General features: G+C 38.1%; 1 protein-coding gene and 1 pseudogene across 1 annotated transcript; both read left to right on the top strand.

Annotated features, from left to right (window-relative positions):
* The first annotated feature begins 32,740 nt into the window (after nucleotides 1-32,740).
* On the top strand, nucleotides 32,741-34,189 carry LOC133798681 (BURP domain-containing protein BNM2A-like). The gene is made up of 2 exons (XM_062237120.1): nucleotides 32,741-32,899; nucleotides 33,099-34,189. Exons 1-2 carry the CDS (start codon nucleotides 32,843-32,845, stop codon nucleotides 33,960-33,962), a joined length of 921 nt encoding a protein of 306 aa, XP_062093104.1. The 5' UTR covers nucleotides 32,741-32,842; the 3' UTR covers nucleotides 33,963-34,189.
* Nucleotides 34,190-55,951: 21,762 nt separating this feature from the next.
* Nucleotides 55,952-57,953, top strand: LOC133823214 (microtubule-associated protein 70-5-like; annotated as a pseudogene).
* Nucleotides 57,954-71,793: the final 13,840 nt, after the last annotated feature.

Genomic DNA, 71,793 nt, shown 5'->3' with positions numbered 1-71,793 from the left:
TTTTTATAGTATATGTTTTTAGTCTCATGGTTTCTGTTATGTTTTAGTAGATTTTCCTTGCTGGGCATTAGGCTCATTCCTTTTATTTTAGATGGTTGAAGAAAATAAGCTTGGAAGTCATAATGGATTCATGGCTGTTGTGGCATGTGTATTGGGAGAGGACTGAATGGATGGACTGCTAGAAAAGATTGAGGAGGAAGTTTATATTTTGAGTCTTTTAATTTATGTATTTATTTTTCCGCATTTAGTATTGGAACAATTAATTAAAGGTTATGTTTTCTTTATGTTTTTATGTAATAACAATGGGATCCCGTATTTTGAATTTTTATAATAAAGTTCTATTATTTTATGCATGTCTTCCAAACCAGTAGTTATGTCTTTGTAGTTTTTAATGGTCCGAGGTCTTAGAATTAGTCGGGGCATTACAACATCGCTATTTGGTTATACCTGGAGTAAGCATCCATGAATGATATTAACTTGTTCCCCGAGGTTGCATCTACAAGCTGGTCATTCTGAGGAAGCAAAAAGCAATCCTTGGGACATGCTTTTATGAGGTCGTTGAAGTTGATGCATACTGGCCTAGTACAGTTTAGTTTTCACACAAGCACCGAGTTTGCAACCTATAGGGGTAGAAGGCTTCATGAATGAAACCATTCTCTTCTAGCTTCATCATTTCTGCTTTCAGCCCTTTGTTTCTCTCGGCATCAAGTGAGCATCCCTTCTGCTGAACTGGGGGCGCCTTCAAGTCTATGTTCAGGACATGGCTAATGACTACCATGTCGGTGTGGGACCATGCAAAAATATATTGGATTTTCTACAAGAAAATGATCAATTTGGACTTCACATTTCCATTTAGTTTCTTACCGACCCTCACCTTCCGAGTAGGGTCTCTTTCATTCAACTCTACTTCTTCAAGTTCCTTCACTAGTCCGACTAGACTTTCTTCATCCCCAAATCGAGGATCCAACTCTTCCTCGCTTTTAGACTCACTTCATAAGACATTAGGATTTGCGTCGTCATTGGCAGCACCACTCTATGGTTTCGCCATGGTGACCTCATCAGGGGTGGACTCGCCTCCCCTGGCATAGCTAATCGTGGCCTCGCCAATCATGGCCTTGCCGTTCAAATTTTCTCTATCGTCAAAATGACTTTTTCATCGAACAACTCCTTGATGCCCTTGGGAACTTTGTTGATTAAAGCATTGTAACATTCTTACGCCTCTCACTGATTTCCTCTTACACAGCCGATACCTTGGCTCGTGGGGAACATGATGGTAAGTTGCCAAATCAACATTATGACTCGCAGATCAATGAGCATGGGTCGCCCCAATATGACATTATATGCCAACGGGAAATCGATGACCACGAATGTTTCCCTACAAGTTTCCATTCAAGGGGGATCACCTAGCGTCACTAGGATCTTGATGGACTTGATGGTGGACAAGCCCTTGCAATTGAACCCATAGACCGTCGTTGAGCATGGCGTGTAACGCCCCACTTTTTGGGTCCCTACTAGTAACCAGGTCGGGGTGGTGAATTTTGTATTGAATATTATTTTGATTAATAATATATGCTTGAGAAGCAAATTTCATGTTGTTAGTGATAGCCAATGTGTGAAATGTGTGGTTTTGGACAAACCAATAATTTCGATCTCGGACCGAAATGAAACCCCTAACGGGGTAATTTCTTGGTTAAATTATGCTTGAATTAAATAATTATGGCAAAATAAAATTGGGCATAAAATTTGTTGGTATGTTTTATTCTAAGGTCAAGAACGTAAAATTCTTGTAAAAAGAATTTTAAAGTGCATTTTTGTGAAAAAAATGCTTGATTTGCCAAAAATGGAAATTTTGGAAATTAATTTCATAGGCTAAAATATATAGGAGTGCAACAACTTAAATAAAATGGGGTGACACGTTTAACTTAATTACCCTATGTAAAGTCTAATGACCCAAAATTGCTAATAAGGCTTAAGGGCCTTGATTAGCGTGTCAGGAGGGCATAATTGGTTTATGTGTGATTAAATGATTAAATGCATGATTTTGTGGCATGCATATATGATTATATGGATACGTGAAATGCATATTTATGAGTATTAAATATGCATGTGGGCCCTGTTTAGTTCATAAGGGCATATTTGTAATCTTGGCCTGTTGAGGGCATAAATGTGACTATATGAGATAAATTGTTGAGACCACATTATTATGTGGATATATTTGCAGTATATGGCTCGAGACAGTCCTAGTGAGCGGATTGGGGAAATAGTCATGAATACTCGGCTCGGGGGAGCCTGGGGGTATTTTTGGGAATTTAGAGAATATATCGAGGATTATTAGACATTGGATAAATAATTGGTAACTAGTTGAATGATAGGATTTAATTGGTAGATATTAGGAACATTTGAGTAATTAGTAGGAATTGGGGGAAATGGCCATTTTACCCCTAAGGGTAAGTTGAGGGCTAGCTAATTAAGAGGGGCAATAGGGTCTTTTGCTTAGAAACTAAAGATAGAAAAAGAAGTATTTAGAACAAAACAGAAAGAGGTAGAACAACTCAAGGAAAAAGCTCTCAGCTCACTCTCTCTCATCTCTCTCACGTACTCCATTTCTCTCACTCTCCCTTATTGAGTTTTGAAGCTAAGGATCCAAAGGGTGCATAAGCTAGGCTTGGTCTGGAGATCCTTGAAGGAAAATAGAAGGAATTGGAGAGGATTCAAGCTAGGAATTAAAGCTAAAACATGTGTGGAATCATCCATAGTTGAGGTAAGCTTTGGTATCTTAATTTGCTGAAGAATATAGCTTAAATTGGGTAGAATTGAACTTAGTAGTTTAAAGCTTTGAACATGGGTTACTTTGGGATTTTAGTAGAATTAGTCTATAGATTTTTTGAGTAATGAATTCTAGTTGAATTGGGGTATTGGTTCTGTTATAATTGTTTAGGAGATTAATGTTTAAAGTATACGATTTAATTCTGAATTCGTAGCTGGTTTGGTGTGGAATTGAGGAAATTTGTTGGGAAAAATTATGGGTTTAATCTTGGTGTTCTTAGCTGGGAAGGAGGAGAAACCCCAGATTTTATGGGTTCGAAGGGAGCGCGCTGCAACCTAGCCTGGGGCACCACGGAGCGTGTGGCCATTTTGGCCTAGGCATGGCCTCTGACTTGGGGGCGCGCCGCGACCCACTAGGCCAAGTTGCGGCCTGCCTCCCCCTTTGGCTTGGGTCTTTGCTCTCTAACTTGGGGCAAGTCGCGACCTTCCTGGGGATTTTAGCCTTGGAATTATTTCTAGAATTGGTAAGGCTCGGGGGTTCAAACCTAGGCACTCGGGACCACTTCTACTACCCGATTTAGTAGAAATTGAGGTCCCAGAGGCTAGTTTCTGTCTCCTAAGTATTTATTTGGATTGGAAGTTAATAATTACTCATTGGACACTATGACTAGGTTTATCAACAAGGCTTGGGGCTGGGGATCGTGCTCGGAACCATTTCAGAATACAAATGTTGTATGATTATAATATGCCATGTGAGCATGAAATAAGCGACCTAAGAGAGTTGGGGCTAATTTTTGCGCATTGGCGCGACTCGGCCACTGATAGCTGGGATCGGCTACATAAACACTAGACTCGGCCTAAGCGAGCCAAAGCCAGTGAGTTAAACAGAGGGTGCGGCCTAAGGGCGTGGACCTTGAGTATTGTATGATGATTATGATAAATTGTTGAATATAAACATGTTTACTGTTGTTAATCTGATGCTTATAGCTTGTTGAATATCTTGATGAATGCTTGGTGATTCATTGATTGTCATCACGGATTATGTGTCTACTATGGCTTACTAAATACCTGGTTAATTTCCTTGTGAATTATTTTATTATCATAATTGATTATGCTATTTCGTAATGGGTTTCTTGCTAGGCCTTAGCTCACGGGTGCTATGTGAAGTAGGTAAAGGCAAGGGTAAGATAGATCAACCATGAGTTGGAGACCTCTTGGGGTGGGGTGCACATTGTTAGCTGCTCATTCGCCATGGCCGAGGGATTTGTACAGGGACAGAAAACCTAAAATGTGCATTTTTCCATTAGAGTGGCTTTTGGATTGTATATGACCTTTTGTAATTTTGTAAATTGTCCTTTAAACTCTGTTTTTGGGATCCCATGTTCTAAACATTTATTTTAATAAAAAAATTATCTGTTTATGACCGAAATCTTTTAACCCTAACTTGTTTATGACTTTAGGATCACATTCATATTCAAATAACTTGATTATCTAGTCTTTCACTATTTTAAACACACAGTGTAACGGTCTTGGTTAACCATGGCGTTACATTAAGAGTTTAATTTGGTGAGTTAAGAAAATTTTGGGGAAAAATTACCACTTGGGTAATTATTTAGGGTAAATAATTAGGCTTTAATTAAGTAAGAATTTTGGAAAAATTTGAGGGTAATTGTACAATAGGGGAAGGTCATTTAGAAAGGAGTTTTGTTTCATGGAAAAATAATGAAAAAGCTAGGAGTTTTGTTTTTCCAAAATTTAGAAAATATAAGGTTTTAAAAATATGCTCTCTCGATAGTTACTTTTGGTAACATTTTTTACTAAGTAAAAATTATATTTTTTATCTATTTTTTTCTTGTGGCATTCTTTGCATATCCTAGTTTGGATATAAGAAAAATTAGAGCAAAATAATAAAACATTTGTATTTTATGCTTTACCAAAGTTTTAGAAAAATCACGTTCCAAAAATGGACAGTTTCAATCAACACATTTTGAAAATAATTTTCACCAAGTAAAAACGTGTACATTTGCCAAAAAATGAACAAGGGACTTCTTGGTATAGTCATGTTTGATTGTACAAAAGATGGGAATTTTTGGAGAAGGTTTTTAAAATATCACAAAACAAAACAATTTTGACACTTTGTAAAATTAGGAATTTTATAGAAAAGGTTAGGTTTTGGTTTATTTTTAATCTTAATAATTATGGGCTTAGATTTTGTACACTAATTAATTATTAGGGTTAATTTAGAAATAAGAAATAATATTTTTAAAAATTAATGAAATTTATCTATAGTAAATAAAAAAGGATCCAAAACCCTAAATTTTAAGAAATTAATGATTTTACCATTTCAAACAAATTAAACTTTCTCTTAGACTTCTAAAAACAAATTGACTTATAAAATCACATTTTAAAATTATTTTCTCACTTAAGAAAATTTAACTTATTTTGAATGGTTACAAATTAATTACTTCAACGAAATTAATAAGTTTATTAGTAAGTTATCAAAAAAGGAAATTTTGTAAAATTAATATGTTTCCAAAATAATTAGTCCGGCTAGGATCGATAGTGGAAACAAATCTAGGTAATACATGTGATGGTAGATTTTCAATAACACGGCCTAGGGTTATAATTTTTCATGGAACTTAGAATACTACCTAATGGTCTAAATCGTGACTTTTATACCCGTATTATGTATTCTACAATGACGTTAATATCCAAAGTAGTATAATAAACTAAATTTTCCATAATTAATCTGAGTGTACGATATATGCTAACTACAATATTGGCTAAATGAGACGGGTTTGTCTGTGGAAAGGATTTTTCTTGCATGCAGCAAAGGACTTCAACATGAAATTAACTAGTGTTTACGTCAATCTTTGATTTACGTGACTACAACATGAAATTAACTAGTGTATTGTTTAATAGAAATAAGAATTCTGCACTAGTGATAGAAGGCTCATTTAGGAACAATGACAAGGGGGTGCTTATGTTCACCATGATATTTAAATGTGGAAGATATCCACTTGCAAAATTATTATTCGGTCCGATTCAAGTTCGTGACAATGATTATTATTCAGTCAGGTTAAATTCCGTGACATTTATTATTATTCGCCCCAGTTCATGACAATTATTATTCAGTCTGGTTTCAGTCAGTGACAATGATTATTATTGATCTGATTAAAGTCCGTGATATTTGGCCAAGAGAAAAGTACGCTGACAAACCTAGGAGTCTTGATTAGCCAATGTGATTTCACTTACACCTGTGATAACATTGATGTCATTGGTAAACCATTAGTTACATTGTTGGGATTTATGACTACGATACTAGTGTTGAGACTCAGGTCTCCACTTTTAATTTATTATGCATGTTTATGGGGACATCTATATGCCCCAATTTTTTTGGCAACTCCCAAGTTGGCTTCTAGGCTATGGAAGAACAAAGAATTTAACGAGAACAGGACAGGAAGAAACAGGCAAATGCTAAACCACACCGAGTAGAAATGTATCAGACATTGTTGCAGCGACTACCTCCAGCCCCCAACAATGCCACGAATAATCAAGTACAACTTGTAGTTGAAGTACAAAACCGTGAACAGCAGGCAAGGCGAAAAATGTTAATCGACAAGTAGTAGTAGTAGTACTAGGAGCAATTCAACCAAAATCAATCTCCAAAATATTCGGTAAGTAGAACCCACCAATCTTCGAGGGACTACTGATCCTATGGTGATTGAAGAGTGTATTAGTATCCCAGAATGAATCTTCGAGTTTATCGAAATCTCTGAACAAGAAAATGTGGTCAACACTGTCTATATGTTTAGAAAGGATGTCAACATCTGGTATGACGCAACAAATAAAGAGCACAATGTAGTTGAGATAAAGTGGTCAGAGTTTCTGGTTCTGTTTAACTCCAAATACTACAATCAAACTATGATGGACCATAAGGTGGTTGAGTTCTCCAACCTGAAGCATAGGATGATGAATATACAAGAATATGTTCAGAATTTTGACAAGTTATCAAGAGTCGCATCAGATTCGATCAGTATTGAAGTAAACAAAGTTCGGAGATTTATGAAAGGTTTAAGGGGCGACAACATCCAATTTTTGGAGACCAAGAGAAAGGGCAGAGAAACTTACGCAGAAGCAGTATAGCGAGCTATCCGCCCAGAGTCATGGATTGTACATGATAGAAAGGAACCCTAGAGAATTGAGGAGAGGAGGTGTACTCCAAACGACCAAGGGCAGTTTCAAGCCAACAGAAATGGACCAAGGGGAAAGTTCACTCCTAGGTTCAACCAAAACTCTGAAAGATCAAACAGTCAGGGTGGCCCACAGTTTAATAATAGTGGAAGTAATAAGAGGAAGGCATGACCTCCTAGTCGGGGGTTAATTTTTAATAAGAAACCCAGGTCTGACTTTAAGAATTGGCCTGTCTATACCAAATGTAACCTGCGCCATCCAAATGAGTGTGAATCCAAAGCCTCCTACACGTGTGGCAACTACAGTCACTTTGCTAGGGATTGATCAAGGTCTAGTCAGAATAGCATAAATGGCCATAAGAAGCAGATAGGAGCCTTGCACAGATTTTTCCACTCAATTAAGGTGATAAGGGAGACAAACCATGAGAGTTAGTGTGAGGTCATATTCTTATCGCCCAAACCTCAGCATATGCATTGATGGACACTGGTGCATCAAATTCTTTCATATCAACTTCCTTTGTTGAGAAAATAGATAATAGGCCTGAGCCTAAGTCTAATGATTTTGGGGTATCCTTACCTTTGGGAGAGGAAATGCTAGTACGATCATAGGTTAGAGCCATACTAGTCTGGGTAGAAGGTCGTGAGCTAAAAGTCGATCTGTTATTTTTAGACTTACATGAGTATGACATCATATTTGGCATGGATTGGTTATGATTTTGTGCTGCCAATGTTTTAGTCTCGACTTCTAAAGGGTCAAGAAGACTCGATATGTGTTTGAATCTGGATTTTCTTGTCACATCCAAAAAGGTGTAATATTGATCAACTTATGTTTTTTTCAAAAAATTTGTGTAATCTGTAAAATTTGTTCTATAAGCAGAATAAGGTATTTTTGGCTGATTCTTAAACTGAACACTCTTTATTTATTGGTAATAAAACTAGTTTTGTTTCATGGAAAAATAATGAAAAAGTTAGGAGTTTTATTTGGAAGGTATGTAAGCATGAAATTAAGAGAAACATTTAATATCACATCATACATTGTGTGTTACTCCATTGTCTGTAATTCATTATTTAGAAGAATAGGGAAAGATTTTACCAATAAAATTGGTTATGACTAGCTGCTCGGAAGTAGAGCGAAGAGCAGGTAACACCCTACTAATCCAGGACCGTTACACCTTGTGTTTAAAACAGTGCTTAACTCATTAAGCGAGTCATTTGGACTCAAAAGTGTAATTAAAGTTAATCTAAGGATTAGGTACTAAAAAATTTGGTTAAACATATAAACTTTTATAGAAACTTTAAATATTTATATGGGATCTCAAAACGAGCTTTAAACAAAAAAAGTAGTTACAATAAAAGTTACAAACATAGCTGACATAAGCGGAAAAATCAAATTTGTAATGTAAGCCTCTCAAATAACTCGACCGTGGTGGCCGAGCTGGTCGAATATGTATGTGTCGCTCCAAAGCTCTCCAACTCATGGCAGGTTACCTTTAGCTTGCCCTTACCTGCACCATAAAGCACCTATGAACTGAGGCCTAGCAAGAAAACCCCCCACAAGTCATAATGATAATCCAATTACTCATAAGCAATAACTACATGCTTCACAGACACTACATGCATTTACATCAATCATATAAATCGTAAACATGTTTCACAGTTTACAAATATCTTCATTCAAACCACATAAATCATTTACCTGACCCAAGAAAACAGCCATGCCGAATGGTACAACCGAGCGAGGTTCGTATTCCACCGCCAAGCTTATGGTCCTTGGACTCTCAAACTGGACTCGCCTTGCGTTACACATGTTTGCCGACCGACCCCACGTTACACACGATGGCCAAATATAGATTGCACCAATCTTTCACAAATAAGACAATGCTAATATAAACAGCAAACAGTCTGCTCTATGTGCATATGCCATTTTACTTAACTCGAGTGTGATCCTATTTCTCGAGCCCCGCAAAACTCCTATGCCAGTTTTCTTAACTCGAGTGTGACCCTCTTTCTCGAGCCCCGCAAAACTCCCAATCATAGCAATAAATTGTAGGTTTATGTTAACAATCAAAAAAATAAAAAACAGAAATCAAAACATTACTAATGGATGGTTCAGTTTCCTAGTCTATAGGACTTCTCTTTTATTGTATTTATGTTGTATTAAAGATGGTTTGATATGAAAAACTGTATATAAGCTCAATTTCTAGGTTGTAAATTTACACAGAAATAAGAAAGTTTTATTTTTCCTCACCATTTTTAATGGTATCATAGCCGTAATGCTTTTTTTTCTTCTCGACAATTTTTTCTGTCCTGCTCTAACAGCTTCTGCAACTCAAGGTGACATCTCTGTCTCCCGGTGGCTTCTGCAACTCCAGGTGACATCTCAAACTCTTGCGGCATCTTCGGTAACCTCTGTCAGACGTGAAGAAGCACGTCGTCGCGTCATGCTCACTGCTTTAGAATTACCACCCGTAGAGAGTTCAGCTCTTGTCTCAAAGTCTGGTCCACCACCATTTGGAAAATTGAACCCTGATCCTCGACCTAATCACATGGGTGACCGACCTAGGTGTGATCACTATCAACGCCATGGTCACACTCGCTCCACTTGTTGGGAAATTCATGGCAAACCACCAAATTGGACTCCCCGTCACCAAAATGACAGAAAGGCCAACCAAACCCAGACTGAGAGTAACACTACTCATAGCAGTACTACTGCCCCTTCATTTAGTAAGGAATAACTCGAACATTTATACTCTGGTCCCAAGTGTCATAGTGCTTCTATTGCACACTCTAGTAATTTCTCTTCCGCTTCCCATACACCATGGATCATCGATTCAGGGGCAACTGATCAAATGATAGGTTTACTTTATTTGTTTTATTCTTATAGTCCCTGCTCTACTGCCTCTAGTGTTAAGATTGTAGATTGTACTCACTCACCTATTGCAGGAATTGACACTATAAAATTGTCTGCTGATTTATTTCTTAAATCACTTCTCTTTATTCCTTCTTTACAATGAAACTTAATCTTTTTTTAAAAATTAACCTCTGATAATCATTGTCTTGCTAAATATATGTCTGATTCTTGTCAATTTCAAGATCTATCATCTGGGAAGATGACTGGCAGTCCTAGGATTCGTGACAGACTTTATTTCTTTCAGCACCCGAACAAAGAGCTGCCTTATCTATACTATTTAACTTCAAGTTCTATTTCTAATTCATCTTTTTACTCAACTTCTCAAAAAATTATGTTGTGGCATTGTCGACTTGGACATCCAAGTTGTTTATATTTAAGACATTTGTTTCCTTCTTTGTTTTTCAATAAAAATGTTGCTGATTTTCAATGTTATATATGCCAACTTGCTAACATACTCATGTTTCATTTACTCACATACTGTATACACCATCTAGCCATTTCTCTCTTATTCATAGTGACATATAGGGACCATCCAAGGTCATTACTTCTTCTGGTAAGCGTTTGTTTATTACATTCATGGATGACCATACACGAATTACTTGGGTGTATCTTCTTAGGCACAAATCCGAAACCTGTCAAGTATTCCAAAACTTTCACAAAACGATCAAAACATCGTACCAGACATCTATTCGAACACTTTGTACCGATAACGGTACAGAATACTTCAATACCACTCTCGGTCCCTATCTTCTACAAAATGAGATTGTTCACCAGAGCTCATGTGTGGATGTGCTATCATGTTCAACATGCATGTTCCAAAATATCTTTGGGGCGATGTTGTACTCACTCCTACTTATCTAATAAATCGCCTTCCCAGTCGGCCTCTTCAATTCAAGACACCATATTCCATTCTTCAGTCTCTCTATCATCACATTTCCACAAACACTGTGCCAGTCAAAGTCTGGGTGCACCACCTTTGTCCGTGTGCACTCCCAACACCGGTGTAAACTTGATCGTAATGCCATAAAAAAAAATTCCTAGGATATTCTCCTACATAGAAATGTAATCGTTGTTACTGTCCCCTCACTAGGAAAATCTACATCTCCAACGATGTAACCTTTTTTTAAAATACTCCATACTTCACTCCCACTTCGCTTCATGGGGAGCATATTCATCACGAGCAAGAAACTCAATGGTCGTGGGGTTTAGAATTACCCCTAGACAAGTCCTTTCCTCCGAAGAATGAAATCATTCCTGAACCAGAAAATCTTCCACCTTTACTTCCATCCTCTCAAGGCTCTTAAGATCAAAACATGCAAAAATAAATTCGGGTGTATACCAAAAGAGAAAGAAATAAACAAGTGACGAATTCTCATCATAGGTTGATCCAGTGATAGAATCACCTAAGTTAAAAGATTCAGATACTCTACCCTCAAACACCCAATCAGATCTAGATATTTATATGGCTTTAAGAAAAGGAAGTAGATCTTGCACCCAACACCTTATTTTAAAATTCATCTCTTATGCAAAATTATCATCTCCATTTAAAGTATTTACCACTAGTCTATCAAATGTTGTGATTCCCAGGAATATCAATGAAGCACTTGGTACTCCTCAATGGGAGACAGCAATTCTCGAAGAGATGAAGGTACTTCAGCATAATGGTACTTGGAGATTAGTGGAGTTACCACAAGACAAGAAAGTAATAGGGTGCAAGTGGTTGTTCACAGTCAAATACAATGCAAATGGATCTATTGAGAGGTACAAAGCACGGTTAGTTGCCAAGGGTTTTACTCAGACCTACGAAATTGACTACACAAAAACATTCTCTCCGGTTGCCAAACTCAATATCATCAGAGTATTGCTTTCGCTTGTAGTCAACTTAAATTGGGAATTGCATCAACTTGATGTAAAAAATTCATTCTTAAATGGTGAGCTGGAAGAAGAAGTGTACATGAGTCAACCTTTGAGTTTTGATGAATCTCCCAATACAACCAAAGCTTGCAAGCTAAACAAATCACTCTACAGTCTAAAACAATCTCCTCGAGCATGGTTCAATCAGTTATTGAAAGTTATCAAGGGATTTGGATACATACAAGGTCAAACTAACCATACTCTCTTCATCAAACACTCAGAAAGAGGGAAAATGTCAGTTCTTATTGTATATGTTAATGATATCATTGTCACTGGCAACCATACTGAATATATTATTCAGATTAAAGAGATGTTGGCAAAGGAGTTCAAAGTCAAGGATCTCGGTGAACTTAGGTATTTTCAGGGAATGGAATTTGCTAAAAGAAAAAGGGGACTTTCTGTTTCCCAAAGAAAATACACTCTTGATATCTTAAATGAGACAGGAATGCTAGGCAGTAAACCTAGCAAAACTCCAATCAAGCTCGGAGACAAGAGGAAAATGTTTGAAGGAAACCTAGTTGACAAAGAAATGAACCAGCAACTAGTAGGGAAGCTTATCTACCTCTCTCATACCAGACCAGCTATTGCCTTTGCAGTAAGTCTAGTCAGTCAATACATGCATGATCCATGTCAAGGACATCTTAATGCAGGATATAGAATTCTGAGGTATCTAAAGCAAACACCAAGAAAAGGTCTTTTCTTCAAAAAAACAATCGATGATAGAAAATATACATCTGGGTATTATATAATTGTATGGGGCACTGTGGTAACATGGCGAAGTAAAAAGCAAATAGTGGTTGCAAGAAGCAGTGCAAAAGCAGAGTATAGTGCCATGGCCCACAGAATATGCGAAGCGATATGGACCAGATCCCTGTTAGGGGAACTAAAGATTGAATATTAAGCTCCCATTCACCTTTATTGTCATAATCAGTATACCATCAGTATTGCACACAACCCTATACATCATGATAGAACTAAACACATGGAAGTGGATCGTCACTTTATTAAAGAGAAGATTGACGGGGGAATTTTCAGCATCAGATATGTTCATCGGATCAACAATTGGTTGATATTCTCACAAAGGGTTATTCGAGTGAGTATTTGATTTCCTAGTAAACAAGCTTGGACTCATCAATATCTATAGTCCAGCTTGAGGGGAAGTGTTAACAGACAAAAATAAAAAATGGAAATCAAAATGTTACCAAAGGATAGTTCAGTTTCCCAGTCTATAGAAATTCTCTTTTATTGTATTTATTTTGTATTAAAGATGGTTTGATATGAAAAACTATATATAAGCTCAATTTCTAGGTTGTAAATTTACACAGAAATAAGAAACATTTCTTTTTCCTCACCATTTTCCAATTTATTTTCCCTTGAACTAAACCCTAACACAATGTTTCTAAGAACTTACTAAGCCTCAAATACCCCTTCAAACATACCCCATAATGTCCTAGGAACCTTAGCTTTCAATCCCCCAGGGTTACCCATCCAAAACACTTGAAAACAACCAAAAAAATAAAGATGCCAGCATAGGCCGGTTGACCGCCTGGCAAAATTAGCCAGGCCTGCCAAACCACAGGCCAGTCGACCGGGTGCCCAGGGTCGATCGACCGACGAAAGCTAGAGAGCTTTTCTCTGCATTTTTCTGTGTTATACCCAACTCTAATTCTCAATCCAAATCAATCCCAATCAGTTCCAGGTACAAAATTAAGCCACAAAACAATTATACAATCAACATACATCCTCTTGAACTCAAACACACCTTCAATTTCAACCTATAGATGCCAATTTGAACATTAGTGTTTTTCCAAATTCCAAAAATTCAATCCAAATCCATGGTTTTTAAATCAATTTCAAGTGCTAAATAAATCCTATTTCATGTTTCTAATAGCCATATACCCATAAACTCAGGTCAGGGTCACAAATTCCAGAAATAAAACTTAAAATTCCCAACTCTACACTAGAACATGAAGAAAAAGGATGAAGAGCAGAAAGAGAAGTATTCTTACCTCTTGAATTCGAAATTCCTAGGGATAATGGTTGGTTGGCAGATGTTGTTACTTCTCTTGAGGCTCAATTGTTCAAGAAATCCTCAAATTCTCAAAACTTAGCCTCCACTTTGCTACTAGAATGTTTGCCTTAGGTGAGTTCAAGAAGAAGGAACATAAGTGGAAGAGTTTAGAAATTACGAGGGTCTTAAGCCTAGCTTTACTCTAATCCCTTGGTCAAATGACCTCTTAACCCATGCCTCCATTTAATCCTCAAAACTAAACTCAAGGGTGTTTTTGTCTTTTGGGTTAAATTCCATCTACATCTCAAATTACACTTCTAATCTCTAAATTAAATCCACTAATCTTCAAATTACCAACCAAACCCATCAAACACGATTATTCCAACAATATATTTCCTTTACCCAAATTCCCAAAATACTCGTTGGCTCAACCCGAGCCGGGCATTTATCCCCGTTGTGACATTTCCACTAAAAAGCTCGAAAGGATCCACTCGTGTCGAATAATGAAAATATATCCACATAAGAATGTGGTCTTAAGCACATAGCACAATAAATCACAAATATATCGTAAACGAGTCAAAATTATGAAAATGCCCCTTTTTAACAAAAGCGAGTCTTTGAACACGTTTAATACACATAAACATGCATAAACAGTCATATCATAATTTTAACTCATATAATTCACATAATCACATATATATTCAATTAAAACCACATAATTCGCAATAATTCCAATTATACCCTCCCGACACACTAATCAAGGAATTAAACCTTATTAGGTGTTCTGGGATCCCAAAGATCCATCAAACCTAAGGCTCACTCACCCTTTCTATCCAGAATCTTAATTGGCTTCTCTTTCCATGATAAGTCTCACTGTAAGTCCAGTGTCTCTTAACCCAAACAGGTGTAGTACTCAACACATCTTTCCTTAGCATCGATACCTGAAGCACCCTATGAACCCCCGTCAATGCTGGGGCAAGGCAAATATGTAGGCTACTTGCCTAATTCCTATCAGGATCCCAAAGGTCCAACAATCCTAGGGCTCACTGAACTTTTCTTCAAAATTATTTTATCTCTTTAATTTGAAATACTCGGAGAAACACAAAATCTCAAATCCCGGAACGTCTACGTTCCTATACTTGGATTTGCGTAGCTTTTTTCTCCTTTCAATAAAGTAGATATTACCTCTCTAACATTTTCCAATAATTTCATTGGTCCTCTAAACTGTCTCAGATCAAAAATACTTCCTTTCTCCCATTTCATCCCATAAATGGGTGATCTTCACTTCCTATCTCATAATAACTCATACGGGGTCATTCCAGTTGTCAGCTGATAGCCACTATCGTAGGAACCCAATCAAGGGACTTTACTTACTCAAAGGTCCCTAAATACCTATTTCACATGCCCAAAAGCATATTCTTTAAAATTCGAATTGTCCTCTCATATAGTCCATCTATCTAAGGATGAAAAGTAATACTGAATCTTAGTCTTGTACCTATCGCCTTCTGCGAGCCTTTCCACAAGTTGAAAATAAATGTGGGATCTCGATCAAGAACTATAGACTTCGGTGCCCCATTGAGATACACCATCTCCTTTCACATATAACTTAACATATTGTTCTACGTTATGATTCGTTTGCGCAGGCAGAATGTGCGCTGACCTGGTATATCGAGTCACAACCTTTCATACCAAAGTCATCTTACCCATAACCCTAGGCAATCCATTCAAAAGGTCTATAATTATATCCACCAATGTTATTATGCAATCCCTAAAGGTCATGATAACCCCGCTAGCCTCTGGTATTTAGCCTTCACTTGCTTAAAGATTAAACGCTTAGCCACCAGTATAGAAATTTCAAATCTCGATCCACATTCATGGTTCCTGGATATAACTAGCATGGAGTGGTATAAGATCCGTCCAGAATCTCCATTTTGATACCAGAATTCATCAAAACACATATCTGATCCTCATATCACAACATATCTATGTCAAAATAGTAGAGTCCTTAGCCACTCATATTAAGATTATCTTTCTATGTTTCACAATTTGCAGGGTTCCTATCAGCCAATTTATCAATCATAAACCCTTTACCAATTCTATTCGTTTCCTCAGCTGACTTTTCTGTGATTTGTTTCGAATCATAAACTTGGCCTGGGCCTTTCAAACTTAAGGCATTAGCCACCACGTTAGTTTTCTCTAAAATAAAGGATTTCACCATCAATCCTTCACCAGTCCTCACGAACGTCTCTATCTCGTATTCGCATCCCTATGGGTAACAAAACACATTAAACTTTTATGACAGTGTATGTCTCATACTTCTCCCCACATAATTACTATCGCCATACCTTAAATGTGAACATCATCGCTGTCAACTCAAAGTCACACGTAGGATATCTATGTTCTTATTCCTTTAACTACCATGAAGAATAAGCAATCAGCTTCCCAGCCTACATATGGACACATCCTAGTCCCGTCATGCTACACCTCGAAACACTATGAACTTCTCGTTTTCAAACAACAAGGACTGTATCCACCATATAGTGTTTGTATATCAGTCCACCACATACTTATACTGATACCATGGGGCAATGATTAGCCTCTGTTTCAACTCTTGGAAGCATGGTTCGCATCTTCCATTCAATGCAAACCTTCGGTTGTCACATGTTAATGTAACGACCCAACATCACTAATAAGGCTTAAGGGCCTTGATTAGTGTGTCGGGAGGGCATGATTGGTTTATGTGAGAATTAAATAGTTTAATGCATGATTCTGCGATAAGTATGCTTGTATGGTTATATGAATATATATGTGAAATGCATGTCTACGAGATTAGTATGCCTTTAGGCCCCATTTAGTTTAAAGGGGTATATTTGTAATTTTAGCCCGTTGAGGGCGTAAATGTGATTATATGTTATAATTGTGAGGACCACATTATTATGTGGGTAAATTTGCTGCATGCGACTTGAGGCGATCCTAGGGAGCTAGTTAGCGGGAAAGTCACAACGGGACTTAATACTTGACTTGGGGCAAGTCAAGGGGTATTTTGGGTATTAGATGGTTATTTGGGTTACTGGGTTATAGAAATAAATAATTGGAGATATATTTGAGGTTAGGAAGCTTAGGTGGGAATACTGGGGAATTTTACCATATTGCCCTCGGGGACGATTTTGGTACCCCGAGCCTCGTGATTGACTTAATTGCTTAAGGATAGATAGACAAAACATAGAAAGTGGTGGAAACATCAAGAACTGAACCTTCCCTCTCCCTTTTCTTCTATCTCAAGGAAAACTACAGAAAAACTAAGGGAATTAGCTTGGAACACAGAGAATTGAATGGAAGATTTGGAGGATTAACTAGTGGAAGCTTAAATATCTAACTAGGAATTGAGGTACGCATTGAATTACATTTTTTATCAATTGATTATGTAGTTTTAGGGCTGGATTGTAAGAGTTCTTAGGTTCTTAACTTCAAGGTTGAATTAAGGCAGAAAGCTTGGGTATTAACTCAGTAATTGCTTGGAGGATTGAGTCTTCACTGAAGGTAAGCTCCAATTTATGATATAGTGTTTCAATTATGAGTTTTTTTGATTGGTTTTAGTGTTCTTGAGTGTGTGGGTTTCAAAAATTAAAATGGTGTTGTGATGAGTTTCTAGACTAGGTTTTTGCTGGCTTATGTTATTGAAATCATGCTAGAATGTTTGTGGTAATTGGAGTATATTATTGGGATGGTTATGGGTGGTTTTGAGTGAGGTTTGGGTGTTAAAAATGGTGGTTTTTCTGGGTTCAAAGGGGTCGGGTTGCGGCATAGTTCTTGGTCTGTCGCGGCCCTCTGAAGCTGGTGAGTGCTGGAGATGGAGGGCGGATCGCGGCATGGGGTATGTAGGGCCGCGGCACGTGTCCGTTTTTGGACGAGGCTGAGCCTCTGGTTGGGGCCATGCCACGGCATGGGGGGCTTGAGCCGCGGCCCTTAAGGTCATTTGTGGCCTTTTGGAGTTTTTAAGCGCGGGAACATAACCTAGGGTGCTCGGGATCGATTCTACTATCGTGTTTGGTGGAATTCGATGTCCCGGAGGCTAGAACTTTATCCAAAAACCTTTTTACGATTATTAATGGTATCCCTTATCTTGGTTGTGACTAGGTATAAACTAGGGGCTCGGGAAATGGATCGTGCTTAAGAGGCATCTCACGTAACCAGTACATTTGGAAACTAAAGGTAAGAAAACTTCACCCGGTTGTGAATTTATAATGGGACTAAAGGTTTCCTGTTTTGTATGCTTTATAAAGGATGGTATTATGCCATGTGAATAACAAGTAAACGTCCTAAGAGTGCCAGAGTTTACATTGGCGCACAGGGCGCAGCTCAACCACTGGTAGCTGAGGACAGCTTATTATTCACTAAGCTCGGTTTAAGCAGACCGGAGTCAGTGGGGTTAAACAGAGGGTGCGACCTAAGGGCGTCGACCCTAATTATCATTTGAGTTGATTATTATTATTGGTCGATGGATTTGTCATACTGAATAGCTGAGTGTTAGCTTGTTAATTTTCTGGTTATGTCTATGAGCTATGTGATTAATGTGGTATGGTAAGTGTAAGTACGTGCCTTAAGAGTTATCTAATTGTTATCAGTGTTTGTGATAAGATGTCATGTTTTCTTGCTGGGCCTTGGCTCTTGGTTGCTACGTGGTGCAGGTAAAGGCAAGGGTAAGCTTGATCACTCTGAATCGGAGAGCTATAAAGGCAGAATGTACATGATCGGCTGCTCGGTCGCCACGACTGAGGAGGAGACAGGAATAGGAGGACCATAAATGTATGTTTTGCCCTTAGAGTGGCTAGTGGTTGTTTGTACTCTGGAAATTTTGTAAACTGATTTTCAAATACCGTTTCTTTTGGGATCCCTTGCACAAAATGTTAAATTATATAAAATGTATCTTTTGTGACCAAAACCTTTTAACCCTAGTTCATTAATGGTTTCATTAACACATTTTTTACTAAAAGACTTGATTAGAAAGTCCTGCACCTTTATAAATACACAGTGTAGCGGTCTTGGCTATTCAGGGCGTTACAGTTAATTTAGTAAAGGGTATTCCAATCCTCGAAGATCCTTCAATCAAACATTGATAGTATCCCGCCAGTCCCAATAAATTCCTAACCTCTGAAGCCTTCCTTGGCCAATGTTTTAGTACTTCTATCATAACTAAATCAAGGCGATCCAATTCTTTCCCATAATGTTCCTCAAAAACATTAATGAAAGAAGTTAGAACTAGTTCAAGCACGATCCCATTCTTTCCCATAATGTGCGTCAAAAACATTAATAAAAAAAGTCGGAACTCACCCTTCTTGTACCTTCCATGCAACTTATGTTTCCTTAGCCTCTGTAATACCGAACGGGGATGCTGCTCGTGTTCTGTCTCTGATTGGGAGTAGGACAATATATTACCAATAAACTCAATCACGAATTGTCCAAATAATCCTAGAACTCACTATTTGTCAGAACCATGCAGGTCGCTGAGCATTGGTCAGTTCAAAAGACATCACCGCAAAATACACAACATTAGTCCTTGAAATATATTCTCTCTTCATCCTCAACTAGTAATAACTAGATTGAAGATCAATCCCTATGAAGACTATCTTGCCTTAAAACATATTAAAAAATTCATCAATCCTTGGCAGCGAAAACTTATTCTTGGTAATTACCTTATTCAACTATCCATTATTCGGTACATATCCTTGTTGATTCGTCCTTCTTCTTAACAAACAACACTGGCGCACCCCATGGAGAGAAGCTAGGTCTGATTAATCCCAAATCAATCAACTCTTGCAACTGAATCTTTAATTTTTTTAATTTTTCTAGTGTCATTCTATAAGTAGCTCTGGATACTGGTTTTGTCCCTAGTGCCAACTCAATAACAAACTTGATCTCTTGATGTGGTGGCAACCCTGGAAAGTCCCCTAGAAACACGTCTAGAAACTCGCAAACCCATCTAGTCTCCTCTGGCCCAATTGGTACAACCTTGGTAGTACCCACCACACTACGAAAGAATCCTATGAAACCTTCTTGCATTAGGTCTCTAGCCTTCAGTGTTGAGATCGTAGGAACACAAGGTCCGTTCACAATACCCACAAACACAAACGGGTCCTCACTCTTGGCTTAAAAAGTCACCATCCTCCTTTTATAATCTATTTTCGCTCCCACTTGGCCAACCACTCACATCCAACACCATGTCAAACTCTTTCATTACTAATTCTATCAAGTACGCAGGCCATTCCCTATTATCTACCTCTACCAGCAATAACCTAATTCAACCTTCTAGAGGCTATCGATTCCTAGTAGGCGACAACGTCCCAAATTCCAAAACATACATATTTATGGACCAACTCAATTCATCCATAACCTTACAAAATAAATAATTACACGCCTAGCACCGAAATAAATCTGTACTATACAAGAAGAGTCAATGCTAGAAATCTAACATGTCGCCATGGAGGAACTAGCCTCAGCCCTTGCTTGAGTCAAAGCAATTACTCAAGCTAGAGCTAAATTGTTGCCTTTCTTCAGTTCCTCCTTTTCCGATTGTTGGCAATCTTTCTTGAGATGACCCACCACACCACAAAAGATACATGCCTTAGCATGACATTAAACCCATGTGGCATCTTCTACACCGAGCGCACTCTGGGTAAATCTTCTAGTTCTCACCCCCGCCCTTACGGCTAGTCTAAGCGCCCCTAAACCCCCTCTTTGGTCCAGGGATGCTAAATGTGTCTATAGCCTATCTTTTCTAATCATTGGGGCCTCCGCCCCTAACTATCCCAGTAAAAATAGGTACCACTCTCCGAACATCGTCCCCTATAATGCACCCCTCCATATCACATCCTTTGCACCCTCAACAGAAAAGACCTTCTCTACTACTTGAGCATAGGTAGAAATTTCAGTTACTGGGTAATTCTAATGCTCTGGGCTACTCTAAAATTCATTCCTCGAACAAATCGCACTTCCGAGCCACATCCGTCAAAACCAAGTCAAAAGCGAACTTGGCCAACCCATCAAAATTAATGACATACTCCGTCACTGTCATGTTGCCCTGAATCAGATTCATAAATTCATTCATCTTCGCATTTCAAACATCCTCATTGTAATACCTCTCGTTGAACAACAATCTAAATTCCTCCCAGTCCATCGTAATGGCATTATGAGTTTGGGTTACCACTTCCCACCAAGTCCGGATGTCATCCTGCAACATATACGTGATACAGAACACTCTGTCATTTTCTACCACCCTCATGAAGTCGAGGATGCAGCTAATCATTCCCATACACTGTTAAACTCTGAGTGGATCTAGACCTCCCACAATTGTTGGAGGGTAGTGTTTCTGGAAACTCTCGGATAGTGATTCCCCTTTGTTCTCAAACCCAATGTGAGCCATAACTGGTGCCACTACCGGTGGAACAAACAGAGCACCGTTCCCTGGAAGAACCTGCTGTCTCAACCACTTGATCTCTTTCTCTTGCTTCTACAATCTCGCTTGCATATCTATAAACATTTGCCACCAACTCCAAGGGGCAGGCAGAGGGTTCTGGCCCTAATTATCATTTTTGGCCTCGATATCAATATATCATGTTCAATTTGATTCCCTTGGATGCATAACTTCAAAGTATGTTTGTAATCAATGACCTATCCTATCAGGCAAGATAATTGTATTTAAAAACCATCCCTCAGTCAAAACCAAACAACACAACATCCACATGCAACAATAATACTAATACACATGTCTATAACATTCATGTATCAATTAATAAGTTGTGCTCTAACATTATGTATCATGTTCTCTACTCTAGCATGCAGATAAGGCGTATAGTTCAATTAAACTGCTAAACAAGAATTCAAACTAATACCCACCAAACCGTGAGTCGAGCTTGTCTTTAGCAGTGAGTGTACATATTCGGTCAATCTTCAGGAACCATAAGCCTTGGAAGCTCTGATACCAAGTTGCAATGCCCTACTAATCCAGGACCATTACATTGCGTGTTGAAAACAATTCTTAACTCGTTAAGCGAGTCATTTGGACTCAAAAGTGTAATTTAAACTAATCAAAGGTTTAGGTATTAAAACTTTTGGTTAAACATATAAACTTTTATTGAAACTTTAAACATATACATGAGATCCCAAAATGAGTTTTAAATGAAAAAGTAATTACAAACGTAGCTGGCCTAAGCGGCAAAATCAGATTTGTAACCTAAGCACCTCAAATAACTCGACCGTGGCGACTGAGCTGGCCGAATATGTATGCATCACTCGAAAGCTCTCAAAATCATGGTTGGTTACCTTTAGCTTGCCCTTACATGCACCATAGAGCAGCTGTGAGCTGAGGCCTAGAAAGAAAACCTCCACAAGGCATAATAATAATCCAATTACTCATAAGAAATAGCCACAACAACTCATGGCTGGGACCGTCTGGCACATTTTGAGGAAGAGCTTGTGTGAGGAAATTTTTTTTGTTCTTAGCTCCAATGGAGATCTTGAAATCACGTCTCCATGCTTGGAAGTTCTTATTAGTCAGGAGAGGGGAAGCTAACTCGAGCCATGGATGATTGCCGAGGAATTATGGACTTGTTACATCTTCATGGGCAAGTCGATCTAAGGTTGGCAGGGCAGCGTAGTGATTTGATGCAGAGGGATTTTCACCATTGCCAACAGAGCTGCGAGGTGGAGGAGCATCAACGATTGGAGCTTCATAGACCGAAGCTGAATTTTCTTGTTCGAGGTCGAGCCATTGTCTTCAATGGTGAGTTAGTGTTTTCTCTCGATACCATATTAATTTGCAAGAACAAGAAAAAATAAATATGTTTCATTGACTGACTGAATTTGATTGTTACAGAGGGGAATGCCCTTTATATGGCATTTTGTCTTATTGGTTACAAAAGGTTACAACGGTAACTAATTAACAATATAAAACAAATAAGAATAAACTAACTAAGGCTAATTAACTAAATTAGGATCTAATAGAATTATTAATGATTTACTATTCACTGCCTCCTTCAATTTTTACTTTTATTTTCCTTTACCAATCTTTTTTCTAACACGTGGAAACTTAAAAGTAATATGTGCATTTTTCCATAATAAAAATTAATAATTGTAAGTAATGATTGTAAGTAATGTATATGATTTTGTGTTGGTTGAGATATGATTTTGTGCATTTAGTATAATGACTATACGATGTACTAAACTACAAAACTATATTCATTTCCTTTTTATATAAATATATATATATATATATATATATATCATGGAAAGTGAGGATGAGGATGGGGAAGTATTCTTCTCTCAATCTCGGCCCTGTTTCCATCCCTACCAATGGTTATTGTTAACATTTTTTATCCTTTCCACACAATATTAAATTACGTAATTAACTTTATTTCCATCGTGTGGTACACATGATATTCATAGAGATGGCAAAAGTTGAATGTAGTAATTATATCACGCCCCACATTCAAATATTATAAATAACGAGGTATAGATATCATATTTAATTCCATAGTGTTACATAAAAACACAAAACTGAAATGGGGTACGAATCTTATTCGAGATATTGTCCATTGATACAATATTTTAATCTTTCATATTTAGCCAAATACCTACCGATGTTAACACATTACCTAATTAGAATGTTTTAAAATTGCAAAAGTGACAAACTGATACAAATTAGCTAACACAAGAAAGATCTTGCCTTTCGTTGTTGATTTGCATTGTCATTATTAATACTTTTATAATTTGGAGTGTTTATTAATTATTGTGCAATCATGATCGTAATCTGAGTTTGTTCAAAATTAAACAAGTGTACCTTGTAACGTAATACCCAATGCTAATATGTTCTTGGATAATATCAAAAAGCAGTACTCATCAAAGAAAGGATGCTTGTTCTATATCTGATCTCCCTCTCTTGAACGATAACATGATTCATATTGCGAACCTTATTAATATTTTCTTGGTGAAAGAAATTTATAAATCCACAACAAAAAAAGAGGACTTTTACTTCGATTTTTAAGTTGGATTTACTTCAATTTTCGCTAAAATTCGCAATCGCAGTAGTTCGGAGCGAAGTAAAAAGTAGTTAAAAACCGAAGTGAAAAATAAGCTTTCTACTTCAGTTATTATGTAAAAAATGAAGTAGAAAGTAGGGATTCTACTTCGGTTTTTACATAATAACCGAAGTAGAAAGTGGGGTGCGCTTCCTTGGTGGACATTTTCTACTTCGGTTATTATGTAAAAACCAAAGTAGAAAGTGGGGTTTCTACTTCAGTTTTTACATAATAACCGAAGTAGAAACCCCCCCCCCCCCCCCGCCCCATTTCTTAATAATTATTTCTAATTATTTTTAAATGACCAAATTCTTTTTTTTTTTTTTTTGCCCTAATTTTTTTAAATAGTCTAATTATATGAATTTATAGTTATATATATTTTTACAATTGGAATTGGTTTATTTTCATTTAATTTATAACAGAAATAAAAATCACAAAATTTACACTTAGAATTAAAATTATTATAAAATTAAAAATTACATTCACATAATTGTTAAGTAGAATAACCTAATCATTCATATATACATTCATATAATTGTAATTAAGTAAAATAACATAATCATTCATACATACATTCACATAATTGTAATTAAGTAAAATAACATAAACATTTATATATACATTCACATAAAACTAAAGGTATGTATAAACAAAATAGCCTTACTAATAAATTTAAGTCATCAATCGGCTTAACTATTTCTTGTTGGATTGGCAAGATGCTCTCCCGACCCTTGGTGACAATTTGACTACTAGTAACTTTGTCATTTAGTTCATTCTACGAAACAAACCAATGCTAGATTAAATTAGTAACTTGTAACAACACTTAAAAAAAAATTCCTACTTTAAAACACTTACAGCTCTTTCTTCAATTTTTTTGTCCAAATTATTGTCGACAAGAGTCTTCTTCGTTTCTCGCGCTCTTATCCAAATTTCATATCCATCTACATTTTCCACTCTTAGTTATTTTTTCTGGGACATCAAACATAATTGAAGTTTAATTATTAAATTTTCCTAAGTCTTACAAAATTTCGGCAGCATAACAACTGCATTTTAACATCTCCAAAAAATTTTAAACCTGTAAATAACACACAAAATATATCGACATAGTGTGCAAATTGAAAAAGGAAAACAATTAATAAAATCTATAAAAAATTGGCAAAGTTTCCTTTGTTTTCATAGCATATCCCAATTTTATAATTATATATAAATCCAACACAAACAAACACAAAATCAACATACATAATTCCATCCTTATATCACCACCAACAACAAATTTCCCATAACCTACTTCACTAAAGTAAAACATGCAAGATTTAACTCTAATTTTATAAATAAATATTGCAATAGTATTAAAATTTTTTTAAAGATTACTCACCTCCAATATGACTCTTGAAGTAACCTAAAATCAATACCGAATTGGCAACTAAATCAACAACCCTACTAAAAAGCTTAAACAAAAACAAATAAAAATCAATTACATAATTAATTAAACTAGTTACATAATCATCAAACAACATATCAAGCTAGCTAGTTATAGAAAATAAAAAACTAATGTCACTAATAATCCAAACATTTCAAGTTCTAACATTGGCAACAACATTACCTATTGAAGCTATGTTTAAAAATTTAAATAGCAAGTCACAACAATTTTTAAATTTTACTAATATATATATATATAATTAATAACATTATATAAAATAACAAAATAAATAAAAAAAATATAACACAAATATACTAAAAAATAAGTATCAAATTCGGAATAATATAAAAAAAATTAACACAAACAAAGTTTTAAGGTAACAAACCTTCTTTGATGCTCAAAATAACATATAAATCAATATTAGCAACTCTAAAACCTATATATAATAAACACATTATATCTATAAGAAAAAAAATATGAAAATAATATAGAAAATAAAAAATAATAATACAAACAAAGATTTAGTGATTCATACCTTTTTTGATGCTCAAGAACTTATTTTAATATAAGAAAACCAATCAAAGTCCAATAACAATACCCATTTTCGAACCCTAAAAATACCCACATCCAAAGTCTTTATTTTCTCCCTCAAAAATAAAAATGGAACTAATATTTCTGTTTTTAAGTAAGAAAAATGGTTTTAAATAGTAAAAAAAACATAAAAAATGGTATATTTTGTGAACCCTCGTGGGAGTACGACAACAATGGAGGTTTTCTGGGTTTGGCGTTTGATATTTTTGCTTCAGAAAGACGAATGAGCCGCGGGAGCTATATATTAAGGGTATTAAAATTCTTTTACTTCCGTTCTTATATAAAAACCGAAGTAGAAATGGTACTTTCTACTTCGGTTTTTGTATAAGAACCAAAGTAGAAAGTATCCTTTCAACTTCGATTTTTATATAAGAACTGAAGTAGAAAGTACCATTTCTACTTCGGTTCTTATATAAGAACCGAAGTAAAAGCCTTCAAGGCTGCGTTTGGTTTGCTCCACTTTTCACTTCGGTTTTTTCATAAAAACCAAAGTGAAAAGCCCCAATATAGTGTGCAAACCAAACATGGACCTTGTCTATTTTCTATTTTAACTTCGTGTTTTTAAGAAACTGTTGACGGTGAGAACTCGTCAACTAAGTTGAGTTGGAAAAAATTATCAAGTCGAGATCACTAATGGAAAAGCTGTAGAAACTTAAAAAATAACTCAAGAACAATGACAGAACAATAATGGAGAAATCAATCTTTCATACACTCTCAAGCCCTTGCTACAGTAAAATTTCCAACCCCCTTTCAGGTAGTGTTAGAGTTCCTTTTATAGTAGGCTCTAATGGCCCTTGATACATGGTGGTCCAGGAGACCAAGGGGTACATAAGTACTATATCAGGGAGTAGCTTCAGAGGTTGTGGTCGTACATCCGGTACAGGAGCAGGTGTCAGGAGGATGTCTCCACTACTTGTCCGTACTCAAGCCAGAGGAGTGGTGGCAGACGTAGTGGTGCAGGTAGTAGTGGTGTCGACTCTAACTCCTGGCCATAGACGTACGGGCCATAACTCCTATCCTTTCATACTCACTCCTGGCGTTCCCACTACTTGTCTGGTAGGGGTACCATATCCGTACTCTAACTTCTTTAGGTTTGTAGGTACATTCCATATTCATGCGTGTACCTTGCCACTTGTGAGTATTCTCACCTCCAAGGCCATGGGCGCGGGACCATGGGGCCGAGGCCATGGGCGTGATGCCATGGAGCGTGAGGCCATGGGCGCAAGGCCATGGGGTCGAGACCATGGGTGCAAGACCATGGCGCCGGGACCATGGGCGTGAGGCCATGGGGCCGAGACCATGGGGGCGAGGCCATGGGGCCGAGGGCATGAGCGCAAGGCCATGGGGCCGAGACCGTGGGGCCGAGGCCATGGGGTACGAAGCCATGAGGCCGAGACCATGGGCGTGAAGCCATGAGCGCGAGGCCATGGGGCACGAGGCCATGGGGCGCGAGGCCATGGGGCCGAGACCATGGGGGCGAGGCCACGTGGGCGAGGGCATGGGCGCAAGGCCATGGGGCCGAGACCGTGGGGGCGAGGCCATGGGGCCGAGGCCATGGGCGCAAGGCCATGGGGCCGAGACCGTGGGGGCGAGGCCATGGGGTCGAGGCCATGGGCGCAAGGCCATGGGGCCGAGACCGTTTGGGCAAGGCCATGGGGCCGAGGCCATGGGCGCAAGGCCATGGGGCCGAGACCATGGGGGCGAGGCCATGGGGCGCGAGACCATGAGGCCGAGACCATGGGCGTGAGGCCATGGGGCCGAGACCATGGGGGCGAGGCCACGTGGCCGAGGGCATGGGCGCAAGGCCATGGGGCCGAGACCATGGGGGCGAGGCCATGGGGCCGAGACCATGGGGGTGAAGCCATGAGGCCGAGACCATGGGCGTGAGGCCATGGGGCGCGAGGCAATGGGGGCGAGGCCATGGGGCGCGAGGCCATGAGGCCGAGACCATGGGCGTGAGGCCATGGGCACGGGGCCATGGGGACGAGGCCATACGCGCGGAGCCACGTGTCCGAGGCCATGGGGCCAAGGCCGTGGGGGAAGGGCAGCCTCGCATAGCGAGGCCCCTTAGGTCCTTCCAGACACTTTCGCTAAGGGCTACTGTGAGACATGGGTCTCGTGTCGGACAAGATATTAGGCTGCTTTGCTTGCTTGAGGTTAATTGAGGGAAGCTGTTGACTATGGCTTTGGTTAATTTTTGGCATTCACACTTGCCCCCCGAGTCTATGAGGAAGCCTTTAGGCTTCTTGGTAGACTCATATTAATGCTACACTCCCTATGCTCTGGTGGTATTGCTGGGTGATCCGTGTCCGTTGGTGCACTTTGATTACTTGTAAGGATATATTGACCCCTTGGGTCTTTGCTATCCTTTTATGTGTTTTTGCGGGCGCTTATTATTTGTTGCGAGAAGCGTCCTTCTCGTCATTAGGCATAGTACTATTTTTGCAAGCGTCTTCTTTGAGATCCTTTTTGCAAGCGTCTTCTTTGAGACCCTTTTTGGAAGCGTCTACTTTGAGACCCTTTTTGTATGCGTCTACTCTGGAGACCCTTTTTGCGGGCGTCTACTTATGAGACCCTTTTTGGAAGCGTCTACTTTGGAGACCCTTTTTGCGGGCGTCTACTTATGAGACCCTTTTTGAAAGCGTCTACTTTGGAGACCCTTTTTGCAAGCGTCTGCTTATGAGACCCTTTTTGGAGGCGTCTGCTTTTGAGGTGATCTCTCCTCGGGTGGGGACTTTCACGGCTAGATGGTCTTCGTTCGATCTCAGACTTGGTAAGTGACCCCTCTAGGACGATGCCCTCCTTTTATATGGAGTCCCCAGACATATTGGTAGTATGGCCACTGGAGGAAGGTTCGCTTTCTTCGTCACGGAGGTTCTCATGGCCCTCTTCCACACGTATGTACTTCTGTGCTCTCTCGAAGAAGTCGTCCAAACTCGAAACTTCTCTTTTGAGCATGTTACTCCATAACCTGCTTTCTGGACAAACTCCGGTTGTAATAGCCATCTTGAGCTCCGCTTTGGTTAAATCTCCCACCTTTGTTGCTTCTATACCGAACCTATGGATGTAGTCCTTCAAACTTTCATTCTCGCCTTGTTTGATGTTAGCGAGACTGGTAGTTGGCATGATGTAGTCACACGCTGTGTGGTGTTGCTGAAGAAATTCATCAGAGAATTGTTGCCATGACTTGATTGTTCCTGGCCTTAACCTCCTAAACGACTTGTACGCCACTCCTTTAAACGTAACGACGAAGCAATGACACTTTGCTCTGCTGTTGACCCCTCTTAACCTCATCAAGTTATTGAAGGAGTCTAAGTGATATTTTGGGTCTGTAGTACCCTCGTACGGAGTCATGCGAGGTTCTCTGAAGCCACTGGGCATTTGTTCAGCCTGAATCTCCCTTGTGAAGGGTGAATCACGGTCGAATTCTCCGTCATCCATGCGCCCCCCAAGCGCTGTGGTGATCTTGTCCCGAGGGCTTCGCATTTTGGTGTCTAGCCCCCTCCTCTTTTTGCATAAGGAGTTTTGTGGGGTCTCGGGCTGATCCCTTGCCTTGGTTGTGTCCCTCGGTGGATTCGCGGGGGGTACGTCTCTTACTTCTAACCTCTCCCCATGGAGCACTTTTCTTAGGCCAGGGGGTGCCTCTTCTGAGGGGACTTCGACCTCGCTCTTACGACCATCACCTTCCCTCCACCTTTGCTCCTGGGGACCTTTTGTTGGCCTAGGTCCCCCCTGATACCTTGTCTGGGGGGTTTTACTGGCAGAAAGTTGGGTTCCCCCATCATCTACGGGGACAGTGCTTTCCCATTTTTCATGCTCCTTCCCTTTACGCGTAGGAGGGGGTGTGCTTGACTTTCCTCACAGTAGGTCATTTAAAACCTCTTGCATGTTCTCTATCTGGGTTTCCAGCTTTTGAGTCTTTTTATGTAACTCTTGAATCTCATCCCTGTAGAGGCGAGTCCTTGAGCCTGAACTTATCGAGCGTACCCCGGGACTCTTGCTTGGCCCGTGCGTTGATGGACCTGGGTCTTGGTGGCCTGAGCTAGGTGCTATCGGAGGCCGGTGAAGTGAATGCACTGGCGGCTCCAAATGACCTCCGCCGGGCCGGATGGTCGGAGATGAGGCTTCCTTCTCCTCCCTTGGGGGAAGAGCCTCCTCCGGTGTGCCTCCATGTTTAGGCGGAGGGGGGTCTTTCTGGGTAGCCCTCCGCTCTACTTCATCCCGGAGAACCTCATCATCTTGTATTTGCCATAGGCGTTTTGAACGTCTTAGCATCTATCTTTGCTGGGAATGATGGAAGAACGCTGGCTTAATGCTTGTTCTTCCCACAGACGGCGCCAAACTGTTGACGGTGAGAACTCGTCAACTAAGTTGAGTTGGAAAAAATTATCAAGTCGAGATCACTAATGGAAATGCAGTCGAAACTTAAAAAATAACTCAAGAACAATGACAGAACAATAATGGAGAAATCAATCTTTCATTCACTCTCAAGCCCTTGCTACAGTAAAATTTCCAACCCCATTTCAGGTGGTGTTAGAGTTCCTTTTATAGTAGGCTCTAATGGCCCTTGATACATGGTGGTCCGGGAGACCAAGGGGTACATAAGTACTATGTCAGGGAGTGGATTCAGAGGTTGTGGTCGTACATCTGGTACAGGAGCAGGTGTCAGGAGGATGGCTCCACTACTTGTCTGTACTCATGCCAGAGGAGTGGTGGCAGAGGTAGTGGTGCAGGTAGTAGTGGTGTCGACTCTGACTCCTGGCCATAGACGTACGGGCCATAACTCCTATCCTTGCATACTCACTCCTGGCGTTCCCACTACTTGTCTGGTAGGGGTACCATATCCGTACTCTGACTTCTTTAGGTTTGTAGGTACATTCCATATTCATGCGTGTACCTTGCCACTTGTGAGTATTCTCACCTCCAAGGCCATGGGCGCGGGACCATGGCGCCGAGGCCATGGGCGCGATGCCATGGAGCGTGAGGCCATGGGCGCAAGGCCATGGGGTCGAGGCCATGGGTGCAAGGCGATGGGGCCGGGACCATGGGCGTGAGGCCATGGGGCGCGAGGCCATGGGGTGCAAGACCATGGGGCCGAGACCATGGGGCCGAGGCTACGGGGCCGAGGGCATGCGCGCACGGCCATGGGGCCGAGACCATGGGGCCGAGGCCATGGGGCGCGAGGCCATGAGGCCGAGACCATGGGTGTGAGGCCATGGGGCGCGAGGCCATGGGGCGCGAGGCCATGGGGGCGAGGCCACGTGGGCGAGGCCACGTGGCCGAGGGCATGGGCGCAAGGCCATGGGGCCGAGACCATGGGGGCGAGGCCATGGGCGCAAGGCCATGGGGCCGAGACCATGGGCGTGAGGGCATGGGGCGCGAGGCCATGGGCACGGGGCCATGGGGCCGAGGCCATGTGCGCGGAGCCACGGGTCCGAGGCCATGGGGCCGAGGCCGTGGGGGAAGGGCAGCCTCACATAGCGAGGCCCCTTAGGTCCTTCCGGGCACTTTCGCTAAGGGCTCCTGTGAGACATGGGTCTCGTGTCGGACAAGATATTAGGCTGCTTTGCTTGCTCGAGGCTAATTGAGGGAAGCTGTTGACTATGGCTCTGTTCAATTTTTGGCATTCACAGAAACCGAAGTAATAACCTTTTTTTTTTATGTACTACCATTCCCAAAAGCGATGTAAAAACCCATTAAAAGACTTTTACTTCAGTTTTTTTATATTCTATGTGTAAAAAATGAAGTAAAAATTTATATTTCTAGTAGTGATCATTGTATCATTGTGTAACAAATATTATTAATCCTTGTATTATTATATATTATACATCGATGATTGAACCTTTTTTTTTAATTTTTGGCCTAACATTTCCTCTTCTGCAAATTTACATGCACTTTACATGTGTATATAATTTATATTTTTTTGTTTAAATGGTTGTTAGAACATAAATATACTTTAAATCAGATTTTTATGATTTGTGGTATTTGATAGGAATATGAAGTGGCTTATTTTTTAAGTTGTGACTCCTTCCTGAGTCATCTTTCCATTTGTTTACTTTTTTTTATTTTGGTTTTTGTTTCCTTGTTAATTATTATTTGTAAAGTGATATTTCTTTTTTTTTTTTTTGACACAATTTTAAAATAATTTTACACCATTTAGAACACGCAAAAGACGAATAATTTGATCAATAATTAGTTTTATTAGAAGGCCAAATAATGTTGCATTCAAACCATTGCCTATAAAAGTTATTATTTAGTGACAATATTTTAATGATAATATAAATTTTTTGTAATTAATTGTCATTTTAAATTATAATAAAACTTAATACAAATTACAAATTGTTACTAATATGTAATTAAAATTTAATATTTTATCAAATTATAACAATGTTTGATTATAATATTTTTTGTAATTAATATTTTTAAGCACAAAATAATTTTTTAATCACAAAATTCTCCCATTTAATCGTAAAACATATTGTTTTAGATGGAGTATGATTTTATTTTGTACACAAATAATTTTCAAATGGTCATATTAAAATGACATGATGTTAGTCCAATTATTATAACACATAAAATAGCTAAATAATTCATATGCAAAAGACAAGAAATAATATCTTTAGATGTAGAAAAAGGAAATAATTCATGCAACACATCAGACCATTTCCAATGCCACTGACGTTATAAACGTGAAATGACATAATTCATGTAAAAGACAAGATATAAAATTAGTTATAGGTGACACTGACAAGGGCTGTACCAAATACAATTATATGGTCCTACAATGATGATAATGTGATATAATAGTTATTTGATGAAGATTAAAAGAAATAATAATAAAAGGAAAAAAGTTTTTCTTCTCATTTCACCTCTTCCTACAACTTAATAATATTTATTTATTTAGTAGAAGGAATTAATTAAGATGACTAAAGTTGGAAGGAGTTCTGGCAAGGGACAAGAACGATGGCTTTCGGAGTTGCTTCTTGGAAACTCTTAATTCATTTACTATTTTTCCAGCAGGTAATACATTGCTACAAACTTCCCTTGTTCACAAGTCCTCAATTTATTATTTGATGCAAGTATTTAAGTTTTATTGTTGTAACACATCATCAATCCCATATAAATCCTCTTATACTTTGTTAGTTAGTAAGTTTTTTTTAATTCATTAATATACCTTGTCATGATGAGTAACCTGATTTTTCTGTATGTGTTTTTGCAGCTTGCTTATGGGAATCATGAGGAGTCCATGATGAGTAAAAGCTATATACAACTTCCAAGCAGTAAAACTGGCGAGATTGAGGTCGCGAAGGTAAATGATTCCCATGGAGAAGAAAAGGGAAACACACAACATTTTCAAGCTCATGATCACTTGTCTCACATGGAAATGGATCCAAATTTAATGATTTTCTTCACCCCGAAAGACCTAAAAGTAGGCAAAACGATGCCCGTTTACTTTCCCAAGAAAGATCCTTCTATTATACCTCCACGCTTGTTGCCTTTGGATGAAGCTTCGTCCATTCCCTTCTCCCTCAAACAACTCCCTTTCCTTCTCAATCGCTTCTCTTTTTCCCAACACTCTCCCCAAGGTAGAGCCATGGAGGATACCCTCAAGCAGTGCGAGTCTAGATCCATCAATGGAGAGACCAAGATGTGTGCTACTTCCCTAGAATCTATGCTCGATTTCGCACGTGCCGCATTCGGACTAGAGGATGACATTAGTGTTGTGACAACTACCCACTTGGCCAATTTAAGTGTGTCTCTTCAGAACTACACTATTTTGGAAGTGCCTAAAGAGATATTGCCTCACAAGAAGAAGATGGTGGCATGTCACACCATGCCTTACCCTTATGCAGTGTACTATTGCCATTACCAAGACAGCGAGAATAAGGTGTATAAGATCTTATTGGGTGGTGTAAATGGAGACAAGGTTGAAGCCATTGCTGTATGTCACATGGATACTTCGCAGTGGAGCCGTAACCATGTCTCATTTCGTGTGTTAAGAATCGAGCCCGGCACTTTACCAGTCTGCCATTTCTTCCCCTCGGAGAATCTCGTTTGGATTCCAAAACCCATATCGACCTAGTAATCTTAGGGATGGACTTCTCATGTTTGCAATCCTATAAATTACACGAGTATGCATGTTGGCTGCCTAGTATCCAGAGCTATTTTTTTTTTCTTTTAGAAAAAAAAGTTATATGTCGTTGTGTGTTTCCATAAATATGTTAATATAAATGTCAGTGCCGGCCACTAGCATGAAATAAAAGTGATCGTCCCTAAATTATCCAATAATAAATCTTGTCTTTTGCTCTATGTTATTCCAAGTACTTTGTGTTGTCTTTATTAAAAAAAATGTAAAATCCTAAAATTGGGTAATTTTTTTATAATAAATATATTTTATTATTTGGTATTTTCAAAATGGTATTTTGAGTAAGTGCCTCTTTTTGGTAAAGATAATTATCTCTATTGAAATACATTTTATTCTTAGTTAAGTTTCCTAATTTTTTTATGGTAACTTGTCTATTTTAAAATAATTTTTTATAGGATTATTCTCTGAATATTTTGATTGATTCTAGTCTATTTAAAAAAGAGGAAACTGAGTGAGTCTTGATGCCCAAGAAATGAAACTTCGAAATGAACCTGGCTGAGTTTTAAGATCAGGTTCGTCCATTTCCTGATGCTACATAATGTTTTTCTGTCACATTTGGAAAATCCTGCAGTTAATAAAATGAGAAGTTATTTTGAGTAACTTCCCGATTTGGTCTGATTTGGGCCATAAACGAGATTGACTGGCGTAGGGGTTTCTAAGCTCTATAAATACTAGACCTAAGCAGTAACCATCCTTACCTCTTCACCATTCTATTTTTTTCTTTTCTTTTTAAGAGTTATTTTGTTTGTAAAGAGTAAATCTTATTCTACTATCTCTTTGTTTGTTTATGCTTTGTGTTTTTTATTCTTAAATAGGTCATAAAGTTTGTGAACGTGTCATACAAGTCTTCGGGAGAAGATTTTTACAAGACTTGCTTCGGGAGGAAGTAAGCACTCATCAAGATCAGAAAAGATTTCGTGCTCTTGGCGTTTATCAAAATCAGATTATTAAAGTAGATTACATTAAGGTTGCGACAAAAATTTAGAAGGAGTCTAAACTTGTATAAGTCAATTGTTATTTATATTCTTGAGACTTTACTAATTGATTTTATCTCTGGGCGTGGCCCTAAGGACAAGGTTTTCCGAATAACGTAAAAAACTTCTTGTGTCACGTTACTTTAAGTTTATTTACTATTTGTTCATTTATTTTGGTCGATTAGCATTCTGTCCTGATATAGCAAAATATTTGTTTGATCAAGCAATCGTTTAAAAGTTCCGCATTAATTAAATTATTTTTTAAATTTAGTTGGTATCTTAAAAAAAGAGAAAGAAAAAAAATTACTCGTAGATTTGAATTAGGAGTCTGTGCATGCCATCAGACCAGAATATTTGGATTTAAACATTATAGTCAAATAGACGATGCAATGAAATTTTCCAAAAAGAAAAAATGTGAAAATTATATGTAGATTCCTTATAGGTTATAGAGTTCCTTCTAACTAGCTTGATCAATTTCTCGTCTGTCCTTAATTAAGGCTATAGTATTGCCGGCTTTTGCCTTTCTATTGGCATTGAGAACGGAATATCTTGTGGCAAAAAAAATAAAAAGATAATAAAATGCTTAGCATATTAATCCATAACAAGGTTACAAACTCTATATATAAATATATATATATATAACCATTAAATTGTTGATATTGACAAAAACACATTTTAATATTTAACAATTTAGAATTTTCGTAAACATGCAAAACTATAAAGTTGATCATAAAAAATTTAATAAATTAGATTTCTTAAATTTTAAGTCCCGTAAATTGAAAAGTTGATCCTTTAATATTTAAAAATAATAAAGTTTTTTAGACTTTAAGTATCTCATGAAATCATTCTAAATATTTAGGCGATATATATATAGGAAGCGACTACAACGTATCCCATTTTTTTGTAACACCAGTACATCATTTTTCTATTTTGGCACCTGAATAGTTATAATCTCAAAAAAATTTATATGATGGTGCACATTATAACTGTCTATAACATCCTCCAAATTTTTAAGAAATTTTGAATAAATTATGGTACCGAAACAAGGTCTAAACTGTCTGTTGCACGCATGCCTGTTTTTTTGTGTACACGTGTAAAATTTGACAGTTTGAACTCTGTTTTTGGCTTCGTAAACTATTCAGAATTTCTTGAAAATTTGCATAATATTCTAAATACCTACAATGTACACCATCATATAAAAAAATTTGGGATTATATCTATGCCGGTGCCGAAATAGAAAAATGATGTACCGATGTTGCAAAAAAATTGATGCGTTGTAGTCGTTCCATATATATATATATATTAAAAATTTATAAAGCAAATATTGAAACCAATCAACATCCAAAACAAGAACAATTACAATTGAAGAAATTGTTAATCTTCATTAGTCCTTCTAACTTTCATTCTTGCCCTCGATATTTAATTTCCACCATTCTCAAACCAATGACCAGCTTTCAGAAATATTAATTAATCACATGAATTTAATACTTAAAACTATGTTTTTGACCTGAATTTCAAACAATAAATCCTCATACATAATTAGTTTCTAAACCAATAAATCTGCAAATAATATAGTCCAAGCACTACTACAATATTTACTTTAAAGGATTTTTTTTTCATCTCATGCTAATTGCATGGCATGAAAAAAATTGGAGGATATTTCTAGTTTTTCCTGGCATGACACGAAATAGTTTCTATTATGTCACACTTTGGACGACCCAAAATGTTTTCCACCATTCATTATATATGATCTTAATTCTCTCGTATGCATACAAGATCATATTCTCATAAATGAATATGGAATTTTCTCATATTTATATATAAATTATTTAAATAATAATTTTAAAAATCAAATATAATAAAATTTTACTTTTATTTAAATCAATAAAAATGTATTTTAACATGCTTGTAGTGCACCAACCCTAACAATCTCTCATTCTCCCTTAAAGCAAGTGAGACATCTCTCTCAAACTAAGCTCATATTACGTACATGACCCATAAAAGACTTTGCAGTAAGTGTCTTAGTAAACAAGTCTGACAGGTTTTGTTCCAGCTCTATCTTCATAACTATCACATCACTTGTGCTCACGATGTAATGACCCACTAATCTAGACTCTTGGACCATTATCAAACTATACATACAAATTCTTACTAAAACATACATTTGCGAAAATACCATAATTTATTATAAACTTGTAGAAACAAAGGTTACTTTCATAAAAATAAGTAGGATATGGGTACCCATTGTCTTTAAAACAAAAATAACTTAAAATAAAAAGAGTTACATAGAAAATGCGGAAAATACATCTAAAAACATAAACAAGACTACATCCTCGAATCGAATAACGCTCGGCTCCTTGACTCCATTCACCATCGATACACATCCTCTAAGCGTCACGAATCTTTCCGCCTCTAAAGCTTATTTCCTGCACATAAACAGAAAGGAATGAGCCTAATGCCCAGCAAGGAAAAATCTAACACATAGTCATACACATCAATTTCATAATAACGTAAAGACATATCATAACACATAATACACTTATTATAATGGCCATTATTACTTGGGGTCCCATAGACTAAACAAGCTTATGCCCATGAGATTAGTGGGGTCCTACCAGCTAAATAGGCATATGCCCACAATCTTTTTGGGGTCTTGTTAGTCAAAAAGGGCATAAGCCCAAGCCTACAAACATACACATTCATAACATATTCATAACATATCATAACATAACACATAAGATAACATAAACATAAACATATAGATTCTAGTCTATTTTCCTTACCAAAGTTACCGGGATATAATGGACTGAGTTGGGACTTTTGGAACACTCCTAAAACCATATGAGAAAGAGTGAGTCTTAAGAAGAAGAAGAAATGAAAATGAATAGGAAGACTAAACCATTGAGAATTATGCTTACCACAACTTATGTGCTTAAGAACTTGGATTCCTAACCAAAATAAGAATGAGGTTAGGAAACTGAGTAGAAGACTAAGAGAAGGGAAACATAAATCAAATGAACTAGAGTTTCGGGTTTACCTCAAAGACTTGCATGATCAATCTAACCACAACTGAAATACTAACGAACCTCACTTCCCAAAGTGTTTGATAAGCTTATGATGTTTAAGCTTATGATTTTCCCAAACCAGGTGTTTACACTCTCACACTCACTTAGCACTAGCAGCTTCTGAACTTAGAGTAAAAGGTGAAGAAATGGCTGGGTACTAGGTCCTATTTATAGAGTTTGGGATTGAAAGTATCTTGATTTTACTTGAATAAAAATAATGGCTTTTTAGGTGAAAATCATTTCAATAATCGTTCAGCAGAGGCTGAAGACTCGTTCAAAAGATGCTGGACTGTTGAAGGAGTTTGAATGGCTGAAAGGAAATGAATTCAAAAATGTTTGAAAACATACTGGAGGAGGCGATATATGGCCCCCTGTAGGCGATATATCGCCTGGGCTAGTATGCCCGAGGCGACCGTGCATCGTCTCGTGTTTTCCGTATCTACGTACTGCGATATATCGCCCCCTATAGCTGCGATATATTGGCACAGGCTGAATAATTAAACACGAAATTACACATTTTTAGCTAAGTTTGAATGGAGTAAACAGCCTTGACTAAACCCTCAACGTATTCAAAGCTGCTGACTGACCCTATAACATTCAAACTTTACTCCTTATTAAATTTAATCCTAAAAAATACTTAATCCTTAATCACCATTCATAACATGTGCTTAAAATCCTATTGGTTGATGTCTAAACCTTATAATGTAATAAATATAATCCTTAATATCAGTCACATTAATCAAACCTTAGGTTATACTTAATATTCTTAAACTATAGATTAAACTTAGAAAATCTATAAGTACTACTATGAGTGTCCAAATAATTCCCGGTCTGAACCAAAAATCCATAGTTACAAAGATAATGCTATAAATACTATCATACTATTATCTATCTTAGCTAAGTAAAGTTCTTGGACTCTACAATTCTCCCCTACTAAAAAGAATTTCATCCTCGAAATTTACTTATCAAATAACTCCGGATACCGGCCTTGCATGTCCTCCTCCAACTCCCACGTTGCGTCGCATTCAGAACTATTGCTCCATAGGACTTTGACTATAGGAAAGCTCTTGGACCGTAATTGCTTCATCCCTTTATCTAGGATGCTAACCAGTCGTTCCTCGTAACTTAAGTCTTTCTGGAGCGCTATCGTATCGTACTTAAGGACGTGAGATGGGTCTGACACATATTTGCGTAACATCGAGATGTGGAAGACGTTGTTACAATAGGCTAGTGCTGGCGGTAGGGCTAGTCTATACGCAATTGTTCCCACTTCATCCAATATCTAAAAGGACCTATGAATCGGGGACTAAGCTTGCCTTTCTTTCCGAACCGCTTGACACTTTTATAGGAGATATCTTGATCTCCAACTTGGAATTCTACATCGCATCGCTTGGTATCCGCATATCTTTTCTGACGGCTTTGAGCAGCCAGCATACGCTGTCTAATAAGCGTTACTGCTTCTTGAGCTTGCCTAACAGATTCGGGCCTTAGAAGCTGCCTTTCTCCTACCTCGTCCTAGTGCAACGGTGATCGGTACCTTCGTCCATATAGCAACTCATAAGGTGCCATTCCGATCGTTGACTGGTAGCTGTTGTTGTACGAGAACTCGATCAGTGGTAAGTACTTGTTCAACGATCCTCCGAAATTAAGTACACATGCGCGTAGCATATCCTCTAAAATATGAATCGTACGCTCGGACTGCCCATCGGTCTGAGGATGGAAAGCTGTACTAAGGCTTAATTTAGTACCCATAGCTTGCTGTAAGCTTCTCCAAAATCTTGACGTAAATACTGATCCCCTATCTGACACTATCGTCTTGGGGATTCCATGCAACCGTACAATCTCTTGGATGTAGATGTCTGCATATTGGTCTGCCGTATATGAAGTCTTAATAGGTAGAAAATGAGCCGACTTGGTTAGTCTATCTATGACTATCCAAGCGGAATCATGCTGCTTGTTCGTCTTTGGTAGCCCCGTGACAAAATCCATGGCTAAATCATCCCACTTCCATTCTGGTACGCTAAGCGGTTGCAATAAACCTGCAGGCCGCTGATGCTCTGCCTTCACTTGCTGGCATACTAGACACTTAGATACATACTCTGCTATCTCCTTCTTCATCCCTGGCCACCAATAGACTGCCTTGATGTCATGAGTCATCTTGGTAGACCCTGGATGAACTGAGTACGGGGTATTGTGCACTTCTTCTAGGATCGTCTTCTTAATACTTTGATCGTCTGGCACGCATACCCGATCCTTATATCTCAATAAACCTTGACTGGATATTGAGAAATCTGCAGTCTTGCCTTCTCTGACTGCATCCATGTGTGCTGCTAGTGTGTCATCATGTCCCTGACCAATTCGTATGTCCTCTAGCAGATTTGATTGGATAGACAAGTTAGCCAGCTTGCCTACAATCACTTCTATTATGGCACTAATCAGCTCCTGTTGTAGCAGCTTCTCTATTCCGGCTAAAGCTGCTAAATTTCCATAACTTTTCCTACTAAGTGCATCGGAAACTACGTTCGCCTTCCCCGGGTGGTATAGTATTTCGAAATCGTAATCCCTTACTAACTCCATCCACCGGCGCTGTCTCAAGTTAAGCTCCCTTTGAGTAAAGAAGTACTTTTAAACTCTTGTGGTCCGTATAAATCTCACACCGTTCTCCGTAAAGATAATGGCGCCAGATTTTTAACGCAAAGACCACCGCTGCCAACTCCATATCGTGAGTTGGATAGCGTTGTTCATACTCCTTTAACTGACGTGAGGCGTAGGCTATCACCTTGTCATTTTGCATCAGTACGCATCCCAATCCTAACTTTGATGCATCACAGTAGACAACGAACTTGTCGTTGGGTGTTGGGACACTAAGTACTGGTGTTGAGCAAAGCTTATCCTTAAGCAACTGGAAGCTTTCCTCACACTTATCATTCCAGTTAAACTTTTGTTGCTTCCGGGTCAGGTTGGTGAGTGGAGTGGCTATCTTGGAAAAGCCCTCTACAAACTTTCTATAATAACCTGCTAGCCCTAAGAAGCTTCTTACTTCTGACGCGTTCTTTGGCCTAGGCCAATCCTTCACGGCCTCTACCTTCGATGGATCTACTGCATCTCCGTCTTTTGATATGATGTGCCCGAGGAACGCCACTTGCGAAAGCCAAAACTCGCATTTCTTGAACTTTGCGTAGAGTTGATGCTCCTTCAATCGCGTCAAAATCATCCTCAAGTGTTCCTCGTGCTCCACTTCATCCTTGGAGTAAATTAAAATGTCGTCGATGAACACAACGACGAATTTATCCAAGTAGTCCTTGAAGACCCTATTCATTAAGTCCATAAACGCTGCGGGTGCGTTAGTAAGACCAAAAGACATAACCAAGAACTCGTAATGTCCATAACGAGTCCTAAAGGCTGTCTTAGGAATATCTTCTCCCTTTACCTTGAGATGATGATACCCAGACCGTAGATCGATTTTTGATAATACCGTCGTGCCTCGGAGTTGATCGAATAAATCGTCAATCCGAGGTAGCGCGTACTTGTTCTTAATCGTTACTTTGTTCAGCTCACGGTAGTCTATGCACATCCGCATACTTCTGTCCTTCTTCTTCACGAATAGTACCAGAGCTCCCCATGGTGAATGGCTTGGCCTAATAAAACCCAAGTCTAGGAGTTCTTGTAGCTGCGTCTTTAACTCCTTGAGTTTCGTAGGTGCCATCCGGTATGGTGCCTTAGAGATAGGCTCGGTGCCTAGTACTAATTCTATCGTGAAGTCTATCTCTCGAGTTGGCGGCAATCCTGGCAAGTCATCGGGAAATACCTCTGGAAATTCTTGTATAACTCGAACATTTCCAACCTTAAGTGGCGTCTTCTTTTCCATGTTCGTGATGCTGGCTAAGAACACTTGACATCCTTTCTCTATCCTTTGTTGAGCTTTGAGAGATGACACTAACGGGGTGCGTAGTCCTGAAGCTTGTCCCATGAAGCATTGTCTCTGGCCGTCAGGAGTCTCGAACATCACCTTCTTGCGTTTGCAGTCGATCGTTGCGCCATGCCGTGCTAGCCGATCCATGCCTAGTATTACGTCGAAGTCCTTGATTACTAGCTCTATCAGGTCTCCTTCTAGTTCTATGTCCTCAATCTTGATCGGTACGCCTCGTACTATTCGTGATGATAGAACTACTTTGCCCGAAGGCAACTCGGTTACAAACCTAGTTCTAAATCTTTCACTTGGTTTGTCTAGTTTTTCTATCATTCCTAACGAGATATACGAGTATACTGCTACCAATCAAGCGATACTAGAACATATACTATCGAGGATAGGATCTGACCTGTAAATCCTTGTTACTAGCATGGGTTCCTCCTTGGGTCAAGGCAAAGACTTTGGTCTGGAACCATCGTTTAATCCTTCTTCTCCTCACTAACATTAATCTGAATCCTTTCTACTTCTATTTCCGTTTCTAGAATATTTGCATAGGTAGTGGTTCCCAGGTTTGCTAACTTAACCCCTAATTCCATCTTTGGTCTAAGTCCTCTGACGAACTTGGTCAACCTCGTAAAGTCGGTTGGGACCAACTCTGGTGCAAACTTGACTAATCTGTTGAACTGACAAGCATATTCTTCTATCATTAGCGATGACTGCCGAGGTGTAATACTTCTTGTGGAACAGCTCCTTAAATCTTGTCCATATCATGGTGGTGACATCGTTAGTCTGCTGAACTAAGTCCCACCATATTCTGGCATCCTTCTTGAGTAATGACGAGATGCAGGATATGCGGTCTGCATTACTGAGATTCATGTGCGTAAGAATTGGCTTCACATTCCTTAGCCACTCTTCTGCCTCAAAGGGGTCTATAGTCCCTTCGAAGTTTGGAGCGTGCTGCTTGCGGAACCTCTCATACACTGACTCCATATTCGGTACTGGATGTGGTGCGTAGTTCTTCACTGGCCATCCCCCATATGGACCAACTTGTTGGGGTGCTAGGGCCATTTGTTGTAGCTGTGGCTACGGTTGCGGCGGAGGCTGAGGCTGAGTCTGCGCCTGTTGACGTTGTTGCTGCAAGAGTTCCTCAACTTGTTGTCGCCGTCTAGCGATTTCTGCGATGTTGTCAACTGACGGTGTCGGCGCGTTGCGGCTAGTAGTAGCACGCACTCCTCTTCTGCGAACTGGAGGGCATCATTGGTCGTTGGAACAACGTTGGAGGCGTTTCCGTTGGTGCGTGCAGATCTTCGGAGCGACATCTTCACCAAAAGTTCTAACAGTTGAGAACTTGTTAGAACTTACCCTAATAGGCTCTAAGGCAAAAACTTATTCTAAAACAAACATATCTTGGACCTATTTATTATGACTTCTTATGAAAAAATTATATAGGTCTTTATTCATTATTAGAGTGGGTTTCTATACTTAGAAAAACAAGTCTTCTTTATTTTCTAAGTGTGTTTCTAATCATCCTATATGACTTAATTCTCAGGCTCGAAACTTATCTTTGTTCCAAAGTTAACTATATTGAGGGAGGGTTGGGATCAGTAAAATCGCTCCCACTACTAAGGCCCCCTAACTCTCAATAAGGAAACTTGGTTCATTGATTTGTATCCACCCTCACTGAACTTAGTCATTATTCATTTTATTTATTACTTATTATGATTGCGAAAAAAAAAATCAAACTCATACATGATGATAAAATAACATGAAATTAAATTGGAAAAATAATTTTCACTTATTACAATCATAAAATAAATAAATAAACAAAACAAACAATGAAAAACTAGCTATTCTAAAAATCGGGATCTTCTACATCCGATCCTTCATCTAACATATCATCATCTATCTCCTTATAATCATCATTGTCTTGAGCCTCAAAATTTCCTCGGGGAAGATTCAAGAATATCCTATGTTGTTGCTCATTAGTGAATTGAAACTCTAAATCATAGGTGAACTTAAGTATGAGAGAATAATATCTTAGGGCTGCCTGTAAGTCATCATCATTATTTATATTCTCCCATATTTCTTCTAAAGTTAAAATTGCTGAAGGAAAATCTTTTAAAAGCCTAATTACTAGGACATATTGTTCTGCAGCTCTCATCATGATTTGCTTAGACTCTTGAAGGTGACCTATCCCTTTGTGGAACAAGATCAATCTTCGAGTGATCTTTTCTAGTGCTCCTACGGTGTTCCTTGGCTCCCTTATTCTTTTTAAAGCCTTAATGGCTCGGATATCCTCATTGCTTAAAGCTCCGTTCATTCTTAACTGAAAACATAAACACTAAAGGTGTTAGCTATACACATAAGTAACATAACTAGTAACTTAAACACTTACTTGGCGGTCTAATTCGGAGCTTTGAGCGTGTGTATCGAGGAGAACTTCATGCAAAGGAACCGTTTTCTCTGATACCAACTGTAATGACCCACTAATCTAGACTCTTGGACCATTATCAAACTATACATACAAATTCTTACTAAAACATACATTTGCGAAAATACCATAATTTATTATAAACTTGTAGAAACAAAGGTTATTTTCATAAAAATAAGTAGGATATGGGTACCCATTGTCTTTAAAACAAAAAAAACTTAAAATAAAAAGAGTTACATAGAAAATGCGGAAAATACATCTAAAACCATAAAAACATAAACAAGACTACATCCTCGAATCGAATAACGCTCGGCTCCTTGACTCCATTCACCATCGATACACATTCTCTAAGCGTCACGAATCTTTCTGCCTCTAAAGCTTATTTCCTGCACATAAACAGAAAGGAATGAGCCTAATGCCCAGCAAGGAAAAATCTAACACATAGTCATACACATCAATTTCATAATAACGTAAAGACATATCATAACACATAATACACTTATTATAATGGCCATTATTACTTGGGGTCCCATAGACTAAACAAGCTTATGCCCATGAGATTAGTGGGGTCCTACCAGCTAAATAGGCATATGCCCACAATCATTTTGGGGTCTTGTTAGTCAAAAAGGGCATAAGCCCAAGCCTACAAACATACACATTCATAACATATTCATAACATATCATAACATAACACATAAGATAACATAAACATAAACATATAGATTCTAGCCTATTTTCCTTACCAAAGTTACCGGGATATAATGGACTGAGTTGGGACTTTTGGAACACTCCTAAAACCATATGAGAAAGAGTGAGTCTTAAGAAGAAGAAGAAATGAAAATGAATAGGAAGACTAAACCATTGAGAATTATGCTTACCACAACTTATGTGCTTAAGAACTTGGATTCCTAACCAAAATAAGAATGAGGTTAGGAAACTGAGTAGAAGACTAAGAGAAGGGAAACATAAATCAAATGAACTAGAGTTTCGGGTTTACCTCAAAGACTTGCATGATCAATCTAACCACAACTGAAATACTAATGAACCTCACTTCCCAAAGTGTTTGATAAGCTTATGATTTTCCCAAACCAGGTGTTTACACTCTCACACTCACTTAGCACTAGCAGCTTCTGAACTTAGAGTAAAAGGTGAAGAAATGGTTGGGTACTAGGTCCTATTTATAGAGTTTGGGATTGAAAGTATCTTGATTTTACTTGAATAAAAATAATGGCTTTTTAGGTGAAAATCATTTGAATAATCGTTCAGCAGAGGCTGAAGACTCGTTCAAAAGATGCTGGACTGTTGAAGGAGTTTGAATGGCTGAAAGGAAATGAATTCAAAAACGTTTGAAAACATACTGGAGGAGGCGATATATGGCCCCCTGTAGGCGATATATCACCTGGGCTAGTATGCCCGAGGCGACCGTGCATCGTCTCGTGTTTTCCGTATCTACGTACTGCGATATATCGCCCCCTATAGCTGCGATATATCGGCACAGGCTGAATAATTAAACACGAAATTACACATTTTTAGCTAAGTTTGAATGGAGTAAACAGCCTTGACTAAACCCTCAACGTATTCAAAGCTGCTGACTGACCCTATAACATTCAAACTTTACTCCTTATTAAATTTAATCCTCAAAAATACTTAATCCTTAATCACCATTCATAACATGTGCTTAAAATCCTATTAGTTGATGTCTAAACCTTATAATGTAATAAATATAATCCTTAATATCAGTCACATTAATCAAACCTTAGGTTATACTTAATATTCTTAAACTATAGATTAAACTTAGAAAATCTATAAGTACTACTATGAGTGTCCAAATAATTCCCGGTCTGAACCAAAAATCCACAGTTACAAAGATAATGCTATAAATACTGTCATACTATTATCTATCTTAGCTAAGTAAAGTTCTTGGACTCTACACACAATCTCTCTTACCAGATGATATTTTCTTTCTATATGCTTTCCTCTCTTGTGGCTTCTAGGTTCCTTTGAATTAGCTACTGCGCCATTGTTATCATAGTACAGGATTAGTTGCTTCTCCATATCTTGAATCATTTCCTGATCAGTGTAGAACTTCCTAAGCCAAACCGCTTCCTTAGCTGCTTCACAAGCTAATATATACTCCGCTTCCATTGTTGAATATGCAATACTGGATTGTTTGATACTTTTCCAAACTACAGCTCCTCCACCAAGAGTGGAAACTGACCCAGACATTGATTTACAACTGTCTTTGTCTTATTGACAATCAGAATAAGTGTATACAGTATGGTTTAATTCACCCCCTGAATAAACAAGGATATAATCTCTCATTCTCTGAAGATACTTGAGTGTGAAATACTACAATCTAATGATACTTTCTCATGTCCTCTTCTTCCTAAGGTGTCCTTGGACATTGCTCCTTGGAAAGAATAATTCCATGTCTAGTTGGCAACTAACATTTCTTGTAGTTTTCCATTGAGAACCTTTTCATCACTATATCTATATAATTTTCTTGAGAAAGTGCCGAGAGATTGTTCTTCCTATCCCTTGTGATTTGGATTCCCATAACATAGCTCGCTTCGCCCAAATTTTTTATTTTAAACTTTTTCAGCTAACCACCTCTTTAAATTTGACAGTATCTCTACATCGTTGCAAATGAGTAGAATGTCATCCACATAAATAACTAAGAAAACCAGTACTTTTCCTTTGATATATTTATATACAGATGCTTCGTCAACATTTTGTTCGAAGCCATATGTTTTAATTGCCTCATCAAAGGTAATCTTCCAAGATCTAGATGCTTGCTTCAATCCATAAATCGATTTTAGCAATTTTCACATCTTATGATCTTCCGCTTTCTTTATAAATCCTTCTGGTTGTACCATATAGATATTCTCATCAAGATAGCCATTTGGAAAAGTTTTCTTGATGTCCATCTGCCATATTCATAAGTGACAGCTATGGATAAAAGAATGTGTATGGATTTTAGCATGGAAACAAGAGAAAATGTCTCTTCATAATTGACACCTTCTCTTTGTGAGTAGCATTTTGATATAAGTCTTTCCTTGAAAGTCTCTACTTCTCAATCAACACCTCTTTTATTTTTTAAGATCAATTTGTACCCAATGGGCCTCACATCTTCAGGTGGTTCTACAAGTTCCCAAATAGAATTGGAATACATCGATTCCATTTCTTTGATCATGCCTTCTTGCCATATTTCCTTTTCAGGGTCTTCCATTTCCTCCTTAAAGGTCAATGGTATTGATATTGGTTAAATATAATGGTTAAGTTGTTTATACAATGACGTGTAAAACATTTAACGATTTTCACTTGTGTAGAGATTGTGTAGTAGCATCTAAAATTGACTTTTGTGGGCCTAAAGTGATACAATGAGGTATCTAAACTTTCCCAAAAAATTTTGGAGATATTTTGGGGTCATGCTCAGGGCGTTATTACAAAGGCATCTGCGTTGCGTTACCTGTGGGAGGCAACGCATCGCCTAAAAGAGCCTAGGAGAAAAAATTCCCAGCAGGCGATGGGTGGCGACGCATCGTCTGGCAGGCAATGCATTGCCACGCAAGCAACGCATCGCCTGGGCAGTCCATACAGGGTCGTATAGTTACATGGCTTAGGTCCAAATGATGTGTTTAAAAGCTATAATCCTATTGGTTGGACTTAACGACGGTGCCTACACTATAGATAAGGGTTATTAGAGTTGAAAAACCTTCATCACACTTTTCAACTCTCTCTATCTGTAGCTCTCAAAGATCATAAGTTTTCTCCAAGAAACTCACCAAGTACTGCTTGAATACTTGGTGAGTTTTAAAGGCTTGTTCAATCTCAAATCTCATTTTATCTTGGATAGTCTTCAAGCATCAAAGGGAAGGCTTGGAATAGAGATTTTGGACAGTAATGCTAATTCATGTATAAGCCTTAGATGTTCCCCAATTTTTGAAGATTCAAGTACTCAAAGCAAGTATGTATCTCTCTAATACTTAACTTTGTAATTATGTTCTTTCATTGTGTTTTACTTCATTTATTGTGTTCATTATTGTTAGTTTTGATTATTAGATGATTCTAGATCTATGTTATAATCATTTAATCTTATAATCTTTAAATATCAAGATTTTCATTCATACATTGAATATGGTTCTTTGATTATCAAGATTTGCATTCATACTTTGAATTAAAATATTGATTAGCTACTAGGGTTTGTAATATTTAATTATTCTCATCACTCATTGTTGATTTAGAAAGTGTAAAGCCATAAGTTCCCAACAGTAAAAATCTCTGATTCAAATTACTTTCTTTTTGTGTTTTGCATAATCAACAATGAGGAAAATTGGTTTATCTTCTACAACCTTCAAATTCTTGCTCAAGATTTGGTTTGTGTTGAACACATAATCATGAAGGATCAAAGAAAGTTCTATTTGGATATGTTCTACCTGACTATGGATATGGATTCAAAGTCTTCATCAACAAATGATGAGACAACCTAATGGGATTACATACTCAAGAAGAATTGTCATGACCCGAACCTTAGGCTGTGGCAGATTTGAAATATCCATAACTTGGGTGGTCAAAGATCAAACTTTGACCCTTCTTGGAAAATAATCTTTATAAATGATCATTTAGTCTATATTAAATAGTACCATAATTATAAGTAAAAAATAATGGATTAACTCCTATAATTATATATAAAAAATATTAGTGATAAAAAAAAGGATCATCTATCATTATACATAGAACAGTAATATTCTCACATATATGTAGTCACCAAACAGTTCAATTTAATAAGTCATAAAGCATAAAAATAATATTTAGCATCCATCATTCCTCATTCCTTACTATTACATAGCTAACCAAGAGGTACATACCACAAGGTTCCAAATCAAATACTTAGACAATGTTCAAAAGGTAGGACTATGGCAATAAATAAAACTAGGCTAAATTACATTGGTTGAACCAATAAATCGCCTTATCCACATTCGTGTCACTGGGTTCCTGGAATGGGAGAGATATAGGGGTGAGCTTATAAAGTCCAGTACGAAAGTAACTAATATCATAGGACCAAAAGTTTAATAAAACCCCTGCATGGTTAGCTTTGAAAAAAAAACATACATCATCATGTATAAACCAAAAATAGAGAGAGACCACAAATAATCACAAGAGCATAGCTACACGTGCACATCACACCGTCCACTAGATTCCTAGTTCCCGTTACCAACCATAGAAAAACTGGCATCCTAAACCGGGTAGCCAGACCTAATAACCACCACAAGAGGGAGGCTCAAAACACTTCTTGTATACAGATGCTAGGTATTTACACCTACAGGTGAGTGGACACCCGATGTACCTATGATGTCACAGAGACTAGGTCGTGAAACAACAACATGCACAAATCTTGATCACTATGGCTCTCATCGGAAACTAGAATAACAAAAGAACATATTCCCTTTATTTTAGAAAATTGGGCAACATAATGGTTTCATATGAATAAAACCCAAAAATCATAACCTGCATAGATAAGTATACAAAAATATATTTGGCATTTAGTGCCATCAGAACAGTTCAGAAAACATGCAGATTAAGTTTTCAATTTTTCAAGCATTTTATAAATAAAAAATTTGGAATATTTCTAATGTTATTCCATACATGTAAAACATGTCCAAGAACTAAGTTGAGTCCCTACCTCTTTAGGATCGTTATCCTCTGTCCAAAGGGACGCTCCTAAGCCCCTTATTCCTAGGTTCCAACTAGTTTAGACCGCTTCAAATTCACTTTGTCCTACAATCCTCAATTGAACAAATAACTATCATCTTCGTAATGTACTCTTTAAACCAAGTCCAATGACATATAGCATGATATAATTTAAAGAAAGTAAAAAATCTCACCTCAACCACGCATAGTGGCGATTCGCGATGGCTGGTGGTGGTGCTCAAACAATGGTGACGGAAATTGACTTTCTATATATCAAAATGTTCCTCTCATTGAGTACATCACAGAAATACAACCTATTTTCCCAAAATACCCTCGGTGTCACCGGAAAATGCTTCCAAAGGGGCGGAGATACCCAAAATCTCACTAGAGGAAAATGGCAAATTGACCGGAATGACTTAGTGGGCGATGTTCCTCTCTTCCAATGGTGCCACCCACTCTCCAAACGATTGTCAGAGTTCACCAAAAAGTCCCCTCAAAATTTTGATGGCGAAACTTCGAATTGATCGTATAGGCGGCCGGAGCTATAATTATAATCCTACCTCTTTACGAGTTAATTTGAGTCCTTGCTCTGATGGTCACCAAATTTTTGGGATATTGTCATTGGCGGTCGGTCATTCTATAGCTCCGGCAAGTGCTAGAAATGGTGTTGGTTGGGTGGTTCATTTGTGTTGGGTCGTTGCTTGCCTAGAGAGAAAGAAAGAAAGGAAAAGAAAGAAAGAAAGAAGAAGGGAATGTCGGGGAGAGAGAAGAAGGAGAAGAAAAGATTCATTGACTCTTTGACTTGGTGGGTCCCACCCACTTACAAAAAAACTATTATTTAGTTAATAATAAAAAAATTCTTTACAAGATTGGTATCATCTAATTCCTTATTTATAAATGTGTAGGTTTTAAGAATTTAAATGAAATGTGTTTGCTGCCATATTTTTGTGAGTTTGAATTTATTATTTATGTTAAGAATACACTGGTGAATGTTAACGAACAATTCAAAGGTTATTGTTATACTTATTTTGTTTGTAAAGTTATTGATCATCGTGTGAGATATAGTAATTTTAAGAATAACCATAATGATATTACGGTTTTGGCGATTGATGTTGAGATCATTGCACTTCTAAATGAATTTAATTGGGTAACTTTAATTGATGATGAGATCATTGTGACCTTAATTAAATTTGATGCATTCAGTTAGGAATGCATTGTAACACTAATTGATAATAATGCATTTGATGAGGAATGTATGATAACTCTAAAGGAAATTGACATAGTTTACGCATATAGTGATGAGACAAATGCAACCTTAAGAGAATGTAAGCATGTCAATGGAATTTATGTTGAGATCATTGCAACCTTAAGTGAAGTTAGTGCAATCAAGGAAAGGTGCAAGGATGGTGGTATGATACGTCTGCCACCATTCATGCAACCTGTGATAAAAAAAAATTAAAAACCTTTAAAAGTGCATGCAAATGAGGGACTTAAAGTTCAAATGAGAAATGAAAAGAGATCCAATGTACTCGGAAGGGGTTGTGTTGATGTGATCTTCACTAATGGAAAGAAAGTTACCCTAACTAATATTTTCTATATTCCCAATATGACTAGAAACATTGTAAGTGGAATTCTATTTTGTAAATCCGGTATCAAAATTGAGTTTGAATTCGGTAAACTCATTTTGACTAAATTGGATACTTTTGTGGGAAAGGGTTATTCATGTGATGTGATGATCAAACTTTATACTCTTGATAATTACAATGACAATATGACATCTAAGTCTTGTAATGTGATTAATTCTAGTTCTGCTTCTTTGTGGTATAAGAGACTTGCTCATAGGTTATAGCATAATTAAAAGAGTTGTTAAATGTGGATTGATTAATTGTGATGTGAATGAGGATGATAAATGTGAATTATGTGCTAAATATAAAATGTTAAAGAAACATTTTCCAAGTGTTTATAGATGTTCAAACTTGCTAGATTTAATACATAGTGATTTATGTGAAGTAAAGAGCATGATGACTAGAGGAGGAAATAGATACTTCATAACTTTTTATAGATGATTGCTCTAGGTATACTTATGCGTATTTACTTCAGAGTAAGGGGTAAGGAATTTAATGCATTTAAAATCTATAAAGTTGAAGTAGAAATTCAATTGGAAAGGAAAATAAAGACTATTAGAAGTGATATAGGTGGCGAATAATTTTTAAATGATTTCAATGTATTTTGTGAACAACATGATATTATATATGAATGCACTGCACCATACACTCCACAAAAAAATGGGATAGCTGAAAGAAAGAATAAGACTTATCTTGAGATGATTAACTCTATGATTTTACATGCTAAATTGTGTTATAATTTATGGGGTGAAGCTTTGCTTGCTGTGTTTCACATATTGAATCGAATTCCTATAAAAAAGAATAATGTGTCTCCATATGAGTTATGGAGAGGAAAGAAGCCTAACTTAGGATATCTTAAAGTGTGGGGTGCATTGCTTATTGCAAGAGTACGAAGCCCAAAATGACCAAGTTTCACTACAAGAAAAAACAGTATTCATAACACTTAAAAACTGCTAACTGGGAGTATTGATAACGCTTCTGAAAATGATAACATAGCCCCTGTTATTAAAAGTCCTGTCTTTTCTATAACAGTATTCGAATGTTATGTTCGATGTTATCTTAAACTATTCAATAACACATTTTTAGTTGGTATAATATTCAAATAATAACATTTAGTTAGAGTATTTAGTTATAAATTTGAAGTTTAATCTTATACTTTTGCATAACACTTTTCAACTGTTACATTTGATTATTTTGATAGCATTTTTAGTTTGTTATATTATATAGATCATAACGATTTGTTAGACTTATGATATGTTTTTAAATCGTAACATATAGTAATAAAATTTTGTTACTTTAGTGTGGATAATATATTTTAAATTTTATTTTGATAAGTATACTTATATGGTTTTTTTTTAATTAAAAGATTTTCATTATTGTATTTTGATAAAAAAAAAATAACAAAATTAATCATAAAATGTAATTCTCAATAGATTGATAAACCATAAGTCTTACATTAAACAATAACTAATTCAAACCATGAATGTGTCTACTTCATGAGATCTTAGTTCTAACTTAAGTTTGAAAGCATAACATAATAAAGTTTTATAATCTTGAACATTTTTTACTTCAAACTATAGTTTGGATGATGTTGTTGCTGCTGTTGTTGCTGCTGTTGTAGCTGTTCTTCATATTATTGTGCTTGAATGTGAACCCCAGATGGCGTACTAGTCCTTCGAGGGAACTTGTTCAAACTCTCTGAAAAATAAATAGAGAAAGATAAGCATCAAATATAAAACTGCATGCTAACAAGAATGAAACTATTCTCATAAGAAATCTAATCCAATAACTGAACGAACTTGGTTGGCTCAAGTTGTTAAAAGACATTGAGAGAGTACAATATCATGTCAATGTTTTGTGAGGGAAGCCTGGATGAATTTTTATTGTTTATTTATTATTAAATTATGTGGATGAGAGTCACTCATGTTAGACAACTAACAAATTATTCGATTGATCCTTTGTTGGAGTATAAAGATGGACCTTTTTCCCAAGAAAAAAATTGACGAGTTGGCCACTAGTGCAACTTCACTTGTAAACTAATATTAACATTTGTGTAACAGAGTTGGCCATAGCAGTTATCTAAAATTTATCAATGCACCACACATAAATTTCACGAGGACATTTTCTGACTCAAATTCCCAAGCTATTTAACTTTCACACAAATCCTTGGACAGTATTTTTTTTAAAAAAAAAAAAGGGAAATGTGACATGCGAATGGCAGACATAACATGAATAATAAACTTTCTACTCTACAACCAAATTCTTTGCACATTGTTATAAGCTTAATTTATAAGTAAAAAGAAAAGTGGAGTAAGGTAATCCAAAGTAGATCTCAACTTTAAAAAATTATGCGATACGAAAAAATAATAGATAATTAAATCTAAATAGGATTAATTTGCATTAAACTTACCCGTAGGTCCTATCCCTGTTTCTCGACTGTAATCAATCAAGTCTTTCATACTATTAACCACTTTAGAAATCTGAAATGCAAGCATAAATGTAATTAGAATTTAAAAGAGATGGAAATAAACAAAAAACAAAAAATCAATAAAACAGTAACCAAAAAGCTACTAATGTAAAAGTTGTCTTAGAGTTGAGTCTGATCATATATTATAACATTTCTAAGTCTCTCTCAATATGCATTCACAAAGTATTACAAACGTAAACCTATTTAGAAAGATGGTTGTAACTAAAATACAAGTGATATGAGATATTATATGATATTTTTTGGACACTCCAAACTTGTGAAAAGAAACTACTTGAAATATTACTATGCTATAAAGATGACATAAAGATGAAAGTGAAACTTTTTGCCACTGTGTCTTGATAACATTTAATGATATCTCACCAAAAACTAGCAGATTCCTTAAACACACCCATAAATAATCAAATGTCACAATCATAAACAAAAACTGAAACACTAATGATATACATTTTCCTTTAAGGAAAAAATTACCTGCAAGTAGCGTACGTATCTCTTCGTATAGCCTAAATCATTCACCAACGACACCTCCAAAGTTTTCGCCAATTGGCGAGCTGATGCCACAAACCTAACATACAATTAGCCCCATTTAAATCTAGTTAGGAAATTTAAAGTCAAGTCAAATCATTAAATTCATACTGCATAGGAGTCATAACAAATTTAACACCAATGATCTAAATAAATACGTGACCCTTATTGGTGTGAAAATTATCCAACACAGAGAGACTGAAGATATAGAAAGCAGCAAGAATTACATCACATTAAGACCTAAATATGTCAAAATAAATAATCCTACTACAGAATTAAGTAATATACCCAAGGGAGCTTGAGAAAAATTGGAAAAACATTATCAAATGCATTATTCTATAAAGAACTAAGCTAAGAATACTTGCCCTATTTAGAAATGTCAGAATCTATTCATTAATTGCCAAAATTTAACATTGATCAATAAAATACATTTATCATATGGGTAACTGTACAGAAACCTACATATTAGAGTTATTTTTCATCTCTGGAAGTGAGAGAGTGGAAGAAGCATTTTGAGTAGTTGTTTGATATTTTTGGGCTGCAGCACCAAGCTGACTAACCTGTACAGCAAAATAAACATTAGCCAACACTGGACTAACATAACAGCAAAAAATGTCATATGATTCATATTCATCCATATCTTAATTCCAAAAAGAATTACAAGGGAATCCACATCTTAATTAATATATCAGCAACTACGGTTGTGTGAATCCAAATCATTGCTGACTATAATCAACATGAACAAAACGGAATTCAGAAATCCAAATTCTACTATAATTCAATTCTATATTTTTTGTATAGGTCAAAATATTAGCCAATATACACAATATTTTTATAAATATTGTAATTTACAGAACACCAAGTAAAAGGAAAGGTATACTCGATACCATTCCCCAAATTTTGTTATAAGCTTCACTCTTCTAGATTCAAAAATATGTCCACAGGCAGGAAGCACTACTTTACTCATGCCTTGGTAACTACTTTATATAAAATAATAATAATATTAAATACAACACTAAATGTTAAAACATCATCACAAAATTATTTACGAAAAAAAATTCTTGCTATGAGTTCAATTAGAATAACTTGTACATTTTGCTTCCAAATATAGAAAGGAAAATAGCAATAGCATTTAAAATATAGTTTGGCTAATGTATTTTGAAAGAAAAATAAAACTAAAACTAAAACCATCAATGATGTTTGAATTCTTAAAAGAAAAAATGTCAAAAGATGAAGGTGAATCAACAGAAAAAAGTTGGAATTTTCGTTTTCATAAAAGTTAAAGACTTATCAAAAGATGTATATTAGTTTAGTGAATTTTATAGACTGTATTTTATCTTTCACATAACTGCTTTTTTATCAGATAGCTCATACTCAACCTATAAATTTGCACACTTGTACATATATCAATAGTGGAAAAAACTTATTAGACATATGACAAATAAAAAAAACTAAACAGAAACCAAATGAGAGACCCAATAAATGGTCAATCCCATGGACAAGGCAAGCCAAGATGATAACCCAAGCAGTAACAAGTTCCTGATATGCCAGAAAATCAACTATCGAAGAAATATCAAAATATAAATAAGCATAATAGAAAACAAAATGAAGATTCAAACAAAGCTTGGGAACAACTGCAAGATGAAAACTAAAATATAACAAGTGAATGCAAAGCCAATCCCATAACTATCATATAAACTATAACTTACCAAAGCTATAAATAAGAAAAGAGAATACAGTGCAAATAAAATCAAACTTTTCAAATAACTTGTTGCCATTAAGAGAATATAATGAATGTATATCAATATGTATTATCAGTATATTTGTATTTTACTGTTTTAACAAGTTAATAATGAGCTCATACAACCCTGTAAGTAAACTGAGAGGCATTTATAGTGATACTATTTTTTTCCATCATTTTGTAGAAAAGGAAAGGGAGTTGGGGGTTGCTCACAGTGAAATCAAGTTACTGAGAGCAACTGAAACTCTTAAAGATAAGGCAGTAGAAGAGGCACCGAAGAAATTTCTGCCAGCCTACTATATTCACTTGAGTTTCACATACAATAAATCCAGTATTCTAAAACTTAAATTGTGTCTAAAGTTAGTGTTTTTGTGTTGTTATTTCCTTTCCAGCTCAAGAACGAGGTTTAAAATGGATGAAAAAGTCTCTGTCACTAAAAATCTTCTCGAGCACAAGGTGAGTTATGGTCTTTCATGAGATAATTTCAAACATTATGAGTGTAGTTCAAATAAGATCTAATGGAGGCGTTTGTAATGTACAAATATGACCCAGAATCTTCAAATCAAGAGACTAACAAATGACAAAAAAGACGGGCTGACCGCACAGTTTGCTGCTGAAGCAACTCTTAGAAGGGTGCATACAAATCAAAAGGATGATGACTCTCTTCCTTTGGTTACTGTTGTTGCTCCTCTGGAGGCTGAAATCAAAATGTACAAGAGTGAGGTACTACTTTAAAGAGGAAATTCCCTTACATGAGAAATTGCATTTTGACAAGTCATGGCCAGAATTCAAGCACTTACTTTTTTTCAATTGTTTTCTTGTTAATATCATCAGATTGCAGTCCTCTAAGAAGATAAGAAGGCTTTGGAATGCCACACCAAGTCAAAAGAATCAGCTCTGCTTGAAGCAGAAAGGATTTTATGAAGTGCTTTAGAAAGAACTTTGATAGTTGAAGAGGTTCGAAACCAGAACTTTGAGTTGAGGAGACAGATTGAGATCTGCCAGGTATTTATAACATCACACCAGATTCTATTTCGTTGGTTCGGTATATACATATGGTGAGGCTGAATTGTCCAGGTAACTGACATGTGTAACATGTGCAGGAAGAAAATAGAATCCTTGAGAAAACAAACCACCAAAAGGTTCAGGAGGTGGAAAAGCTTAGCAAAACCATTCAAGAACTTGAGGAGGTTGTTCTAGCTGGAGGAGTCACAGTCTATGCTATTCACGATTACAAATGACAGATAGAAGAATTGAATGAGAGTCTAGATAAATTTACTTGTTCTCTTTTTGACAATTATGGTATGCTAACCTCATTTGAGTAAAAAATTCAAGAGGAAAAGAGGACTCTAGAGCGAGAACTTGCAAGAGTAAAAGTTTCAGCAAACCGCATAGCAACTGTGGTGGCCAATGAGTGGAAGGATGAAAATGATAAAGTTATGCCAGTTAAGCAGTGGCTGGAAGAAAGAAGGCTTATGTAGGTATAGTTTCATTACCTCAGAAATTTCCTACAAATCCTACATTTGACACAATGTTACAACTCAGTTATGCCTTTCCACTGCTTTTCATCTACTGTTCTTTCTAGTTGTACGAGTCTCCTCACAAATGAAAGAAGAAACTTATTATTACATATATGTTAGCATTTATTTTCACTTATTATGTGAATGTTTAATTCTACAATATGTAGGCAGTAAAAAATATTCTATGTCATTAAACCAGTAGCAAAATGCACCAAAGATGTTTTCAAAAAATACCTTCTTGCTTTCAAAAAATGCCATATGCACTAATACAATGCAAAAGTAATTCCATCACAAACAAATAAACTAAGCTCTTCTCTTCGTTGTGTAATAATGACTAAATGATATTCACATTCAGTCATAATACAAACAATACATAGCAACCACCAAAAAACTCTATTTGAAAGGGTTTGTAAAATTCTTTAACACTAAATGTGCATAAGAATGGATCAAGGAAAAGAACAAACCTCTAAATTGTCAAGAGTGACATGCCCAACCTTGATCATCCCATTTTCCATCATCATTCAATCGGTAGACCTTAACATTGAAATTTATGTTAAAAAACTAAGGTTAATTAGTCAAACAAACATATGTATACATAGGTTAATTAGTTATATATATAACTAAAAATAAAACTCCACCTGAGAATGACACATGCATGGAGAGGAAGATAGAGAAAAAAGAGAACCACATCTGGGCCCTTGTTCTTGCTTGTCGCCTGAGGGCTGAGGCAGAGAGAAAGAAAAAGGGAGGGTGTTGTGGTGTGCTTCAAGGGATCATCCTTCATCCATCAATGGCCTGATGACATCAACGGTGGTGAGGGAAGGAAGAGCTGGAGAGACTAGAGAGTAAAGGTGCGAGAGAAGGAAGTGATAACAACAACATAGAGAGAGATAAAAAAACATATATATACACTACTAAGTTGTTATTAAGAAACACCAGAAGTAAAATCTAACTAGTCCATGTATCAAAAGTTTAATTTTTTTCTTAAAGGACCCGCATAGGTCAATTTGTGCCTTCAATATTCGCTTGCCTAAATATAGATGACTTAATTACCAATACTGTAGGAGAGAAATCATACTTGTTGTAAGCCTAATCGATACTACGGATTTAGCTTCGTTTACTATGGACATTAGATATTAAAAAATGTGAGAAAGAAAAATGAAGATATGTCTATAACTGGATTTCTTTAAATAAAAGCTTCATTGCAAAACTGAACTAAATTGCTTGGTGGGAGGGCCTAAGCTCATAACGCAACAACTAAAAAAGCTTTAGTCTTGCAAGTTAAATGGCCAGATATTCACCATAACGTCGAGTAACATGACAGTATAACACATTCAGATCAAAAACATCTATCATATAAATAAATATACTATACTAAGAGGAGCAGGATCAATAAAGACTATATAGATCAGATATACAGAACAGAAAACAATAAAAACACTAATGAATAATTCGGATTCGAAAATACTATCACTAATAAGTACATGAACAGAAATTAAGACTCATTCACCTCTTTAAAATTTCCATATTAGAGCAATCACACACCAAAACAGAAAACGAGCAACTCAAAACGCAAAGAAGAAAAATTAGACGCACGGAATTGAAATTAACAAACAGGTCGTGCAATGCAAATCAATAACACAACGATTCAACAAGAAATTGGAAACGAATTCCATAATAGCTGAAAACCCAGATCAAAAAAATCACAAAAACATGAATAACCTAGACACACAAAATGCAAAAACAAAGCAAACCTAGATCATGAAAATCATCGAAAAACTTGAGAGAAAAGAAGAATTGATGAGAGAAAGAGTCGAGAGAAGGAACATACATGTGTGGAGGCAGAGAGAGATGGTAGTAGCTTCGCTCAATAGCTTATTACAAAGAGGGCATGTCATGCATGCCTCTAGCTTTTCCCTCCTCGCTTTAACAATTTGACCCGCCATCTCTGTGTGTGACTCCCTCTCTCGCTCTCTCTCTCTCTCTAGGCTGAGAAATTGGTGTCTATTGAAACGACACTCGACTCAAATAAATTGAATATATATACATTGATTATATGATATTAATTGAAATCTAAATGATAAAAAAAACCAAAATACCTCACAGAAAAACAGAGGTCCGAGTGTTCTTGCCTAGGTTCTTGCTTCCAGCGGGAGAGATATCAGAGAGAAAGAATGACGGGGAAGCTGGCATGGTCATGGTGTGTTTCAGCGACTTGAATGAGAGAGAGAGGGTTGAGGAAACTAAGTGAGAGAGAGAGGAAGAGGAGGCGACACTGATTTAGGGAGCTGGTTTTCGTAGTTTAGGATTTAGGGATTCAATGAGAGCAGATGATGGATTAGAGAAATTTCTGTGGTTGTTCACTTTTTTTCTTTTCTTCACGGATTACACCAAAGTTTCATATGGCGCCTTGTTTCTTTTTCATTTGGTGCCTAAACATATAGGACTTGTTAAAAAATAATTAATTCTTCGTTTTTTTTTCATTTTCCCATTAATAACGCTTCTTCATTTATGTAATATTTTACTGTAACATATAGTCAAAATTGTTGTAGTGTTTGGTCCAAGGGCCGTTAAGTGTGCATTTGTTTGCTATACCTCAAATAGCAAGGCCTATAGGCTATTAGACATGGACTCTAATATGATAATTGAATCAAGAGAAGTGGACTTCTTTGAGAACATGTTTCATTGTCGTAGCAACTCTCAATAACCCACAAGTATTGGAGAATCTAGTGAAGAGAAATATCCAAGAGTTTATGAGCAACCGATATTTCCTTGAAGAAGCCAGAGGCTTAAAGAGCTAGGATCAATTGAGAAATGTTCTCAAGTAGAAATACTCTACCTAGTAGAGGGTAACCTTGAAGAAGTCACATGGAATTTTCCTATGGTTCTTCAAGTTTAGGATGATCCTAAAACATTTCAAATAGTAATGTCTTCAAGAGGTTCTACTTGTTGGAAGGACATAATAAATGGTGAGATGAATTCAATGATCTCAAAATGCACATGGGAATTTGTAGACCTTCCACAAGGTTCAAAGCCAATTGGGTGCAAGTGGGTATTTCGGAGGAAATATCACGCCAATAGCATATTACAAACCTTCAAGGCTAGATTAGTAGCCAAAGGGTTTAAACAAAGAGAATGAATTGATTTTTTTAACACATATGCACTGGTTCTAGGAAAACAACAATAAGAGCTTTATTTGTCTTATCATCAATATATAACCATTATGTTCATCAAGTGGATGTCAAAATAACATTCCTAAATGGAGATCTCAATGAGGAGATCTATATAGAACAACCAGATGGCTTTGTTCTAAGAGGAAATGAACATAAAGTGTGTAGGCTTCTTAAATCCTTATATGGTTTAAATCAAGCATGAAAAAATGGCATGAGAAGTTTAAAAAGCCATAATTTCAGATGGGTTTAGACACAATAATGCAGACAAGTGCTTATACTATAAGACTTGTGATGGCTAAGTCAGTTTGGTGTGTCTATATGTTGATTTTGAGTAATGAGATGAAAGGCATAATATAAACGAATATATTTCTATCTTCCACTTTCAAGATAAAGGACATAGGAGAGGTCGATACCATCTTGAGTATAAAAGTGAGAAGAAATAGTGGGGGTTCTGCCTTAAGTTAAGAACACTATGATGAGAAAGTGCGTGACAAGTTTAGTCTCCTCAAAATCAAATATGAAAATACACCATTTGATTCAACCATAAAGCTTGAAATGAATAATGGTAGAGCAGTGGATCAACTTGACTATGCAAGCGCATTAGGGAGTCTAATGTACACTGCTCATTATACAATAGCAGATATTGCATATGTGTTTAGTTAACTAAGTAGGTTTACTAACCATCTAAGTATGGAACATTGGAAGGCAACTGAGAGAGTTCTAGGGTACCTTGAGAGGACCAAGAAGAGGAAAATGAACCATTTGATTCAAGCATAAAGCTTGAAAATAATAATGGTAGAGTGGTGGCTCAACTTGAGTACGCATGTGCATTAGGGAGTCTAATGTACGTCGCTCATTGTACAAGAGTGTGTTAGTATTAATTCCCTAAAAGCATGTAAAGACATTTTATTGATTTAATTTAAAGTACAATTTTATTATATTTGAATGTTATAATTATTGTTTGAATTAATTATATAATAATATCAATAAAATTCCTTATTCATTCATGATAATATGATCTTTTATTAGTACGAGAGAATTAAGATCATATATAATGAATAAAATAGTCAGTAACATATTAAAGTATGGAATCTTTAATAAAAGGTTGCTAGTGCGGTTTACTAAGCATATTGGATGCAAGTGATGTAGATTCATATTACTGAGTGGAATTATCTTCAATTCCTCTTCTACTAACAATGCAAACCAAAAATTAACCCGCAGAGACACCGAAGGAGCATTTTGCCAGATTTAACTTCATCTAAAGAGATCTAGAACAGCAAAACACTCAACTAAGTCTTGTGTATGATCTGAGGGATAATTAGACTTCACGACCATATCGTCGATGTATACATCCATTGCATGTCCCAGTTGATTGGTGAAGATTTTGTTCATGTGTCCCTAATAGGTAGCTCTTGTGTTCTTCATCCCGAAGGGCATGACTTTGTAGCAATAGAGGTCTTTTCTGTGGTAAATGCAGTATAGATGCGATCGTCTTTATGCATGGGGATTTTATTATATCCTGAATATGCATCAAGGAAGCTCATGTGTTCATATCCAGTTGTTGTGTCAATCATCTGATCAATCTTTGGTAGAAGGTAGCTATCTTTTGGATAGGCCTTGTTAAGGTTTGTGTAGTCGATGCATACTCTCTTTTTGCCATTTTTCTTTGGAACCACTACTAGATTGACTATCCAACTTGGGTACAAGCATTCTTCTATGGCCTCAATTCGCAAAAATTATTCGAATTCTTCTTGAATTTTCTGATTAACTTCAGGCACGAACCGTCATTGCTTCTACTTTATTGATGGGGAGTCTTTAGAAATGTTAAGGAAGTGTGTCATAACTGATGATTCAATTCTTGGCATGCCTTGCTGCATCCACGGGAAAGTTCTATTGTGTTGCTTTAGAAAATCGATGAGCCATATCTTCTCTTCTTTGGGTAAATGGGCACTTACCTGCAATGTTTTACTTTTGTCAAAGACGTCTAGATATATTTTTCAAGCTCATCTGCTACAGTGAGATTGTGCTTTGGAGAATCCTCATTTTTTGACTTCTTGAAGAAATGCTGGTAACTTTCCCATTAATTGTTATTGGTTGTTCTGAGAAAAAGTGCTTGTCGAAGGCGTGTTAGTAGTTTCTTTCACAGTTATAAAACATTTACATGCTTATTTCTGAAATCCTTTAATGTCCAATGTGTAGCCTCGTTCAGGGGATTGGCAATGCATCACTTGATGTAAAGTGGATACAATGCCCTGCATTTTATGGATCCAACTTCTGCCCAAGATGGCGTTATAGCTTGTTTGAGAGTCTATGACAACCAAATCAACTTCTAATGAGTGCTCTACTTCGTGACTCGAATTTTCATTGTGCCCTTTGGATATATACTTTGAAGTTGTTGAAGCCAAGAACTAGGAGTGTTGAAGGTCGAATCTTGGACTCGTCAAGACCCATCTTCTAGAATGCCTCCCAAAATAGGATGTCTACGTCACTTCCGTCGTCTACCAGGACTCGTCCTAGTATGAATTGATCCACTTGAAGCTTAATCACTAGCGGATCATCGTGCAGGAGCTGTATGCCTCGCAAGTCTACTTCAGCAAAAGTAATTGGAGATGAGGGGTAGAAGTGATCTTTTAAAGTTATAAAGTTGATGGTGTGCCCCAATGATCTGTAACGTTTGACACGTTCTTCCATACATTTTAGATTTCTTATTTTCTGTCCATCTTCAGGAGCAGGCTAAATTACCCCATGAATCATGGGGACTTGTTTCAATGGCTGCTGAGGATTAGCAGGTGTCGCTCCTGTGGGTGGTAAAGGTGATGTGGTTTGTGTGGTTATAGGGGTTGCAGGCGGAGGTAGGTTGGTAGCATAGCCTACTTTAATATACTGAGTAAGTCCTCCATTTCTCATGAGTGTATGGATTTGGCCATACAAACTTTAACATTCAGCTATTGTGTTGGCGTGATCTTTGTGAAACATGCTATACCTGTTTTTGTCTCATCGGTCGGCTAAAGATTGCATTTTGAATGGGGTGTGCCAAATTTGGTGGTCTTTGTTTTTGTTATCCAAAAAACAGGCACGGATGACATGGCAAGTGATTTCTAACACGTGGCTGACACCTGGCAAAATTCTGTTCGACTATCGACCAGTGAGATATTGCATGCATAACGGTTGAGTTTTTCCTACGACCAGCCTGGTCGTACACGCCGCATATTTTAAGATAATTTTATAAAGATCTTAGTCAATCCCGAGATTGTCTCCAATAATTCCTGATGATCCGATTAATTAGGAAAGAATATATGTAACTAATTCCTGTAATCTTCCTTGAGACTATAAATAATGAGAAGATAGCTCAAGGAAGGGACTTTTTTCTCTTTAGAATTTTTGGCTTTCTAATTACTGGAGATTAGAGATTTACGAGTGAGCTAGAGCTATCACATTCGATATATTGTGTTGTTCTTTAGAGGTTGGTGAAACTCATTAAACCCTAGTTCTTTTATCACTCCTTTGAAATATTATATCAATAACAGCTCAAGTGGACGTAGGTTATTACCAGATTATGGGGCCGAACCACTATAAATTCTTGTGTGATTTACTGTTTTTTTCATTATTCTCATTTCAACATATCTGTCTACATCAAGCATTTTTGACTCCGTGTTAGTTGACCAAAATCAGGGTCAACATTCTGGTGCTTTCATTGAGAGCTTGATATAATATTGTTGAAGTATCAATGGCGAAAACAACAAAGAAGACTGGATAGGCGGCCAGCGCTGCACCATCTCAACCGCCTCCTCCTCCAAACGTGACTGGAGATGAGCCACATTTGGAATTCGATGAGGAAGAACTGGATTCCGAGACGCTGAAGAATACCCTGGGGGTATTACAGGATGAACTGGCCAATCTGAGGGCCAGCCAGTAAAATGTTGCTGAGATTATGGCGCGGCAGCAACAAGAGATTGAGCGACAGTGCCTGGAACAGAGTGAAAGGCAGGCAGAGATGGATCGTCGCCAGAGGGAGGCCATGGCAGCCCTCGAAGCAGCCCTACAGCTGGCTAGGAATCAGGCTGCACCTGCATCGCAGCCTGATCAACCTTCAAATGGGCCACCCCAAAGAGGCCCTAATCCTAGCCCGCCGATCCAGCCCTCGAGCCCTCAAAGGCCCGAGTAGCCACCAATGCCTCAGGACGATGTCCCTCTAAGGGACCCTGAAGCGCAGCCTCCATCCCATGCTGGTCGCGACAATCCCTCGCAGTCAAGGCAGAATAGGGCCGGGCAGTAGCCACGCAGTCCTAGACGCCATAGGGGCGAAGAGTCGAACCCACCAAGCAGAGGGAAGCGTCCTTCTGGTAACAGAAGGAACTCAGAGACAGGCTTTGCGATCCGAGGCCCCCCACGGCATGACAATGCACGGGGACCCACCGACCAATGTAGGCCACCCTCTAACGCTCGGGACGTTCCAGCCCGAGGAGGCAACCGAGGGAACAGTCAATCCCACCACGGCCAGTCGAGGTTCAGAGATGGCCATGGTTATAATGAGGTCGACTTAGGCAGAGGAAACGCCGGTCGGAGAAATGAAGAAAGAGGAGGGGGCAGAAGCCCACCACCTAGGGATGACCAACCCGAAAGACGTGACACTGGGGGGTAGCCCAAACAAAATAACGTCTTTAGCCGGCTCGGAGCTAGCGAGCAGCGGAGAAGAGATGAGGATTTAAGAGATGTACTCAACGATCATAGGGAACGACACGATGAATACATTCCTCCAGCAGCAGAGGCTCCAGCAATTCCTAGCGTCGTACAAGCCAATATAGATGCCCTCAACCAGGCAGTGCAACAACTTGTCGGGGGAAGAATGTCTTATATCGATCACGATAGGAGAAAGGGCACTCCTTTCGTTCAAAGGATAGCTATGGCAGAAACTCCTAGCAAGTTTAAGATGCCTACGCTTCCAAACATTGACGGGTATGGTGACCCAGTATCTCATGTCAACAAGTTTGAGATACAAATGGACATTCAGAAAGTGTCCGAAGACGCTCGGTGCAGGATCTTTCCTGCAACACTTTCTGATGCTGCACAGGAGTGGTTTTTCAAATTCCCTCCTGAAAGTATTGTTTCTTGAGAAATGTTCGTAAAGGAATTTTACGGACAATTCTATGCGGGTCGTGTGCACCCAACTGAGGCAAATCAGCTGGTCGAAATACGCCAGCAAGACTGAGAACCCTTGAAGGATTACGTCCAGCGTTTAATTCGAGCAGCTGCTGGAGCCAAAACATTGGGAGACGAAGGCAAGATGATGGCCATAACTGCAGGAGTTAAACACCGCACGCCTCTTTGGAACAGCCTCAGAAAGCATGGGGTCAGGACTACCATGGAATTTTTGGATCGAGCTGATCGATACATCAAGCTCGAAGATGCCATAGCCAGTGAAGGAAAGCCCCGAGGCAAGGATAAGGGGACTGCCGAGCCCGCCAAAGCCGCCAATGGGTCAAAACCGAATGGCAACGGAACGGCAATGGAAATGGCAAGAATGGGGGGAAACGGCCACATAATGAGCCTTCCACCTTTGACAATAAACGAGCCAAGGGTAATCGTTATGAACCTCGGTTCACTAACTACACTGGCCTTATTGAGTCTCGGGGAGAGGTGTATCAAGCCACAAGTTCCAGTGTGCCTTATAAAAAACCTGCTCCCATTCGAAAAGATATTTTGAAGAGAGACACTACCAAGTTCTGTCGTTACCATAACGACTACGGACATGATACAAATGAATGCAACCAGCTAAAGGATGAAATCAAGTTCCTTATTAGACAAGGACACTTGAGAAGATATGTACGGGCCTCGGGAAATTCCCAACGAGAGGCTCCAGGTGGCAACGAGCATGCGCCCACACGCCAACGCTCGCCACCTTTGCAGCCTGACCCTGTAGCTGGCACTTTACTCACCATTTGCGGAGGCCCGCACCTCGCGAGAAGCAGTGGAAAGGCGAGGGAACGATATGCTCGGACCCTACATCACGACCAGGACATCGAGATGATGACTGTGGAGGACAGGGCATCAAAGAAGGCTCGGTCAGAGGATGGTGAGATAACCTTCTCTGATATCGATGCCCAGCATGTCCGGTTCCCACATTCCGATCTGTTGGTCATGGACGTTCAAATCGCCAACATGATGGTGAAAAGAGTACTAGTAGATACAGGAAGTTCGGTGAACATCCAGTACAAATCTTCGCTGGAACGCATGAAGTTGTCCGTCAAGAACTTGGAGCCCTGCAACCACACAATTTACGGCTTCTCTATCGAGGGACTCGCCCCCGCAAGGTCAATCAGACTTCCAGTCACAGCAGGTACATCACCTGCTACCAGGACATTACTCGCTACTTTTATAGTAGTCAATTGTCCTTCGGCATACAATGCTATTATTCGAAGGCCCATACTGGTTGATCTTCGGGCCGTCACCTCAGTATGGCACTTGGCCATGAAATTCCCGACAGACACAGGGGTAGGACGCGTGTTGGGAAATCAGAGAGAAGCAAAGGAGTGCTACAACGCCTCAGTTACAAAGGCGAAGAAGGGAACGTCGAAAAACACTCCCCCAGATAGGTTGCAAATGGCTATTGATACACAAGCCCAATCCGGTGATGGAGTCACCAAATAGGGTGTTGTCCAAAGTGAGGATAGGGATTTAGATCCTCACTTTGGGGATTTTGAAGAAGATGTTGGACCCATCGAGGACCTGGAAGAGGTCCAACTTGATGAAAAAGACCCAACCAGAGTTGTGAAGGTCAGAAAAAACTTAGAAGCAACCACGAAGCATGCACTGGTGGAATTTTTACGAAAGAACCAGGAAGTCTTTGCCTAGTCACACAAAGACATGGCTGGGATAGATCCTGTAGTTATCAGCCATGTCCTGAATGTTGACAAGAGCTTTCCACCCGTGCAACAGAAAAGAAGGCTGCTCGATAAGGATAGATCGAAAGCCTTAAAAGAGGAAGTCGAGAGAGTGAAGGAGAATGGGTTCATCAGGGTGGCGTTTTATCCATTGTGGGTCTCTAATTCGGTACTAGTTCCCAAGCCTAACGGCAAATGGTGAACCTGTGTGGATTTCACAGACCTCAATAAAGCCTGCCCAAAGGATTGCTTCCCACTCCCAAGGATCGACCAGTTGGTCGATGCAACTGCAGGACATGAGATCCTCTCCTTCATGGATGCATACTCAAGATACAATCAGATCAGTATGCATCCCCCTGACGAGGATCACACTAGCTTTCAGATCGATACAGGGTTATACTGTTATAAAGTAATGCCCTTCGGACTGAAAAACGCTGGTGCGACTTACCAGCGATTGGTCAACCACATGTTTAAGGAGTTGATCGGAGTAAACGTGGAGGAGTACGTGGACGACATGCTGGTAAAGTCAAAAAAAGCAGAAGGACATGTGATGGATTTACAAGAGTGTTTCAACGTTCTGAACAAATATCAGATGAAATTAAATCCTCTCAAATATTCCTTCGGAGTAAGATCAGGGAAATTTTTGGGGTTTATTGTTAATTCGAGAGGAATCAAGGCCAACCCCGACAAGATAAAAGCCCTGATCAGCATGAAATCGCCAATGAAAATCAAGGATGTGCAAAGTTTAACTGGAAGAATTGCCGCACTAAGCAGATTCATTTCCAAGTCGACGGACAAATACGTCCCTTTCTTCAATATACTTAGAGGCAACAAGAAATTCGAATGGACAGGAGACTGCAAGCAGGCTTTCCAGGCCTTAAAGGCCCACATGGCACAGCCTCCTGTTTTATCAAAACCCATGGACGAAGAAACTTTGTTCATTTACCTGGCAATCACCGAATTTGCTGCCAGTGTGGTGCTAGTGCGAGAGGAAGAAGGCGTACAAAAGGCAGTTTACTATGTAAGCAAGAGGTTAATCGGGGCTGAATTGAGGTATCCTCCAATCGAAAGGTTAGCCTATTGCTTGATTTTGGCCTCAAGGAAGTTACGTCCTTACTTCCAAGCCCATCCCATCACAGTCTTAACTGACCAGCCCCTTCGGCAAGTTCTGCAAAAGCCAGAGGCGGCTGGACGCTTATTAAAATGGGCAGTCGAACTCGGGCAGTTCGATATCACATATTCACCATGAGCAATAGTAAAAGGACAACTCTTGGCTGACCTCATCGCTGAATTCACTGAGCTACCAGATGACGAGCAGTGCGAAAAACCTAGTGCGCCTGAGCCCCTAGTCAAAACTCCTTCGTGGAAGTTATTCACGGACGGATCATCCAACGAATCTCACGCATGAGCAGGAGTGATATTGATAACGCCGGAAGGGCATCGATTTCACTGCGCTATTAGGTTCGATTTCACTGCATCAAACAATGAGGCCGAATAAGAAGCACTCCTCGCAGGACTAAGGTTAGCCAAAGACATGAATATAAAAGTGCTTGATATCTACAGTGATTCACATCTGGTAGTGAATCAAGTCTTAGGGGAGTATCAAGCACGGGGCCTCAAAATGGTGGCCTAATTAAACAAAACTAGAGATATGTTGGTGCAATTCGAGAAGTATACCCTCTAGCAAATTCCCCGAGATCAGAATTCAAACCCAAACACTTTAGCTAAATTCGCAAGTGCGAAAGACGCTGACACTTTGAGTATAGTGCCAGTAGAAAGATTGTACAAGCCGAGCATACGAGCAGACGAAACCAATATGGAAATCTGGATGGAGGATACATGGATGGCACCATATTTGGAGTATCTCACAAATGGAGTACTACCAGCAGATAGAAACAAACCCAGAACTCTTCAAAGACAGGCTGCTAGGTATATACTGGTCGATGGTGTCCTTTACCGAAAAGGATACTCCATGCCACTGCTCAGAAGCATTACACCGGAAAAGGCTAAAGAGCTCATGAGGGAAGTACATGAAGGCTTCTGTGGGGATCACGCTGGGGGGCAAAGCTTGTCAAAAGAGATTCTGAGGCAGGGTTATTTCTAGCCAACTATGAACGAAGATTCAATGGAGTTTGTGTGAAAATGCGATAAGTGTCAAAGATTTTCCAAGATCCCACACACAGCTCCTAACGAGTTAAAGCAAATGCAGAGTCCTTGGCCTTTCACAGTATGGGGTATAGACTTGATTGGATCCCTTCCAAGGGGAAAGGGTGGAGTAAAATATGCAATCGTAGCATTCGACTACTTCACCAAATGGGCCGAAGCTGAGCCGCTCGCTACCATAACGACCAAGAAAGTTCTTGACTTTGTCATCAAGAACAATTTTTGCCGATATGGTTTGCCTCGAAAAATTGTCTCAGACAACGGCACCCAGTTTGACAGTGACTTATTCACAGACTTCTGCGAAAGGCATGGAATCGTCAAAATCTTTTCTTTAGTAGCACACCCACAAGCAAATGGGCAAGTCGAAGCAGTGAACAAAACACTCAAAGATACCCTGAAGAAAAGGCTTTAAGACGCTAAAGGAGCATGACCAGAATAGCTACCTGAAGTACTCTGGTCGTATAGAACTTCTCGTCGAACATCGACAGGTCATACCCCATTTTCCTTAGCTTACGGGTATGAAACTATGTTGCCCGTCGAGTTAGATCCCCCCTCACACCGATGAATTACATACGACCAGGACCATAATAGCCAACTAATGATGGAGTCTCTAGACTCACTTGAAGAGAAACGGGAAAAAGCCCAACTTCGAGTAGCTGCGTACCAGCAAAAAGTCGCTCGGTATTTTAACTCAAAGGTGAAAGAAAGAAAGTGCAACGTCGGAGATCTAGTACTTCGATGAGTTTTCTTAAACACCCGCGACCCAACTGCTGGAGTACTTGGACCAAACTGGGAAGGACCTTACCAGATTGAGGAAGTCCTTCATCCAGGCACTTACAAGCTTGCACGCTTAAATGGAGATCTCGTCCCACGATATTGGAACGGAGAACACCTGCGCAAGTACTACCAATAAACAGTCTTTTTTAAAGGACTGGCTTGTATTAATTTTTACTTTTTACAAGTTGTGAAATGGGTTAGCCACGTTGTATGGCTAATCGCTTATAAGTGTAAGATCTTTTTAAGAGCACTCGTAAAGACATGTTTAGTCCATTTTAATACGAGAATTATAAGGGACTGTGCGCAGCCAGTCATTCTTGCCAACATTTGTAAATTTATTTTTACAAGTATTTGTTCATTACGTGTGTTGTTTTGTTGTATTATAAGTGTTACGTTTCCTACCGAGCAGTAATGTTCGCACAGGTCATGGTCAAGGCAAGTGACCAAGGACCTAAAGCTCCTCGATCACTTGGGGGGCATATAAGGTACATCGATAGAAAAGCATACCAAGAGGTATGTAAACACATGAACAAAATGAGTGAAAGCATGCTACGGTACTTAGAGTATTTTTCAAAATTTATATTTTGTTAAATCAAGCCAAAGTACTATGCTAAGTTCGGTCATGCGAACAGATGTCATAATAGAAAGAAATATTATAATATCAAAAGGCATTCTTCTACACCGCGAGTAGTACTGCTTGGAAGTAATTGTTTAAAATAAAAGGAAAGTTTGCTGCCCATGCAGCAAAATTAAAAATAAAAATTCAGTCTTTACATCACGACCCATAGGTTGTGTAATTAAATAAAA

The sequence above is a fragment of the Humulus lupulus genome, chromosome 1, assembly GCF_963169125.1.
Source record: "Humulus lupulus chromosome 1, drHumLupu1.1, whole genome shotgun sequence".
Taxonomy (NCBI): Eukaryota; Viridiplantae; Streptophyta; class Magnoliopsida; order Rosales; family Cannabaceae; genus Humulus; species Humulus lupulus.
The sequence above is the reverse complement of the archived record's forward strand: the minus strand, read 5'-3'. Positions and strand labels throughout refer to the sequence as shown.

Coding starts and splice junctions, on each gene's coding strand:
- LOC133798681 (XM_062237120.1), top strand. CDS start 32,843: ATGGCTTTCGGAGTTGCTTCTTGGAAACTCTTAATTCATTTACTATTT. Junction 32,900..33,098: donor ATTTACTATTTTTCCAGCAG/GTAATACATTGC, acceptor GTGTTTTTGCAG/CTTGCTTATGGGAATCATGA.